The sequence below is a fragment of the Pelophylax lessonae genome (assembly GCF_965119305.1).
Source record: "Pelophylax lessonae genome assembly, chromosome: 8".
NCBI lineage: Eukaryota > Metazoa > Chordata > Amphibia > Anura > Ranidae > Pelophylax > Pelophylax lessonae.
In genome coordinates, this window is record NC_138775.1 from 518,890 (window position 1) to 590,978 (window position 72,089).

General features: G+C 50.3%; 1 protein-coding gene across 1 annotated transcript; it reads left to right on the forward strand.

Moving 5' to 3' along the window:
- Positions 1-11,591: 11,591 nt before the first annotated feature.
- On the forward strand, positions 11,592-51,839 carry LOC309562266 (protein SSUH2 homolog). The gene is made up of 11 exons (XM_082266385.1): positions 11,592-11,641; positions 16,082-16,157; positions 27,262-27,391; positions 27,610-27,670; positions 28,562-28,686; positions 31,474-31,536; positions 37,594-37,673; positions 41,133-41,210; positions 42,735-42,840; positions 45,921-46,025; positions 51,693-51,839. The coding sequence occupies exons 1-11, from the start codon at positions 11,623-11,625 to the stop codon at positions 51,831-51,833; spliced, it is 984 nt and encodes a 327-aa protein (XP_082122511.1). The 5' UTR covers positions 11,592-11,622; the 3' UTR covers positions 51,834-51,839.
- Positions 51,840-72,089: the final 20,250 nt, after the last annotated feature.

Here is a 72,089-nt window from a genome sequence, read left to right on the forward strand (position 1 = left end):
GAACCTTGCCTCTAGGGCAGGGATTCCCAAATTGTGGCCCTCCAGTTATTCAGGAACTACAATTCCCATCATGCCCTGTCATGTATGTGAATGTCAGAGTTTTACAATGCCTCCTGGGATGTGTAGTTCTGCAACAGCTGCAGGGTCGTAGTTTGGGAATCCCTGCTCTGGGGTCTTGAGATCTTAGAACAGTTTTAGCTGCATCGGTGTTAATGAGGCAAGGGAGGGTCTATTTTAATTCCTCTAGGAGGTGGGCATCGGTTTACCAACGCCCTATGATAAGTCATAGTCATTTCTGACCATACCTACCTTTTTGAGGTTTCCCGGATCCTCCGGAATAAATTGCCACTTACCCCACGGACCAGCCAGGTTGGTCGGACAATTATGCCTGATGTGCCCTGACTTTCCACATCCATAGCAGACCTGTTAAAGAACTCATAGTTTGCCAAAGAGTTAAAAGGAGAGGGTTCAGCTGTTATGACAGGCTGTTGAGAGATAGAGACACTGTGAGGTGGGAGGGCGTTACCAGTATCAAAGTCTGCACTGTGAGCTGAAGAAAACGGAGATTAAAGTACAGAGACAGTGACGGGTTCAGTGTCAGTGGATCTGGCTCGTCTCGGTAAAGTTAGCTCAGGAAGAGTTTCCTCCACTTCTCTCACCAGATCGCTGGACTCGGCTATCTCATCAGACCAAGTGTACATAATGCGGTTCTTCCGAACTGAAACCGCCTCATGCACGCCTTGCTGATTGACCATAATAGATTTCTGAAGCCACAATTGCGCTACACTTTGCATCTCTGTTGCCTGGAGCCTAGTTCTGAATTCAATAATGAACTCCTCCCATCTCCAGACATCAAAGGTACCATCCAAAAGGGATGTACCAACTGTTTCCCTTGGTTATTGCCCTTCCTGAGGGGTCTCATGGCCCGAGCCCCAAACGAAAGGTGTTTGGCTAATTTAGGAGGCCTGCATTTCCCCCCTCTTGCACGGATGAACCATTACCTGCGACGATTTGAAACGCTTCCTTGCACCTGGTTTAGGAGCAACACTGCCAGGTGCCAACTTTGACAGTGCTGACCTGCTTTTGGACTCCGATTATTTTACACGGCCCCCTGCCGGTCAGCGCGAAGACCTCAACCCGGTGGCTTCGTACGGCTATACAGCTCATCAACCCCCACTCGGGTTTCGGTATCTACTCCTCACACGTTGAAGGCTGAAACAAGCGTGTCACAATCACCCGTTTCACGTAGACGGCTCAAAGTACACACGTTCGTTTCGACCTAACCCGTGCAGCCAAACAATCCCGAAAGCACAATGAAAGTCCTCCCTATACAAACCTTGGCTTCAGTCTATTCCTTGATGTTGCATTAAAAATTAAATTGAGACGCCGGTTACTGATTGCACACTGGAAGGTATAACCTCTCTACCTAAAATCCAACCTGCAGTACCGAAAACACTACATCTGTGAGAAACAACCGCTACTCAACACAAAACAACCCTGAAAACGAAATCCAATATAAGAATGGATCAGTCACACGCCACAATGTAGTCTATCATTGTAAAAAAAAAAAATAAACTTAGTTACAACAAAAACGCGACAAAATACACCATAAAAACATACATACAAACAAAATAAAAAGAAATGCTTAGCTCACTGCACACGTTTATCAATCTCACCATTTTTAAACTGAAAAACTGTTGTAGGGTGCCCACTGTTGTCTTGTGATCAGGGCCGGTGCTTCCACTAGGCAAACTAGGCAGCTGCCCAGGGCGCATTGCCACCTAGGGGCACAGCCATTAGTCGGCACTCTCTCTCCATCATGAATGATTATTGCGAGCTGAGGGGAGAGGTGGCGGTAGGGGAGGAAGTAGGGACAGAGAAAGATGCCAGGTGTCTTGGGCAGTGGCGGAACTATCAGGCCCCGGCTTTCCACCACTGATGGAGGGGCCCCAAGAGGCAGGAATGGAGCCCCCCCAGAGTGCTGCCTGCATGATGATCCTCTTCAGCTGGAGCTGAGCGGCTTGAACCCTGGGCAGGAAGTGACTCTCTGCACTGAGCTGATGGGCAGCCGTTCATTTCCCTGGGTCGGTATTAAGCAGGGAGTGGAGGAGAGCTGAACCTGAGCCGGAGCTCAGCACTGGAGGGCGGCACCTTTACTGGAGGGCGGAACCTTTACTGGAGGGCGGAACCTTTACTGGAGCAGAAACGACGAGGCACCGGAATGGTCTGAGGAGGTTGGTGATGAAGGAGGTGCGGAGCTCTCTGACTGCTGCTTTTCCCTCCACCAGGAACCGGTTGGAGCTGTGGTGAGCACTGTGGTCCAGGAGAGGAGCATCCTGGGAGAAGGAATCAGCAGGATCACTGTGAAGGAGGGCAGAGTGCGGGCCACTCTCCTCATACCGCCCCGTTAGTGTCCCCAGAACAGGGGATCAGGGTCCCTGGGTGTTACATGGAGCATCCCTGGTATGAAAGGGAATCGGGGGCACCAGGTGTGCCATGGGGAATCAGAGTCACCAGGTGTGACATGGAGGATAGGAGTCACTGGGTCTAACAGGCGTTCGGGGTCACCAGGTGTGCCATGAGGAATTGGGGTCCCTGGGTGTACCATGGGGGATTGGGGTCCTCAAGTGTGACTCGGAGGAACATCGGGGTCCCCAGGTGTGACATGGAGGAACATCAGGGTCTGACATAGAGGAACATTGGGGTCACTGAGTATGACAGCATGACATTGAGGAACACGGGGGTCCCCGAGTGTGACATGGAGGAACATCAGGGTCAGTGGGTATGACAGCATGACATGGAGGAATATTTGGGTCCAAGGGTGTGACATAGAAATACATCAAAGTCCCTGGGTGTGACATGGAGGGAGATTAGGGTCCCCGAGTGTGACATGGAGGAATATGGGGGGTCACTGGGTATGAAAGCATAACCTGGAGGAACCATCGGATCAGGGTCACTGGGTATGACATAGGAGTTTTTAACCCCTTCCCTTTTTTTGGGGGGGGCGCAAGTAGCTGGTCTTGCCTAGGGCGTAAAATAGTCTAGCACGGGCCCTGCTAGTGACGCTTTCACGGAAAGGCATTGACTTCCAGCGAAATTAATAAACTTGCATGTCTCTCTGTGCTGTCCTGCGAATACTGGCCTGCTGTTGTCCAATCTTCACAGCATGGCAGTATGTAGCAAAATGCCCCATCCTATGACAGCAAAACACCTAATGTGGCTGAATCCACCATTCCCAACTACTTGTATCCACCTCCTAAACGAAGCGGGTGTAGGAATCCCATCTATTTCCTCTCTAGGGACCCCCGCCTTAAGTAGATCAGTCCACATGTTTCTTCCGGAAACTATAGGCCTTGCCTTCCATGCATCTGACTCAATTTGGCCATAGCTGATCACTGATCAGATCCTCAGCTTCCCGCTTTTGGGAAGGAACAGTGCGATGTCCTATTTTTGATTACAGTTTTGGGTCCTTTGTCTTTTGTTTGTCATTAGACTTGTTTATTGAGTGCTGCACACCGTTCATTCAAATCTTCAGCTCTGCCTACAGAGGTCTGAACACATTTCAAAGCCACTGCAGGTTTAACTTTAAATGCCCCATTTCCTAAATCAGTCACCTTGCTTGCAGTGTCTTCCAAACACTCGGTCACCTCTGCAAGCTGCTCCTTGGGCTCAGTTTGGATGTACCCCTTTACTACTTCATTCAATTCATCACAAGCAGTATCCTGCAAACCATTCTCTCCACCATGCTCACACTTTATTTTCCTCTTTCTCTTATGTGTGATTATTGGACGTGCCTGACACTCCTCCAGATCATCCCTACCATCCGAATAGGACACATCCGTCATCATCTGAAGACTGGAGCGTGTCTTCCATGTGGGATCTGCAATCATCGCTCTCACTTTACACTTTTCCTCTAAAGCCGTGTTTCTCAACTCCGGTCCTCAGGGCACACTAACAGGCCAGGTTTACAAGAAAACTGAAATACATCACCGGTGATCTCATTTGCTGCTCAGTGATTGCAGTATTCTAGTCTGCATCTCCCCAAGGCAATGCTTAAAATCTGGCCTGTTATTGTTCCTTGAGGACCGGAGTTTTATCTATGTTACGGGACGAGCATTCGGTATTTTAGGAATGTAGAAAATAACAATCGGGGAAACTCCGCACTGTCCAGGAAGTGAGAAGAAAACAAATTATCCGTGTGAGAGTTCCATGGTGTCAGCTTAGGAATAGAAATGATTTGCAACATTGGCCAGAGCGAGGAAAGATTTCAACTTATAGGAGCTTGCTGGATCTCCTATTCCAAAACCATGACCAATAATATGAAGCTGTGCCCTTTGTGGGTATGCCATCCTCCACTTTACTGGGAAGACTTATTTTGGAGGGTGTCTGTGGGAAATTGTACTCATTGGTGAGGTTAGGTACTGATGTTGGATGAGAAGACCTGGCTCACAATCAGCATTCCAACTCATCCCAAAGGTGTTCAGTAGGGAAGAGGTCAGGGCTTTGTACAAGACACGTAAGGGGCTGAACAACCCCCAGTTCAGTTTGCCCCAGGATTTTCAAACCCTGCAAAAGTTCAGAGCTGAACAACGAAACCCATTGAAGTCTATGGGACCCGAACTGGAAACATCAAAAGTGCCCATTTTGAAGGCTTATATGCAAGTAATTTGGCATGTAATGGTTATGTATGAGGGTCCAGGTATGAGGGTTCGGGTATGGGGTCCATGTTACAGGGTATGTGGGTCCATGTATGGGGGTCCATGTATGAGGGTTCGGGTTTGGGGGTCCAGGAATGGGGGTCTGGGTTTGGGGGTCCATGTATGAGGGTCCAGGAATGGGGGTCTGGGTATGGGGGTCCGTGTATGAGGGTTTGGGGGTCCGGGTTTGGGGGTCCAGGTATGGGGGTCCGGGTATGGGGGTCCATGTATGGGGGTCCAGGAATGGGGGTCCGGGTTTGGGGGTCCATGTATGAGGGATTAGGTATGGGGTTTGGGTTTTGGGGTCCGGGTACTGCTCCGGGGGACATGTATCACAGTTTTTGAAAATGACACAAAATTAAGCCGGGCAATAACTTCACGTCATGATGCAGAAATCTTACAGAATGACCTGGACAAAATACTAGAGTGGGCAACGACATGGCAAATGAGGTTTAATGTGGAGAAGTGTAAGGTATTGCACTTGGGGACTAAAAACATAAAAGCACAATACACGTTAGGGGGTTACCTCTGGGGGTATCAAAAATGGAGAAAGACCTGGGGGTCTTAGGAGAAGATAGATTTAGCAATAGCATGCAATGTCAAGCTGCAGCTGCCAAAGCCGGCAGAATATTGGCGTGCATAAGGAAGGGGATGTTCTCTAGAGATAAAACTATAATCCTTCCACTTTATAAAACTCTGGTCCGACCACATCTGGAGTATTCTGTCCAGTTCCTCTAAAATGTTCCGAAACTGGGTCTAGGTCTCCTCACAATCTGGCACTCGTTGAGGCTTAGGAATATGCATGTACTCCACCAGGTCATCCTCCCACCCTCTCCGGGAGTCCTCAATAACTTCCATGATGTCGGGAAGGACATAGGGGTAGTCCAGACCTCACTCCAGAGCTGTTCTGCACTGAACCTCCCGCTGGAATCTGGAAAACCTGGGCAGTTTTATTGGCTTCACTTTTCCTGGATGGATGCAAGCGTTTGGGGACCTCTTGACCCACTGCTTGTATTCAGCTGCTCTGGTCTGGGTGGTTGACGGTCTGTTGAAGAGGAGCTTTTAACACTGATGAGGGTTCCTGAGGCTTCTCTGGTTCCTTCAGCAGGATTTGGTACATCGAGCACCTCGAGCTGGACTTCTTCCTGAACTGTGGAGCCTCCTAACTCCCATTCTTGCTCCGAGCTACAGTGTGACGAGCAATCCACTATCTCATCTTCCATGGGCCTGAATTCTGCTTGCAGTCTGGGGGAACCCCAGTCCACTGCCCTGACTACGCCTTCCCCTTCTGGCTCATCTGAGGGCACATCTCCCTCCTGGACTGGCTCCTTCCAGGTAGGGTTGGCAGAACACATAGGCACAGCCGGCATTTCAGGGACTTTATCTGGTTCCTGCTGCGCAGTACTTTAGTTTCCAGGTCCCCGACCGGGCTACAGGCCACTGCAGATGTCTCTTCCCAGATGTCGCTGGTTTTCGCAGGTAAGTCACCAGGTTCTAACTTAACTCTGCCTTGTTTGGATGATCCAAGGCCTGCACTGGATTTCTGGACTGCGGCTGTAATGGGCACAGCCCTGACTGCAGGTCCACTTGGTAGTACTGTGGCCCCTGCTGGCTGGGTACTAGTTGGGTAAGCAGCTTGTTGCAATGCCCACACCTGATCCAGGCACTGACAACCACAGTCGGTAGCAGGCATAGTCGCTCTGTCCCCCCCCCCCCCGACCACCCTGAGGGCGAACCCCCCCACGATGCTCCAACTGGACACTGGTGTCCGCCAGGGCTAATAAGTCAGATGGCAGACCCCGACATAGGGTTCTTGCTGCATATATTGGGATCTCATGTTATCTACAGCAATATTTGGTATATACTTTTGTTTTTTCTTTTTTCATGGTTTTGTGTCATTCGCATGTGTCTGTGTGTGTGTGTGTGTGTGTGTGTGTGTATGTATGTATGTATGTATGTATGTATGTATGTATATATATATATATATATATATATATATATATATATATATATATATATATATGGGGTTTGATGGACTAGCCTCATGCTTCCAGGAGCTGCGATGCGCACCGGGGGCCCTCACCTACTTTACTGTAGGTAGCAGGAGTTTAAAGCATAAAGTCACTTGGTCCAGCATTAGCAGATCGATGGACATATTTGTAATTCCATGGACACGATCGTCCCCCTGTGATTGACACCGGTGACAGCACATGGAAAAGTACTGAAGAGCAGGTTGATAATGCAAGTGTCTGTCACAGCTTCGGTCTGGGCGACTGGGTATTCAGGGTGGTAGTAGCCTAAAAGTCAGCTCCTGCTGGTTGCTATGGACAACGGTACTTGGTTTTTAGAGCAACAGTCCCAAACAGGCAGAGCACAGAACTCCTTCCCTGGTTTAACGCCTCTGATGGTCTTTGGAGGAAGGCACAGTTCCCTGGATCGATGAAAACTCTGCTAGGTTAACCGTGAGCAGATATCCAGGATGACGCCCCCCATAGGAGCTGCTGGGGAATAAGAGTTATCCACCACCCGCCACAGCCAGGCACACGGATGTTTCTTGCAGTCCTTGCAGCTTTGTTTTTTGTATTTTATTAGGGGATTGAACTTGGATAGGGTTGAGGGTATTATGGGATGCTCGCTTGATCAATGTCGTAAAGCCTTCAGGGACAACTATGTACAATTATATACACTCCTTTGCCCAGGGCAGCTGTTAGAAATCATAGGGCCCCGTACAGCCTACCTGATGGGGCCCCCTTCAGCCATGCCCTTGACCCCCACCCCTGATCCCACCCTTGACTCCGGCTCGAAATGAAATGCAGGTTTGTTGCTGTTTACACAACGTGTGCATTCACAATTGTGTAAAAGCTCGAAGAAGGGGGGGGGGGGTAGTTTAAATTTCTATTTTATTAAAAATAAAATTTAAGTTAAACTGTATCTTTTAAATGTATTATTTTTTTATTTCTTTCTTTGAGTTCACAAGGGATGAATAACACTTCCTGTGATAGCGTAGGCCATGACAGGTCCTCTTTATGAAGAGATTTGGGGTGCCCATATCTGTCCTCTGTCCTCCAAAGCATCGGATCAAACCAAGATCGCTATTGGCTTGTTTCCATGAGACCGAAACTGTAAGTGACAAAATCCTTGTTGCGTCATCACACAGTGGAAGGAATGACATCCATGCCTCTCATTGTGTCCCAGGAACCCGATGTCGTGCCAGGCTTGCCTCTGTCGTCCTGACCGTGTGTCACTCATCAGCCCTCCTGGCGGTCCTTCTCCCTGGACATTTGCCCGGCAGTGTCCTCCTGCTGTCCTCTCTTTGCTCCCATGCCTCCTGGTCAGGATCCCTCCATGTGTCATGAAGAGGGGTCCCTTCCACACCCAAGCCTAGGCCTGAGTTCACCCCCCCCCCCCCAGACTTGGATGTTACACTCAAAGGCCTCCAAAAGCCTAACACTCCATCTCAATCTTCCACCCAAACTCCACACTGCCCCAGCTGGGCTAACCCTGAGTATTTGAGGGGGTCCGTCCCCTGCCGACCCTTCTGTTGGGGATTGGTCAGGGCCTTCAGAAAACTCAAGACAGCTGTCTGTATATAGTGTAGGGTAGGTGTGGACTCTCTGTATATAGTGTAGGGTAGGTGTGGACTGTCTGTATATAGTGTAGGGTAGGTGTGGACTGTCTGTATATAGTGTAGGGTAGGTGTGGACTGTCTGTATATAGTGTAGGGTAGGTGTGGACTGTCTGTATATAGTGTAGGGTAGGTGTGGACTGTCTGTATATAGTGTAGGGTAGGTGTGGACTGTCTGTATATAGTATAGGGTAGGTGTGGACTGTCTGTATATAGTGTAGGGTAGGTGTGGACTGTCTGTATATAGTGTAGGGTAGGTGTGTAGTGTCTGTATATAGTGTAGGGTAGGTGTGTAGTGTCTGTATATAGTGTAGGGTAGGTGTGGATTGTCTGTATATAGTGTAGGGTAGGTGTGGACTGTCTGTATATAGTGTAGGGTAGGTGTGGACTGTCTGTATATAGTGTAGGGTAGGTGTGGACTGTCTGTATATAGTGTAGGGTAGGTGTGGACTGTCTGTATATAGTGTAGGGTAGGTGTGGACTGCCTGTATATAGTGTAGGGTAGGTGTGGACTGTCTGTATATAGTGTAGGGTAGGTGTGGACTGTCTGTATATAGTGTAGGGTAGGTGTGGACTGTCTGTATATAGTGTAGGGTAGGTGTGGACTGCCTGTATATAGTGTAGGGTAGGTGTGGACTGTCTGTATATAGTGTAGGGTAGGTGTGGATTGTCTGTATATAGTGTAGGGTAGGTGTGGATTGTCTGTATATAGTGTAGGGTAGGTGTGGACTGTCTGTATATAGTGTAGGGTAGGTGTGGACTGTCTGTATATAGTGTAGGGTAGGTGTGGACTGTCTGTATATAGTGTAGGGTAGGTGTGGACTGTCTGTATATAGTGTAGGGTAGGTGTGGACTGTCTGTATATAGTGTAGGGTAGGTGTGGACTGTCTGTATATAGTGTAGGGTAGGTGTGGACTGTCTGTATATAGTGTAGGGTAGGTGTGTAGTGTCTGTATATAGTGTAGGGTAGGTGTGGATTGTCTGTATATAGTGTAGGGTAGGTGTGGACTGTCTGTATATAGTGTAGGGTAGGTGTGGACTGTCTGTATATAGTGTAGGGTAGGTGTGGACTGTCTGTATATAGTATAGGGTAGGTGTGGACTGTCTGTATATAGTGTAGGGTAGGTGTGGACTGTCTGTATATAGTGTAGGGTAGGTGTGGATTGTCTGTATATAGTGTAGGGTAGGTGTGGACTGTCTGTATATAGTGTAGGGTAGGTGTGGACTGTCTGTATATAGTGTAGGGTAGGTGTGGACTGTCTGTATATAGTGTAGGGTAGGTGTGGACTGTCTGTATATAGTGTAGGGTAGGTGTGGACTGTCTGTATATAGTGTAGGGTAGGTGTGGACTGTCTGTATATAGTGTAGGGTAGGTGTGTAGTGTCTGTATATAGTGTAGGGTAGGTGTGGACTGTCTGTATATAGTGTAGGGTAGGTGTGGACTGTCTGTATATAGTGTAGGGTAGGTGTGTAGTGTCTGTATATAGTGTAGGGTAGGTGTGGACTGCCTGTATATAGTGTAGGGTAGGTGTGGACTGTCTGTATATAGTGTAGGGTAGGTGTGGACTGTCTGTATATAGTGTAGGGTAGGTGTGTAGTGTCTGTATATAGTGTAGGGTAGGTGTGGACTGTCTGTATATAGTGTAGGGTAGGTGTGGACTGTCTGTATATAGTGTAGGGTAGGTGTGGACTGTCTGTATGTAGTGTAGGGTAGGTGTGGACTGTCTGTATATAGTGTAGGGTAGGTGTGGACTGTCTGTATATAGTGTAGGGTAGGTGTGGACTCTCTGTATATAGTGTAGGGTAGGTGTGGACTGTCTGTACATAGTGTAGGGTAGGTGTGGACTGTCTGTATATAGTGTAGGGTAGGTGTGTAGTGTCTGTATATAGTGTAGGGTAGGTGTGGACTGTCTGTATATAGTGTAGGGTAGGTGTGGACTGTCTGTATGTAGTGTAGGGTAGGTGTGGACTGTCTGTATATAGTGTAGGGTAGGTGTGGATTGCCTGTATATAGTGTAGGGTAGGTGTGGACTGTCTGTATATAGTGTAGGGTAGGTGTGGACTGTCTGTATATAGTATAGGGTAGGTGTGGACTGTCTGTATATAGTGTAGGGTAGGTGTGGACTCTCTGTATATAGTGTAGGGTAGGTGTGGACTGTCTGTATATAGTGTAGGGTAGGTGTGGATTGCCTGTATATAGTGTAGGGTAGGTGTGGACTGTCTGTATATAGTGTAGGGTAGGTGTGTAGTGTCTGTATATAGTGTAGGGTAGGTGTGGACTGTCTGTATATAGTGTAGGGTAGGTGTGTAGTGTCTGTATATAGTGTAGGGTAGGTGTGGACTGTCTGTATATAGTGTAGGGTAGGTGTGTAGTGTCTGTATGTAGTGTAGGGTAGGTGTGGACTGTCTGTATATAGTGTAGGGTAGGTGTGTAGTGTCTGTATATAGTGTAGGGTAGGTGTGGACTGTCTGTATGTAGTGTAGGGTAGGTGTGGACTGTCTGTATATAGTGTAGGGTAGGTGTGGACTGTCTGTATGTAGTGTAGGGTAGGTGTGGACTGTCTGTATATAGTGTAGGGTAGGTGTGTAGTGTCTGTATATAGTGTAGGGTAGGTGTGTAGTGTCTGTATGTAGTGTAGGGTAGGTGTGGACTGTCTGTATATAGTGTAGGGTAGGTGTGGACTGTCTGTATATAGTGTAGGGTAGGTGTGGACTGTCTGTATATAGTGTAGGGTAGGTGTGGACTGTCTGTATATAGTGTAGGGTAGGTGTGGACTGTCTGTATGTAGTGTAGGGTAGGTGTGGACTGTCTGTATATAGTGTAGGGTAGGTGTGGACTGTCTGTATATAGTGTAGGGTAGGTGTGGACTGTCTGTATATAGTGTAGGGTAGGTGTGGACTGTCTGTATATAGTGTAGGGTAGGTGTGGACTGTCTGTATATAGTGTAGGGTAGGTGTGGACTGTCTGTATATAGTGTAGGGTAGGTGTGGACTGTCTGTATGTAGTGTAGGGTAGGTGTGGACTGTCTGTATATAGTGTAGGGTAGGTGTGGACTGTCTGTATATAGTGTAGGGTAGGTGTGGACTGTCTGTATATAGTGAAGGGTAGGTGTGGACTGTCCTGATATGTGTCTTTCTATCTCCTCAGACTTGGATCGGGCTCCTCTGCTCTCTGACTCGGCTTACATGAGTCCAGCAATAGCGCCACCATCAGACTGTGCAGTATCTGCTCCTCTCACTACTCCGGTCATTGGCCCTGATGGCCCCACAGAGTGGGTGGTAATTCCTGGATATGAGGGCATGGCCAGCGCTGATGATGGTAAGAACGGTTATCTATTCAATCCATTATTACCAGAAAGAGAGGAATGAAATTTGTTACATTGAAGGTTGGAAGACTCGGAACACTTCCATTGACACACAAACTCTCCCCAAACTACAATGATTTTGAATCTTACAAACCAAGAACTCCCATCACCCCCCTGTCCCTTCCGTCACTCCCCTGTCCCTTCCGTCACTCCCCTGTCCCTTCCGTCACTCCCCTGTCCCTTCCGTCACCCCCTGTCCCTTCCGTCACCCCCTGTCCCTTCCGTCACCCCCTGTGCCTTCCGTCACCCCCTGTCCCTTCCGTCACCCCCTGTCCCTTCCGTCACCCCCTGTGCCTTCCGTCACCCCCTGTGCCTTCCGTCACCCCCTGTCCCTTCCGTCACCCCCTGTCCCTTCCGTCACCCCCTGTCTCTTCCGTCACCCCCTGTCTCTTCCGTCACCCCCTGTCTCTTCCGTCACCCCCTGTCTCTTCCGTCACCCCCTGTCTCTTCCGTCACCCCCTGTCTCTTCCGTCACCCCCTGTGCCTTCCGTCACCCCCTGTGCCTTCCGTCACCCCCTGTCTCTTCCGTCACCCCCTGTCTCTTCCGTCACCCCCTGTCTCTTCCGTCACCCCCTGTCTCTTCCGTCACCCCCTGTCTCTTCCGTCACCCCCTGTCTCTTCCGTCACCCCCTGTGCCTTCCGTCACCCCCTGTGCCTTCCGTCACCCCCTGTGCCTTCCGTCACCCCCTGTCTCTTCCGTCACCCCCTGTCTCTTCCGTCACCCCCTGTCTCTTCCGTCACCCCCTGTCTCTTCCGTCACCCCCTGTCTCTTCCGTCACCCCCTGTCCCTTCCGTCACCCCCTGTCCCTTCCGTCACCCCCTGTCCCTTCCGTCACCCCCTGTCCCTTCCGTCACCCCCTGTCCCTTCCGTCACCCCCTGTCCCTTCCGTCACCCCCTGTCTCTTCCGTCACCCCCCTGTCTCTTCCGTCACCCCCTGTCCCTTCCGTCACCCCCTGTCTCTTCCGTCACCCCCCTGTCTCTTCCGTCACCCCCCTGTCTCTTCCGTCACCCCCCTGTCTCTTCCGTCACCCCCCTGTCTCTTCCGTCACCCCCCTGTCTCTTCCGTCACCCCCCTGTCTCTTCCGTCACCCCCTGTCTCTTCCGTCACCCCCCTGTCTCTTCCGTCACCCCCCTGTCTCTTCCGTCACCCCCCTGTCTCTTCCGTCACCCCCCTGTCTCTTCCGTCACCCCCCTGTCTCTTCCGTCATCCCCTGTGCCTTCCGTCACCCCCTGTCCCTTCCGTCATCCCCTGTCCCTTCCGTCATCCCCTGTCCCTTCCGTCATCCCCTGTCCCTTCCGTCATCCCCTGTCCCTTCCGTCATCCCCTGTCCCTTCCGTCATCCCCTGTCCCTTCCGTCATCCCCTGTGCCTTCCGTCATCCCCTGTCCCTTCCGTCATCCCCTGTCCCTTCCGTCACCCCCCTGTCCCTTCCGTCACCCCCTGTTCTTCCTGTGATGGAACCGTCATACACTCTGCTTGAATGCTTTTGTCAGTATACGGCTTCCTTCAGTCTGAACATAGATTCAGATATTATAGCCACATATTACAACCAAGAACTAGACAGGACTTGTTTGGCTGCAAAACTGGAACTCTTTATTGAACAGGTGTACATAATATAAATGGGTGCTAATATTTATAGGTAAAGTTGATGCAGGGGATATTTGATTGCCTCTCAGGGGATCAGGAAGGAATTTTTCCCCCTGCTGTAGAAAATTGGATCATACTTTTCTGGGGTTTTTTCGCCTTCCTGTGGATCAACTGCGGGTATAGGATTGTGTATATTGGATTGTATGGTTGGGGAGGGTATAGGATTGTGTATATGGGATTGTATGGTTGGGGAGGGTATAGGATTGTGTATATGGGATTGTATGGTTGGGGAGGGTATAGGATTGTGTATATGGGATTGTATGGTTGGGGAGGGTATAGGATTGTGTATATGGGATTGTATGGTTGGGGAGGGTATAGGATTGTGTATATGGGATTGTATGGTTGGGGTGGGTATAGGATTATGTATATGGGATTGTATGGTTGGGGTGGGTATAGGATTATGTATATGGGATTGTATGGTTGGGGCGGGTATAGAATTGTGTATAGGGGATTGTATGGTTGGGGTGGGTATAGGATTGTGTCTATGGGATTGTATGGTTGGGGAGGGTATAGGATTATGTATATGGGATTGTATGGTTGGGGAGGGTATAGGATTGTGTATATGGGATTGTATGGTTGGGGCGGGTATAGGATTGTGTATAGGGGATTGTATGGTTGGGGCGGGTATAGGATTGTGTATATGGGATTGTATGGTTGGGGAGGGTATAGGATTGTGTATATGGGATTGTATGGTTGGGGAGGGTATAGGATTGTGTATATGGGATTGTATGGTTGGGGAGGGTATAGGATTGTGTATATGGGATTGTATGGTTGGGGAGGGTATAGGATTGTGTATATGGGATTGTATGGTTGGGGAGGGTATAGGATTGTGTATATGGGATTGTATGGTTGGGGTGGGTATAGGATTATGTATATGGGATTGTATGGTTGGGGTGGGTATAGGATTATGTATATGGGATTGTATGGTTGGGGCGGGTATAGAATTGTGTATAGGGGATTGTATGGTTGGGGTGGGTATAGGATTGTGTCTATGGGATTGTATGGTTGGGGAGGGTATAGGATTATGTATATGGGATTGTATGGTTGGGGAGGGTATAGGATTGTGTATATGGGATTGTATGGTTGGGGCGGGTATAGGATTGTGTATAGGGGATTGTATGGTTGGGGCGGGTATAGGATTGTGTATATGGGATTGTATGGTTGGGGAGGGTATAGGATTGTGTATATGGGATTGTATGGTTGGGGAGGGTATAGGATTGTGTATATGGGATTGTATGGTTGGGGAGGGTATAGGATTGTGTATATGGGATTGTATGGTTGGGGAGGGTATAGGATTGTGTATATGGGATTGTATGGTTGGGGAGGGTATAGGATTGTGTATATGGGATTGTATGGTTGGGGAGGGTATAGGATTGTGTATATGGGATTGTATGGTTGGGGAGGGTATAGGATTGTGTATATGGGATTGTATGGTTGGGGAGGGTATAGGATTGTGTATATGGGATTGTATGGTTGGGGAGGGTATAGGATTGTGTATATGGGATTGTATGGTTGGGGAGGGTATAGGATTGTGTATATGGGATTGTATGGTTGGGGTGGGTATAGGATTGTGTATACGGGATTGTATGGTTGGGGAGGGTATAGGATTGTGTATATGGGATTGTATGGTTGGGGAGGGTATAGGATTGTGTATATGGGATTGTATGGTTGGGTTTTCTTATACTGTTTTTTGTTTTGCATTGGATGAGCCGGATGGACTTGTGTGTTTTTTTTTTTTTTTTTAACCTGACTAACTATGTAACAAGAATAGAGGCTTTTTATACACTGCACACTATTATTATATGCAAACACAATTGTATACAGAAATATAATAACACTCTAAATATTAAGTTAAACAACTAGCCACCTGGACAATAAGGGATCTCATTCCAGGTCAGACTTGCCGACATCGAGCTCACAAAGTACAATCTACATTACAAGTGTAAACACATCCCCCAATGGTTTGCTATCAGACAATAGGTGAGTTAATTAGCACAATTACCAATGTGTGGAAGACAATAACATCTGCTATGAGTCTGACTGTGTGGAGCAGTCCTTATTGGTAATGGGCAGCTAGGTCCTAACAGGGACCCCGGGCCAAGAGTCCCAGAGTCTGTGTGTCTTGGGGAGACATGGACCTGAATACAAAGTAACATTACTCCAAGATTCCCCCCAGCATACACCTCACAAAGAGCAGTGTTCCCTTAAAAGCCATAGTCAGTAAGCAAGTGGCTAGCCTGCAATCCCCTCCAAAATCTTATGTCCCAAGTGGGTCTGTCACACTTCCCCCCCCCCCCCCCCCCCTGTCCTCTCAAGTTTATAAATGTATTTAAACTCTGAAAATGAAATTCTCTTATTTTCTCCAATTTGTCTGCTATTGAAAGATTGTATATTGAGGTTGAGGCAAGGGGGAGGTGTTCTGTAGTCCAAACACACTTTCTGACTGAGGATGACAACACTACTCCTCCATACAGTACAGTGAGTGATCGTTGTCACCCTGGAACAGGAAGTGTGTTATTGGCGGGATCTCCAGGTGATAAGAATGAGAATAACCAGAAAACAAATGCAGTCGCCACATCTGAGATTGGGGAATGTGCATTATGTGATATTTGTGTTGTTGATACATTGTTATTGATCCAGCTTTGTTCTGGGATATCTGAGGATGGAATATCCAGGAAAAGATAAATGGCAGATTGCTACAAATGATGATTGTTCTGCTGACCGATCGATTCCTCCCCTTTTTCAGATGGCAGATTCCTTCCTCCTCCAGACCCGGCTCTGGTTCCCGGGGCGCTGCCAATGCCAGCCAATACCAACTGGATGTAAGTTCTTAAAAAATAATTTCCCATATTCCAATAAAAGATGAGAAATGTGACCGCAGAACAAGGAGTGCAGAGCTTCTGCTGGTGACATCCTTCTAAAAATGCTGCTCACCTGGCTGTGTCCCATTATATTCTGTATAAAATATGCATTACTTCAATGTACTGCGGGGTACCAGAGCAGCCAATCCGCATACACTGTGTATTATACATTGCCACAGGCTATGCTGGAAATAAAATGTTTATGTATGTCTACATGTCCTCTGCGGTGTGCTGGCCGCTTTACCATGGAGGGCGGCACATGGGTGCCGGCATGCGTCAATGTGGAGAATGACATATGGGGGCCGGCATGCATCAACACGCAGGGCGGCACATGCGGACCGGCATGCGGCACATGCGGACCGGCATGCGTCAACACGCAGAGCGGCACATGGGGACCGGCATGCGTCAACGCGTAGAGCGGCACATGGGGACCGGCATGCGTCAACACGTAGAGCGGCACATGGGGACCGGCATGCGTCAACACGTAGAGCGGCACATGGGGGCCTGCATGCGTCAACACGTAGAGCGGCACATGGGGACCGGCATGCGTCAACGCGTAGAGCGGCACATGGGGGCCTGCATGCGTCAACACGTAGAGCGGCACATGGGGACCGGCATGCGTCAACACGCAGAGCGGCACTTGGGAACCGCATGCGTCAACACGCAGAGCGGCACATGGGGGCCAGCATGCATCAACACGTAGAGCGGCACATGGGGGCCTGTATGCGTCAACACGTAGAGCGGCACATGGGGACCGGCATGCGTCAACACGCAGAGCGGCACATGGGGGCCAGCATGCATCAACACGTAGAGCGGCACATGGGGGCCTGTATGCGTCAACACGCAGAGCGGCACATGGGGACCGGCATGCATCAACACGTAGAGCGGCACATGGGGGCCTGTATGCGTCAACACGTAGAGCGGCACATGGGGACCGGCATGCGTCAACACGTAGAGCGGCACATGGGGGCCTGCATGCGTCAACACGTAGAGCGGCACATGGGGGCCTGCATGCGTCAACACGTAGAGCGGCACTTGGGAACCGCATGCGTCAACACGCAGAGCGGCACATGGGGGCCGGCATGCGTCAACACGCAGAGCGGCACATGGGGGCCGGCATGCGTCAACACGCAGAGCGGCACATGGGGGCCGGCATGCGTCAACACGTAGAGCGGCACATGGGGGCCTGTATGCGTCAACACGTAGAGCGGCACATGGGGGCCTGCATGCGTCAACGCGTAGAGCGGCACATGGGGGCCTGCATGCGTCAACACGTAGAGCGGCACATGGGGACCGGCATGCGTCAACACGCAGAGCGGCACTTGGGAACCGCATGCGTCAACACGCAGAGCGGCACATGGGGGCCAGCATGCATCAACACGTAGAGCGGCACATGGGGGCCTGTATGCGTCAACACGTAGAGCGGCACATGGGGACCGGCATGCGTCAACACGTAGAGCGGCACATGGGGGCCTGCATGCGTCAACACGTAGAGCGGCACATGGGGGCCTGCATGCGTCAACACGTAGAGCGGCACTTGGGAACCGCATGCGTCAACACGCAGAGCGGCACATGGGGGCCGGCATGCGTCAACATGCAGAGCGGCACTTGGGAACCGCATGCGTCAACACGCAGAGCGGCACATGGGGGCCGGCATGCGTCAACACGTAGAGCGGCACATGGGGGCCTGTATGCGTCAACACGTAGAGCAGCACATGGGGACCGGCATGCGTCAACACGTAGAGCGGCACATGGGGGGCCTGCATGCGTCAACACGTAGAGTGTCACTTTAAGGTTTAATTATAAGAAAGGTGAAGATTGGTGCAAATAAAAATATTTACAGAAAAATGGGTTACAAAGAAATAGAGACACAATACAGCAATTTAGAAGAATAGATAAGAATTAGAAATGAAATACTTGCATTCAAAAGTCCTGGGTGTTTCAGAGTTCAGAGGCTGAACATGTGATCGGTCCTTTCTTAAGCAATGTTACTGCTTGATGTTAAAATTAAGAAGAACTGAACTGCAAAGCTTGAGCAAGCTTTTCTCTAAGATCAAAGGGGCGGTGACGGACACCCCTGACCAATTACAACAGAGTGGCAAAGGGCGGTCCAGTGGTTTACGACCATATCAAATGTACTTTTGTGGACAGAGTCATACCACTTTTAATATCTCGACATATGTAAGGGTTATATCCTTGAAACTGATATTTTATAACTAAGCATGTCATTTGCTTTCAAACAATATCAAACATGAATATCTTTTATCACAGAGGGAATATCTTATCGCTCTTTTCTATTCAATTCATTCAGTATGTTATTTGCCATTCAAATATATACTTTTTGTTAATATGTTATGTTCGGGTAGAAAGTTATGCATTGGGTATGGATTTGTGAGATGTAGGTGTTACCTTTTTAATTAACAACTGGGCTTGTGGAATTTACAAGACAGCCAACCTGGCCATCTGTTCAGACCTCGGTCTGCGTTTGAGATAGAGTTGTTTGAAGCCTTGCATACTAATGCAAAAGGGACCCAGGGGGTAATTAACACGAGGGGGTTGGGTGACAGGCTGTGTGAGAGAGATTGCTTTGTAACGGTCATGGCAGAACTCTCTCACACAAATTGGTGGCTTGACAAGATGGTTGCTTGCGACAGCTTTAAACGAAAAGGCTGCCGGACAAACTGGATGCCGTGATGACAAAATAGTATCCTCGTGCATGACACCATTACAGGAACCACTTCTGAACTGCTGACACCTATAGTGGCCATTCCCTTTGGGAGAGGACAGGGAGTGCAGAGAGTACCGCTGGGGCCCGCACAACCATCTGCCAAACCTGGGAGACCCACATCTCAGAGGTGCAATGCACAGAAGTTGTAAGGGCCAAGCAGTGGTCACAAGATGCATTGGTGTCAGTTACAGCAACCAGCAGTCCAGCTGTTATAGGCAGAGGGGCATCAATGGGACTAGAAGTTAAAGTCCTCCAGTTCGCCCAGTCTCCTCCAGTGAGGAGAAGGCAGGGGCCATTGATGTGGTATTACCAAGTTTCAAGTATCGTTATGGGTCCCTGGAAGAGGAAATCGATGACTGGAGATCAGACGTGGGGGCTGAGTGGGACTGGGGAACTGAAGGGAGAAGAAGTCCTACAAGTTCCAGTTCACTCAGTGAAGAGACAAAGGTAGCGGTCCTTCAGATGAAGTGTGCAAGGAACCTGGGGTTCTGTGAGGCCTATGCCACTAGGGTCCCAGGATTATCCCCACCTCGCACCTACGCCCGGGCTCGTGCACAGAACAACTCCTACTCCAATCTAATCAAGAAAGTGGAGACCCTTTAAATCCCACCTGGGATAGGAGACAGGCAGAAAATTCCCAGGTTCTCACGGGTTTAGCACCTTGTCCAGAGGAAGGTGGTCATGGGGTAAGGATACAATTATCCATATCTCCCCGGGAGATAATGGAAGAAATCCCAAGTAAGAGGGGGGCTTGGTGTGACGAGGCAGTTTGGGACTTCCTATATGCCCCCAAGCCGCATCAGAACCGATGCAGCCCTCAGTCGTGGGACACCTTCCAGTCTAACAAGGCAAACTAGAATCTGGGGCGGTCCATACACATTGACCAAATAGAGGTCAACAGCCCAGATGGAAAAGGCCAAGCCTGGGCCATCAGTATCCTGAGTCCTGAAGGCAAGATCGTTTGCATAGCTCCTCCTGATCATTACTACTGAGGTGTGCCAAGTTCCTGATTCAGCTGAGTTACCAACAGGCAGTAAACCTGAAGAATTCTGTTGTTGCTGTGGAGAAAGTTTTGAATTACAAAGGGGCAAGAGCGCCCGAAGAGTTCCTTTTGTTACTATGTTGCTGTTAGGGCCAGGAGCCCTCTTCCCAAATCCCTTTTCCTTTCTATCCTTGCAAAAATTAAATGGGGGAACATCAAAACTGCTATAGTTTCACCACCTAGGAGAACTTCTGCCACAGAGGACTTCTGTTAAAGCCAGGGGCTGCTACCTGGAGGGGGTGAACCCCTAGTTCAGAGACACTCTGCTAAAGGACACTTTAGGAAGATCCTTGGGCCAGAGTAACGTTGGAAGAAACTTTGTCCGAGTTCCTGCCTTCTAAAAGAAGGATAGCGGCTCATTGTCTCATTGATGTCAAAGTGAAGGATCCCTTGAAGAGTTCTTATAAACACTCACAAGCAGGCAAGCTTAGCTCAGGATCCAGCAATAATAGCCGGCTGCCAGGAGAAGATGTGTTGTCTCGGTGTTATAGAAAGGACACTGTGAACATCAGTCGGGTGGACTCCGCACTTCTTCATCCTAACTTGTGGGTCTGACTAGGATAGGAAAGAGTCAGTGCCCTGGTACCTGTGAGGGACTGTGCCTACTGCTCAGGGCCGGCCCTACCATGGGTCCCAGGTGGCACTTAGAGAGGGGTGGCCCCCGGCCGCCTCTTCTCTTCGCCTATCGCAAAAAAAAAAAAAAAAGGTCCGCGGCTGGCCCGACATGCACAATGCGCATGCACCGCCGCCGCTCGTCAAAGCCAGTAAACATTTGGCTATTTCCGGGAACAGCCGAACATGTATTAGCTTTGCTGAGCGGCGGCAGCACATGCGCAGTGTGCATGTCAGGCCGGCCGCGGACGTGTTGACGTGTGGCGCCGGGCGGCGCCATTTTTAAATCCTAAGGCGCCCTTTAGGAACAGGTAAGTGAGACTGCACACTACCTGTCATTATGCGGGGCTGCAGGCATACTACAGAAGATGCAGTGCTGCGGGCATGGTACACATGCCCACAGCCCCACATTCTCTTGTACCATGTCAGTCTCCTGCACCATGCCCACAGCCCTCCATTCTCATGCACCATGCCCGCAGACCCTGCATTCTCATGCACCATGCCCGCAGACCCTGCATTCTCATGCACCATGCCCGCAGACCCTGCATTCTCCTGTACTATGCCCGCAGACCCTGCATTCTCCTGTACTATGCCCGCAGCCCTGCATTCTCCTGTACCATGCCCGCAGCCCCGCATTCTCCTGCACCATGCCCGCAGCCCCGCATTCTCCTGCACTATGCCCGCAGACCCTGAATTCTCCTGTACTATGCCCGCATTCTCATGCACCATGCCCGCAGCCCTGCATTCTCCAGCACCATGCCCGCAGCCCTGCATTCTCCAGCACCATGCCCGCAGCCCCGCATTCTCCTGCACCATGCCCGCAGCCCCGCATTCTCCTGCACCATGCCCGCAGCCCCGCATTCTCCTGCACCATGCCCGCAGCCCCGCATTCTCCTGCACCATGCCCGCCGCCCCGCATTCTCCTGCACCATGCCCGCAGCCCCGCATTCTCCTGCACCATGCCCGCAGACCCTGCATTCTCCTGTACTATGCCCGCAGCCCCGCATTCTCCTGTACTATGCCCGCAGCCCCGCATTCTCCTGCACCATGCCCGCAGCCCCGCATTCTCCTGCACCATGCCCACAGCTCTGCATTCTCCCGTACCATGCCCACAGCCCCGCATTCTCCTGTACCATGCCTACAGCCCTGCATTCTTCTGTACCATGCCCGTAGCCCCGCATTCTCCTGTACCATGCCCGTAGCCCCGCATTCTCCTGTACCATGCCCGCAGCCCTGCATTCTCCAGCACCATGCCCGCAGCCCTGCATTCTCCAGCACCATGCCCGCAGCCCCGCATTCTCCTGCACCATGCCCGCAGCCCCGCATTCTCCTGCACCATGCCCGCAGCCCCGCATTCTCCTGCACCATGCCCGCCGCCCCACATTCTCCTGCACCATGCCCGCAGCCCCGCATTCTCCTGCACCATGCCCGCAGACCCTGCATTCTCCTGTACTATGCCCGCAGCCCCGCATTCTCCTGTACTATGCCCGCAGCCCCGCATTCTCCTGCACCATGCCCGCAGCCCCGCATTCTCCTGCACCATGCCCACAGCTCTGCATTCTCCCGTACCATGCCCACAGCCCCGCATTCTCCTGTACCATGCCTACAGCCCTGCATTCTTCTGTACCATGCCCGTAGCCCCGCATTCTCCTGTACCATGCCCGTAGCCCCGCATTCTCCTGTACCATGCCCGCAGCACTGCATTCTCCTATACCATGCTTGCAGCACTGCATTCTCCTGTACCATGTCCGCCACCCTGCGTTCTTCTGTACCATGCCCCCAGCCCTGCAGGGCATTGTGGCACTATAGACAGTAGAAAGCCTGGTGCGCTCATCTGCCCAATGTCTACTGCTCTGTCCTGCTCCTGTCACTCCGTACACACTCGCACCCCTCTGACTGCTTTCATAGTCCTATAGAATGTGGGGGCCTCTTGGAGGGCGTGAATTTTTTTTTTTTTGGGGGGGGGGGCAGCATTTCATTCTCGGACCCAGGCAGCACAATGTCTTGGGCCAGCCCTGCTACTGCTAGTCATATGGTTCCCAGATGGAACCAGTACAGAAGTGTTTAGTTAGTTAGATGGGCAGGATTGTTCTGTTTGTCTATTACAGAACCACAGCAGGATGACGAGTCAGGCGTACCCTTAGGGGGCCGGATGCATCGGAAGTCTCTATGAGAGCATTCGTGTTAGAGAATCTGCAGGTGAGAAGGTCGCTGCTGCGGAGAGGGAAGTCTCACTGAGTATATAGGATGTAGAGGAGTTATGTGCTTACACTTTTCCTTTACAGGCTTGCCGGGGATCTTCATGCTTTGAAAGTTTATCCATTGCCTATGTCGTGTGTATATATATATATATATATATGTACAAATGTTATTTGTAGCATAGTTAGTCAGGATATTTTAACCTCTTCCTGTAAGACAGATTTTTGTTTGGTGGGGGAGCAATAATATAATGCACTTGGTGAAACTCTGTGTAAATTTGTACATTTTGTACAGCAGATGTCTATATTTTTTCATGTAATTTATTGTATTTTTTCCAAGTTTTTGGGTTATCCCATGTCAATTTTTGTACAGGTATTGTAGGGGCGGATGCCCAGAGCCAGTGAGGACAAGGCTCAGTTTTTGGATGGGGTGGATGTAGCAACCTCCTATGTAGGTGCTAAAGGGAGTATAATTTTGGATCTTTTCTGCTTACCAGGAGGAATGCCAGGTAAATCTATATTGTTCTCTGCCTGCCAGAGAGCAGGATCTGCTAGTGAGGTCTGCTCATTGTGCTCAGATGCAGCTCAGTTTGTCTGAAGTGTTTCACACTGGTCCAATAGGGAGGCATATTTGACAGTGGGAGGAAACCTGACGAGTGCACAGGCATTTAGTACAGCCCTTGTGATTTTCAGAGGAAAGTGCCTTGGTGCATGCTGGCATACTGTATAAATGCCAAGGGCACATATGCTCGGGGGGCTTTCAGCTGTAGAGTGGGGTCCTAGAGGGAGGGGCGCCACCTCTCCTCTGAAGAAGTTGCCATGCGGCCTCAGGTGGTCGACCTGAGAGTCGGAGAGGAGCTGAACCCGGATGTCCCGCAGAGCTGACTGGAAGGGGAAACGCTGGAAAGGGTCTTATTCTGCATACAGGGAGTACAGATCTGTGTCAAAGGGCCTGCCCTGAGAGGGGTCATCCCTTCAGCTAGAAGAACCAGTGGATGAGTGTCAGTCAAGGGGATGCTAGAGCGTGTCCTGAAGTTAATGTAGTTGCATCAAGTCTGCTGCTGGAGAGAGCAAAGAGACCTAACCCCTTCCATACAAGTGGCAGTATATGGTTAAGCAGTGTGTCTGCTTCCACAGATAACATGGTGAGGCCAAGTGAGAGTTGTCCTTATCTATGGTCAATAGTTTAAGTTGGAGTGTCCCACTGTTCCCTTCTCCCATCCAAGTTCCACAATAAATACCAAAAAACAACCCATGGACTGTTTGTAACAAGCCATTGGGAGTAAGGATGGATGTGTGAACTGTCCCTAAGTGACTGTCTGCAGGTGATCAGAGGAGGTCCAACAAATCAGCACACCACAAGCCACCCAGGACAGTGCAACATCGGGTTTGGCTGGCAGCCTGTGTGTTTTTCTGGGTCAGGGCTGGATGACTCAGCAGCATCTGATATATTCCCTACTTCAGGATACAAGCAGAAAATTCCAGAAGTATGGGTGTGGAGGAGGAGCTGTCTGGAGTGTTCTGAGGGCCCTGACCAATCCCCAGAAGAAGGGTTGGCAGGGGGCAGGCCCTCTCAAATACTCAGCCCAGCTGGGGCAGTGTGGAGTTCAGGTGGAAAGTGGAGATGGAGTGTCAGGCTGTTGGGGGCCTTTGAGAGTAGCTCCCCAGTCTGGAACTCAGGCCTGGGCTTGGCTGTGGAAGGGACCTCTCTTCATGACATATGGAGGGATCCTGACCAGGAGGCATGGGAGCAAGAAGAGGACAGCAGGAGGACAGCTGGAGGACATTGTAGAGCAATCCCCAGGGAGGAAGCCAGACAGGAGGGCTGGTGAGTGTTAGTCAGAGGACTGAGAGGCATGCCTGAAGGGACCAGGCGCAAACAGTCTGGGATAGATGCAGAGTCAGTCTGGGAGGACTGTGGGAGAAGTTAGCCAGGAGGACTAGTGAAAGGGGCAGCTGCAGCCAGTCGGGTTGGTAGTGCCTGAAGAGGTTGTACTGGGAGCAGTAGCCACAGGAAATGACAGCTAAGCACTAAAGACCTATTTTTCTGCTACACTACTAAAGGGGCCTGCGGTCCCTGCCTGCTGTCCCTGCCTGCAAAGGGCATTCACTTGGATCTGACTGAGATTGTGTTGGATCAAACTATCAGCGCTAGCTGGTCCTAGGAGTTGTAGTTCTACAAGCAAGTCTGTGCTGGAGGTAGAAGAGAAGTGTATATACTGGATATACAGTGGGTACGGAAAGTATTCAGACCCCCTTAAATTTTTCACTCTTTGTTATATTGCAGCCATTCTTCTTCCTCATGAATGTACACATAGCACCCCATACTGACAGAAAAACACAGAATTGTTGACATTGTTGCAGAAAAACTGAAATATCACATGGTCCTAAGTATTCAGACCCTTTGCTCAGTATTTAGTAGAAGCCCCCTTTTGATCTAATACAGCCAGGAGTCTTTTTGGGAAAGATGCAACAAGTCTTTCACACCTGGATTTGGGGATCCTCTGCCATTCCTCCTTGCAGATCCTCTCCAGTTCTGTCAGGTTGGATGGTAAACGTTGGTGGACAGCCATTTTTAGGTCTCTCCAGAGATGCTCAATTGGGTTTAAGTCAGGGCTCTGGCTGGGCCATTCAAGAACAGTCACGGAGTTGTTGTGAAGCCACTCCTTCGTTATTTTAGCTGTGTGCTTAGGGTCATTGTCTTGTTGGAAGGTAAACCTTCGGCCCAGTCTGAGGTCCAGAGCACTCTGGAGAAGGTTTTTGTCCAGGATATCCCTGTACTTGGCTGCATTCATCTTTCCCTCGATTGCAACCAGTCGTCCTGTCCCTGCAGCTGAAAAACACCCCCACAGCATGATGCTGCCACCACCATGCTTCACTGTTGGGACTGTATTGGACAGGTGATGAGCAGTGCCTGGTTTTCTCCACACATACCGCTTAGAATTAAGGCCAAAAAGTTCTATTTTGGTCTCATCAGACCAGAGAATCTTATTTCTCACCATCTTGGAGTCCTTCAGGTGTTTTTTTTAGCAAACTCCATGCGGGCTTTCATGTGTCTTACACTGAGGAGAGGCTTCCGTCGGGCCACTCTGCCATAAAGCCCCGACTGGTGGAGGGCTGCAGTGATGGTTGACTTTCTACAACTTTCTCCCATCTCCTGACTGCATCTCTGGAGCTCAGCCACAGTGATCTTTGGGTTCTTCTTTACCTCTCTCACCAAGGCTCTTCTCCCCCGATAGCTCAGTTTGGCCGGACGGCCAGCTCTAGGAAGGGTTCTGGTCATCCCAAACGTCTTCCATTTGAGGATTATGGAGGCCTCTGTGCTCTTAGGAACCTTAAGTGCAGCAGAAATCTTTTTGTAACCTTGGCCAGATCTGTGCCTTGCCACAATTCTGTCTCTGAGCTCTTCAGGCAGTTCCTTTGACCTCATGATTCTCATTTGCTCTGACATGCATTGTGATCTGGAAGGTCTTATATAGACAGGTGTGTGGCTTTCCTAATCAAGTCCAATCAGTATAATCAAACACAGCTGGACTCAAATGAAGGTGTAGAACCATCTCAAGGATGATCAGAAGAAATGGAAAGCACCTGAGTTAAATATATGAGTGTCACAGCAAAGGGTCTGAATACTTAGGACCATGTGATATTTCAGTTTTTCTTTTTTAATAAATCTGCAACAATGTCAACAATTCTGTGTTTTTCTGTCAGTATGGGGTGCTATGTGTACATTCATGAGGAAGAAGAATGAACTTAAATGATTTTAGCAAATGGCTGCAATATAACAAAGAGTGAAAAATTTAAGGGGGTCTGAATACTTTCCGTACCCACTGTATATATAGTGGTGTCCATGAAGATTTCTATGTTGATCGAGTGAGCATCCCATAATAACTCTTTCCCCATCCGAGTTCCATCCCCTAATAAAATACAAAAACAAAGCTGCAAGGACTGATTTCTGACTCCAGCGTGTGTGGAAAATATGTGTGCCTGGCCATGCAGAGTGGGAGATAACCATATTCACCAGTGGCTCCTATGGGGGTAGCGCTACATTTGGGGGCGTCATCCGGGATATCTGCCCATGGTCAACCTGCTGGCCATTGCTCCTAGCATGCACAGTTTTTCATTGAGCCAGGGAACTGTGTCTTGTTCCAAGGACCTCCAGAGGGGTTGAACCAGGGAAGGAGTTATGTGCTCTGCCCGTTTGTGACTGTTACTTCAAAAATCAAGTACCGTTGCCCATAGCAACCAATGGGAGCTGCCTGTCAAGTTATTGCCACCCTGCATACCCAGTTACCCCAATTGCGGCTGGGGCAGACACTTGCAATATTTTCCTACTATTCAGTGATCTTTACCATGTGCTGTCACCCGTGGCAACTATGGTGGTTGATCACGCTATTCGTGTGCCTGGCCATGCAGGGTGGGAGATATCAACCAACAGGAGATGATGAGAGTTGTAGTTATTGCCTTGTTCTCTCTTTCCCCCTGTAGAATCCCCTTTATCTCTGAAGACACAGCAAGGAAAGCTCTCCTGGATTACGCCGAAAGTAAATGTTGTTATGGGACCACCCCTGCGGAGAAAATGGACTTCCGGGAACTCAAACCCTACAATACATACAGAGTGAGTGATCTGTCCGACCCGGGGTGGCCTTTCCCTTACACAGTCCTTCCTTTACTGATCCACAGAGCTAGCACTCAGATACCGCAATCTCAGCACTGCTCTAAATGTAGAATAGAATTGATACTGGAAGAATAAAATGGTGGTGTATGGTGATGGTTGGAAGCCATCTGATTGGCTGATAGTGTTGTTTAACAATTTGTCCAATTCTTCATTTCTAGTATCGGCTGGAGACCTTCACCGAGTCCAGGGACTGTAAATGGGTGACCAAGCCTCATACTGGTCAGTAAATGTCTGTATATAAATGGGTGACCAAGCCTTATACCGGTCAGTAAATTTCTGTATATAAATGGGTGACCAAGCCTTATACCGGTCAGTAAATTTCTGTATATAAATGGGTGACCAAGCCTCATACTGGTCAGTAAATTTCTGTATATAAATGGGTGACCAAGCCTTATACCGGTCAGTAAATTTCTGTATATAAATGGGTGACCAAGCCTCATACTGGTCAGTAAATTTCTGTATATAAATGGGTGACCAAGCCTTATACCGGTCAGTAAATTTCTGTATATAAATGGGTGACCAAGCCTCATACTGGTCAGTAAATTTCTGTATATAAATGGGTGACCAAGCCTTATACCGGTCAGTAAATTTCTGTATATAAATGGGTGACCAAGCCTCATACTGGTCAGTAAATTTCTGTATATAAATGGGTGACAGCCTCATACTGGTCAGTAAATTTCTGTATATAAATGGGTGACCAAGCCTCATACTGGTCAGTAAATTTCTGTATATAAATGGGTGACCAAGCCTCATACTGGTCAGTAAATTTCTGTATATAAATGGGTGACCAAGCCTCATACTGGTCAGTAAATTTCTGTATATAAATGGGTGACAGCCTCATATTGGTCAGTAAATTTCTGTATATAAATGGGTGACCAAGCCTCATACCGGTCAGTAAATTTCTGTATATAAATGGGTGACAGCCTTATACTGGTCAGTAAATTTCTGTATATAAATGGGTGACAGCCTCATACCGGTCAGTAAATTTCTGTATATAAATGGGTGACCAAGCCTCATACTGGTCAGTAAATTTCTGTATATAAATGGGTGACCAAGCCTCATACCGGTCATGTAGAATGATGCTGAGTGTTACGTTGTCATTACCGATAGGTGGGGCTGTGGACTCTCCAGGCTTCGGATCTTCTCCTATGCCATGGGACATACCCATCCCAGTGCCCGCCATGTTCAAAGACGACACAATGAAAATGCCCGTCCCGTACACATCTTCAGTGAAGGTAACAAACCAATTCCAACCATTAGAGATCTCTATCGGCTCCTGCAGACATACAGCGCCCCCTAGGATTTTCTCTGTAGATGCGCCATTTCCTCCCCTGTTTTGTGCCCACAGAGATTTCCATCCAAGAAACCCTGCGCTGTCTGTGTTCAGTATGTTATTAGTGACCGTAATTAAACATAAAAACTTCATTCAGTGTTGGGAAAGTTTATGCATAAAACACAAATACATAAAGAATTCCAACATTTTATAACCTGTGCAAGTAAAAGATCAGAGATCCATTGGGCGCTGTGGATCCAAAATTATCCCTTAGAAAGTGACATCCGTGTAACAAAATTTGGCAAAATGGTGAAAGTTCTCGGCTTCCTCTCGTACCCTCCCCCACCAGATTTCCATATAGATATCGTCTGTAGTAAGGAATCTTGTGTGACTCTATTGGTGATTCCTTGGTGGTTCCTCATGTGTCCAATGAGCAATGATTGAGGATTATCATAGGAGGAGAATTAAACATTCATAGAGTGATAACAACGAATCCCGCTATGAATGTTTAATTCTCCTCCAATGATCACCAGGGCAGAGGAGAGGGGTCAGCTGGGTGGAGAGCAGGGGGTTATCAGGGCAGAAGACAGGGATCAGTGAGGCAGAGGAGAGGGGTCAGCTGGGTGGAGAGCAGGGGGTTATCAGGGCAGAAGACAGGGATCAGTGGGGCAGAGGAGAGGGGTCAGCTGGATGGAGAGCAGGGGTTATCAGGGCAGAAGACAGGGATCAGTGAGGCAGAGGATGGGTCAGCAGGGTGGAGGACGGGGATCAGCAGAACAGAGTAGAAATGGTCTGTAGGGCAGTGTACAGGGGGCAGTATAGCAGAGAAAAGGGGTCACAAGGGCTGATAACGGGGATCAGCAGGGCAGAAGAAAGGTGGTTAAAAAGGCAGTTTAGAGGGGTCAGCAGGGCAGGGTATAAGGTGTCAAATCCCCGCTCTTTCCCCTTTTTTTGCAAAATCCCCAGGGTCGTCAGGGCAGAGAGGGTCAGTGGGCAAAGGTCAGCAGGATGGAGGACAGGGGTCAGTAAGTCAGAGTACAGGGATCAACAGGGCAGAGGGGGTCAGAAGGGCAGTGTACAGGGATCAACAGGGCAGAGGGGGTCAGAAGGGCAGTGTACAGGGATCAGCAGGGCAGAGGGGGTCAGAAGGGCAGTGTACAAGGATCAGCAGGGCAGAGGGGGGTCAGAAGGGCAGTGTCCAGGGATCAGCAGGGCAGAGGGGGTCAGAAGGGCAGTGTACAGGGGTCAGCAGGGCAGAGGGGATCAGAAGGGCAGTGTCCAGGGATCAGCAGGGCAGAGGGGGTCAGAAGGGCAGTGTACAGGGATCAGCAGGGCAGAGGGGGTCAGAAGGGCAGTGTACAGGGGTCAGCAGGGCAGAGGGGATCAGAAGGGCAGTGTCCAGGGATCAGCAGGGCAGAGGGGGTCAGAAGAGCAGTGTACAGGGATCAGCAGGGCAGAGGGGGTCAGAAGGGCAGTGTCCAGGGATCAGCAGGGCAGAGGGGGTCAGAAGGGCAGTGTACAGGGATCAGCAGGGCAGAGGGGGTCAGAAGGGCAGTGTACAGGGGTCAGCAGGATGGAGGACGAGTAATCAGGATGGAGGTCATGGGTCAGCAGGAAAGAGGACAGGGGGGGTCAGGGTACAGGGGATCAAATGCCCCCACATTCCCTGTCTAAGCCTAAATTCCCTCCCCCCCCAAATAACCCTTCCCAGCAAACTTCTCATCTCAAGCACAAATGATTCTTACCCCCCCCCCCACTGTGTTCCCAGAACATTTTTCACTTTGACCTCCCTTTGCCCAGGCCCTAAGTGCAGGAATTGGGGGGAAAGGAGCTCAGCGGCCAAGCAGAATGTCCATGGCAGGCCTAGAGGGCACAACTGAAATCTGGGGGGGACCCCCCTACATCTGGCCATGTTACAGCTAGCCTGCAAAAAATGTAATTGTCTGACAATTTACATTAAAACTGAGGGTTTGGTTACAAACATTTGCAAATCTGTATAGTCCAGCAGTGCCGGGACAAGAACATGCCAAACTGCCCCCCCCCCCCCCACCAAGGTGTATAAGCATTTTATGTCAGTAAGAATCTCCCCACAAAAACCCTGAGCGCTAATCTGCATACTCACCTCCTAAGCATAAAATCCCCCTCCCCCAGTACAAATCTGACCCCCTTGCTGCAATCCGCCCTCTCAGCACAAATCTTTGCCCCCTCATAACCTAAATCCCCCCAGCTCAAACCCACCCCCCCACCCCTAAAGAAAATTCACCCCTCCTGGCACAAATCCTCTCCCCCCAAAATGTCCCCTCCTAGTACACATCATCTCCCCCCAACTTCTGATTCCTACCCCCCTCCAGAACAAATTTTCCCCAAATCTCTCTGCTTAGCACAAATCTTTTATCCACCACCCCCCCCCCCCCCCAACACAACACAACTTCTGTAAATCACCGCTCTTTGCCTCCCCTAATTTTCCCTCCTAGAAGAATACTTACCCCCCAAACTCCCAAATTCCCCCTTCAAACACAAACCCCCCCTAATATCCTTGTGGTGCCCCCACCTCACATGATACCACAGTGCCCCCCCGTCCACCCCTTGTTCTGGCCCTGGTCTCCAGGTTTGAGCACAGATGGTTTGTTTTTTGTGATGTGCGTTGCCCCGTCGTATTACTGCAAAGGGTAGTTATAAGTTGGGGGGGGGGGGGGTGTGGCTGCCATTGTTTTGTAATACTTAAAATCTCTGTTTCTTTATTTTCAAGGCTTGCCCACAGTGTTTGGGAACTTGCACTAAAGTGTGCAAGAAATGTCACGGAACCGGACTGGTAAGTATTGCTTATTACATAGTGAGGCTGAAAAAAGACATCCGTCCATGCAGTTCAACCTATAATGTGTGTGATTTGATGTTAAACGTATATTGTATACCCCTGTATGTTGTACATTGTATACCCCTGTATGTTGTACATTGTATATCCCCTGTATGTTGTACATTGTATACCCCTGTATGTTGTACATTGTATACCCCCTGTATGTTGTACATTGTATACCCCCTGTATGTTGTACATTGTATACCCCCTGTATGTTGTACATTGTATACCCCTTGTATGTTGTACATTGTATATCCCTGTATGTTGTACATTGTATATCCCTGTATGTTGTACATTGTATACCCCTTGTATGTTGTACATTGTATACCCCTTGTATTTTGTACATTGTATACCCCTTGTATGTTGTACATTGTATACCCCTTGTATGTTGTACATTGTATACCCCTTGTATGTTGTACATTGTATACCCCTTGTATGTTGTACATTGTATACCCCTTGTATGTTGTACATTGTATACCCCTGTATGTTGTACATTGTATACCCCTGTATGTTGTACATTGTATACCCCTGTATGTTGTACATTGTATACCCCCTGTATGTTGTACATTGTATACCCCTTGTATGTTGTACATTGTATATCCCTGTATGTTGTACATTGTATACCCCCTGTATGTTGTACATTGTATACCCCTTGTATGTTGTACATTGTATACCCCTTGTATGTTGTACATTGTATACCCCTTGTATGTTGTACATTGTATACCCCCTGTATGTTGTACATTGTATACCCCCTGTAGGTTGTACATTGTATACCCCCTGTAGGTTGTACATTGTATACCCCCTGTAGGTTGTACATTGTATACCCCCTGTATGTTGTACATTGTATACCCCCTGTATGTTGTACATTGTATACCCCTTGTATGTTGTACATTGTATACCCCTTGTATGTTGTACATTGTATACCCCCTGTAGGTTGTACATTGTATACCCCCTGTAGGTTGTACATTGTATACCCCCTGTAGGTTGTACATTGTATACCCCCTGTAGGTTGTACATTGTATACCCCCTGTATGTTGCACTAGTTTTAGTGAGTGGCCACGTGTCTTATTGTATTCCCTTTCTCTGAATAGTTTGTTCCTTATGCTCGGGTCGCCAGTACAGTATTTGTACATTGATATCATATCCCCCCTCAATCGTCTCTTCTCCAGAGAGAATAAGTTCAGTGCTTGTAGTCTTTCCTCATAGCTGATGTCCTCCATTCCCCTAATTATTTTTGTTGCCCTTCTCTGGACTTTCTCCAGTTCCAGCACATCCTTCCTGAGGACCGGTGTCCAGAACTGGACAGCATACTCCAAATGTGGCCGGACCAGAGTCTTGTAGAGAGGGAGAATAATCTCTTTATTTCTGGAGTGAATCCCCTTTTTTATACATCCCAGTATTCTGTTGGCTTTGCTTGCGGCGGCTTGGCATTGCATGCCACTGCCAAGCCTGTTGTCTACCAGTACCCCCAAGTCCTTTTCCATCCTAGACTCACCCAGAGGTTCCCCCCCTAGTGAGTAGCTTGCTTTCTGGTTTCTGGCCCCCAAGTGCATTACTTTACATTTATCAACATTAAACCTCATCTGCCATGTAGTTGCCCACCCCATTATTTTGTTCAGGTCCGCTTGTAAGGTTTCCACATCCTGCATAGAAGATATTGGCATGCCTAGTTTAGTATCATCCGCAAATACTGAGATTGTACTAGATATCCCCTCCTCTAGATCATTTATGAATAAATTAAACAGGATTGGTCCCAGGACCGAACCCTGGGGGACCCAACTTTCCACACCCGCCCAATCCGAGTACTTCCCATTAATCACCACCCTCTGGACTCTCCCCTGGAGCCAGTTCTCTATCCAGGTACTCACCTTATGGTCCATACCTACCTTCCTTAGTTTGTACAGTAAGCGTTTGTGGGGAACGGTGTCAAAGGCCTTTGCAAAGTCCAGATAAACCACATCCACAGGCCTTCCTTTATCCAGATACACCACATCCACAGACCTTCCTTTATCCAGATACACCACATCCACAGACCTTCCTTTATCCAGATACACCACATCCACAGACCTTCCTTTATCCAGATACACCACATCCACAGGCCTTCCTTTATCCAGATACACCACATCCACAGACCTTCCTTTATCCAGATACACCACATCCACAGACCTTCCTTTATCCAGATACACCACAACCACAGGCCTTCCTTTATCCAGATACACCCCATCCACAGACCTTCCTTTATCCAGATACACCACATCCACAGACCTTCCTTTATCCAGATACACCACATCCACAGACCTTCCTTTATCCAGATACACCACATCCACAGACCTTCCTTTATCCAGATACACCACATCCACAGACCTTCCTTTATCCAGATACACCCCATCCACAGGCCTTCCTTTATCCAGATACACCACATCCACAGACCTTCCTTTATCCAGATACACCACATCCACAGACCTTCCTTTATCCAGATACACCACATCCACAGACCTTCCTTTATCCAGATACACCACATCCACAGGCCTTCCTTTATCCAGATACACCAAATCCACAGACCTTCCTTTATCCAGATACACCACATCCACAGACCTTCCTTTATCCAGATACACCACATCCACAGACCTTCCTTTATCCAGATACACCACATCCACAGACCTTCCTTTATCCAGATACACCACATCCACAGGCCTTCCTTTATCCAGATACACCCCATCCACAGGCCTTCCTTTATCCAGATACACCACATCCACAGGCCTTCCTTTATCCAGATACACCACATCTACAGGCCTTTCTATATCTAGGTGGCAGCTCACTTCATCATAGAAGGTTAATAGATTGGTTTGGGAAGAACGATTTTTCATGAATCCATGCTGATTACTACTAATAATACCGTTTTCATTACTAAAGTCTTGTATGTGGTCCCTTAACATCCCCTCCAAAATCTTGCAGACTACAGATGTTAGGCTGACCGGCCTATAGTTACCCGGGATATATCTCGGCCCCTTTTTAAATATTGGTACCACGTTGGCTTTTTTCCAATCAGCTGGCACCAAACCCGTCTGTAAACTATTCTTAAAGATCAAGAATAATGGTCTGGCAATCACCTGGCTGAGCTCATTAAGAACCCTCGGGTGCAAGCCATCCGGTCCCAGTGATTTATTTATGTTAAGTTTCTCTAGTTTAGCTCTAAGTCTATCTTCTGTTAGCCATGGCGGCACTTCCTGAGGTGTGTTATCGGCCTTACAAGCGGGGTTCGTGTAGCCCCCAATTCTTTTGTGAAGACCGAAGAGAAGAAATTATTTAACACTTCCGCCTTTTCTCTGTCCTCAGTGGCCATATTTGTCATCTTTTATGGGGCCAATCCGCTCTGGCCTCGCTTTCTTACTGTTTATATACTTAAAGAACTTCTTGGGGTTCTTTTTACTCTCCTCCGCTATATGTCTCTCGTGTTCTATTTTAGCCGCCCTGATTTCGTCTTTACATTTCTTATTACACTCTTTGTAATGCTTAAATACTGCCAATTACCCCTCAGTCTTGTATTTTTTGAAGGCCTTTTCTTTAGCTCTAATATACATTTTTATGTTGGAGTTTAGCCACCCAGGGTTTAGTTTTGCTCTTTTAAATTTATTTCCCTGTGGAATGCACTGGCCAATCCCCTTGTTAAGTATGCTCTTGAAGCACTCCCATTTTTCCTCCGTGTTCTTTGTTCCCAGGGTTCTATCCCATTTGATATTTTCTAGCAGCGAGCGCAGTTTTGGGAAATTGGCTCTTTTGAAATTCAGTGTCCTTATATTACCCTTGTGTTTCCTATTACTGTAATTAATACTGAAACAAATTGACCTATGGTCACTGTTTCCTAAGTTGTCCCGTATTTCTATATCCGTGAGCAGGTCTGCATTGTTGGTAATCAGTAGGTCAAGTACCGCATTGTTTATTGTCGGTGCATTCACCATCTGACCCATGAAATTATCCTGCAAAACATTTAGGAACTGCCTAGCCTTGGCTGAATGCGCGGTTCCTTCTGCCCAGTCTATATCTGGATAATTAAAGTCCCCCATTATAATGACATTTCCCATCCTTGCTGCCAATCCTATCTGTAAAATGAGGTCCGCCTCCCCCTCCTCCCTCTGGTTGGGGGACCTATAGCATACGCCCAATATTACCTTCCCCACCGTGCCTTCCCTAAAATCATTTTTTAGGACTCTCCGTCTTCCTCTGCCTATGTCATTGGTACCCACATGTACCATGACCGCTGGGTCTTCCCCAGCCCCACCCAGTAATCTGTCCACCCGATCCGCGATGTGCCGAACCCAAGCGCCCGTTAAACAACAGACAGTTTGGCGCTCACGGTCTTTGTGACAGATTGCCCTGTCTGTCCTTCTAATAATTGAGTCTCCTACCACCAGAACCTGTCTTTCCTTTCCCTTGCTCCCGCCCTCACTGGAGAAGCTTATAACTTACTGTACAATTTTATGCTGATCATTCATTGGTTAGATTTATTTGCTAATTCCCTCCAGCGTTCTCTAGAATTGTTTCATTGTATCTCTTGTTACAAAGACATATTGCCTGAGCTCCTCAGCTCCATCTAGTGGCCATAAAGCAGTATTCTACTACTACACATAATTAAAGAACATTCATTCAGATGGGAAGGGTTGGGGGGGGGGCCAGGGAGACCCCAGTTGTCAGAGAGCTGCTTTCTGAATATGAATCTCACACCTGTCCATTTCCTGCTTTTGGGTGCAACAGTCTACCAACACATTTACTATCAAACCGATCTTACGTGGCACAATCGATCTGAACCCGTCCTTTAGATTTTTATTTTACTTTTTCAACCAAGCCTTTGACTTTCAAAGAGTTCAGATTGATTGAATAAAACAGTCATCCCAGATATCCCATTAACCACTTGCCGACCGCCGCATGACTATTTACTGCAGCGGTCAGCCCCTCACAGGCAAAGTGACGTAGGGGTAAATCACTAGCCTGTGAGGCTCTAGGGGGTGAGTGCGCGCTGCCGGAGGCTCCCGCCCCCACTCGTTCACGGATTCCCCAGCGCGTGTGAGCGCCGGACCCAATGTCCGCCGCTCACTCGCGATTCTCCGGTACAGCGGGAGAAAGGGAGGCGGCTAATGTAAACAAAGCCGCCTGTCATTCTCCCCTGTGTAAGTGCAGAGATCCTACGGTCCTGCTATGTAGGATCGTATATTTCTGTAGTTACACAAACCGCCACATCCAATCACAGTTAGAATCACGCCCCTAGGGACACACTTAACCCCTCTTTCTGTAATAAAGTTAACCCCTTCCCTGCCAGTGTCATTTTTACAGTAACAGTGCATATGTATAGCACTGATTACTGTAGTAATGTCACTGGTACCCCCAAAAGTGTCAAAAATGTCAGTCAAGGGTTCGATCTGTCCGCCGCAATGTCGCAGTCCCGCAAAAAAAAAAAATTGCAGATCGCCGCCATTACTCGTTAAAAAAATCTTTCCTTTAGTTCGTAAACGCAATAACTTTTGTGCAAACCAATCAAAATACGCTTTTTGCGATTTTTTTTATTTTTATTTTTTTACCAAACATGTAGTAGAAAACAAATTGGCCTAAAATGTTAAAACATTTAGAATTTTACATTTTTTTGGGGGAATTTCATATAAAAAAATGTGAAAAATATTGTTATTTTTGCAAAATTGTCGCTCTTTTTTTTGTTTATAGCGCATGATCAAAAAATCGCACAGGTGATCAAATACCACCAAAAGAAATCTCTGTTTATAGGAAAAAAAAGGACCTCAAATTCGTTTGGGTACAGCGTCGCACGACCGCGCAATTGTCCGTTAAAATCACGCAGTCCTGAATCGCAAAATAGGCCCTGGTCAGGAAGGGGGTAAAATCTTCCGGGGCTTAAGTGGTTAATTATAATGATCGGATCGAATGATGGATCTGTAGAAATCACTCGTCCTGTTTTGTCCGATTCGGCACATCAGACTTATATGTATCATTATTTCTGTCTGCACACAGAAGCGGTGTTTGTTGTGTAATGGGACTGGAAGTCGCATGCAGGATTCCTGCCACCCTTGCAGGGGATCTGGAACACAAAGGTAGGTGCTGAGATCGGGGAAATTGGCATTTCCGGTTATTGCAGCTTCAGGTGCAGTCATATCCCCCACCACTGGGGGCAGTGTATGGTAAATCCGGTCTCCGGGGCCTAATAATATATAATTCCTGGCAGAGAATTTTCAGATTACCCTGTGAGCCAATCAGCTTCTAACTCCAGCTTCTTCAATTAAGCTTTGACAATAAAACCTGGAAGCTGATTGGTTGCCCCGCTGAGCTGCACTACATTTTGCACTCTCCAGTTTTATAAAATCTCCTCCTAAGTCCCCCCCCCCCAAGAATACAATTCCAGCCTCCACATCACCAAGCAGACCAATTGTATCACTCTCATTAACGCCTTCTCATCCCCTTCAACTCTTCTCTACCTTTAACTCTCTACTTCATCCTCCACCCACCGACTCACACACTGCCCAGAAGATCGTACAGATATCTCCCCCAGTTATCACCCCATGTCTACAGGAATAATGCCCACCTAACCACCCACACCCTGGACCCCATTCCTTGCAATTGCTATTGTCATCCTCTGGCTCTATCTTACACTCTCTAATCTCCATCTTCAACCCAATCTTCAATCCCCATCTTCAACCTCCATCTTCAACCTCCATCTTCAACCTCCATCTTCAATCCCCATCTTCAATCCCCATCTTCAATCCCCATCTTCAATCCCCATCTTCAATCCCCATCTTCAATCCCCATCTTCAATCTCCATCTCCAATCTCCATCTTCAATCTCCATCTTCAATCCCCATCTTCAATCCCCATCTCCAATCCCCATCTCCAATCTCCATCTTCAACCTCCATCTTCAACCTCCATCTCCAACCTCCATCTCCAATCTCCATCTCCAATCTCCATCTCCAACCTCCATCTCCAACCTCCATCTCCAACCTCCATCTCCAACCTCCATCTCCAACCTCCATCTCCAACCTCCATCTCCAACCTCCATCTTCAACCTCCATCTTCAACCTCCATCTCCAACCCCCATCTCCAACCCCCATCTTCAACCCCCATCTTCAACCCCCATCTTCAACCCCCATCTTCAACCCCCATCTTCAACCCCCATCTTCAACCCCCATCTTCAGTCTCCATCTTCAGTCACCCCCATACTTAAAAATCCCTCACTGGATCCCACTAATCTTACCAACCTGCACCTTATCTCATTGCTCCCTTTTTCTTCCAAACTATTTGAACATCTCATCTACCAACCTGTGAGTGACCTCCTCACCGATAACCTTCTTCATCGCCTTCAATCTGGATTTCTCCCTCAAAACTCCACAGAAACTTCTCTCCTAAAACTCACAAACCATCTGCTAACGGCCAAATCCAATGGACGCCATTCTGTCCTCCTATTCCTGGACTTTCTGCTGCCTCTGACACATTGGACCCATCCCCCTCCTCCTCACAAATCTCCACTCCCGAAGTCTCTGTGACTTTGCTCTTCTCAGGTTCTCATCCTTCCAATCCCAGCGCACCTTCCGTGTCCCCTACATTTCTACTTCTCCATCGGGGTCCCCCAAGGTTCTGTTCTTGGACCTCTCCTGTTCCCCATCTACACCTCTTCCCTGGGTCAGCTGATATCCAATATCATTTCTATGCTGACGAGACCCAAATCTCTCTCTCCTCCCCTCTCTGCCAATCCCTGCACTGGCCTCCATTCAGTGTCCTCCACCCTCTCTGCCAATCCCTCCACTGGCCTCCATTCAGTGTCCTCCACCCCTCTCGGCCAATCCCTCCACTGGCCTCCATTCAGTGTCCTCCACCCTCTCTGCCAATCCCTCCACTGGCCTCCATTCAGTGTCCTCCACCCCTCTCTGCCAATCCCTCCACTGGCCTCCATTCAGTGTCCTCCACCCCTCTCTGCCAATCCCTCCACTGGCCTCCATTCAGTGTCCTCCACCCCTCTCTGCCAATCCCTCCACTGGCCTCCATTCAGTGTCCTCCACCCCTCTCTACCAATCCCTCCACTGGTCTCCATTCAGTGTCCTCCACCCCTCTCTACCAATCCCTCCACTGGTCTCCATTCAGTGTCCTCCACCCCTCTCTACCAATCCCTCCACTGGCCTCCATTCAGTGTCCTCCACCCCTCTCTGCCAATCCCTCCACTGGCCTCCATTCAGTGTCCTCCACCCCTCTCTACCAATCCCTCCACTGGTCTCCATTCAGTGTCCTCCACCCCTCTCTACCAATCCCTCCACTGGTCTCCATTCAGTGTCCTCCACCCCTCTCTACCAATCCCTCCACTGGTCTCCATTCAGTGTCCTCCACCCCTCTCTACCAATCCCTCCACTGGCCTCCATTCAGTGTCCTCCACCCCTCTCTACCAATCCCTCCACTGGTCTCCCCTTACCCAACAAATAACATGCAAAGTACTAACAATAACTTACAAAGCCATCCACAACTTGGCCCCCAGCTACATCGCTATCCTGCAATTTAAAGTAAAGAAAATGGCGCCTCTCCCTTTTTAGGATAACTTCATGTAGAGCTGCCTATTTATTTATTTATTTCCAATTCAATTATTGAGCAGAGATCACTTTATTGATACTAAAGTTCGGTTTCTATAAATCCTCACATGAATGTCACTCACTAGAAGTAGAGCCTCCCTCATTATTCCGACATCCTCATCCTGGTCTCAAAATACCAACCAAATCCTTCGGGAATGCGCTGACCTCCATGGGGAGTGCGCTGTCCTCCATGGGGGGTGCGCTGTCCTCCATGGGGAGTGCGCTGTCCTCCATGGGGGGTGCGCTGTCCTCCATGGGGGGTGTGCTGTCCTCCATGGGGAGTGCGCTGTCCTCCATGGGGAGTGCGCTGTCCTCCATGGGGAGTGCGCTGTCCTCCATGGGGAGTGCGCTGTCCTCCATGGGGAATGCGCTGTCCTCCATGGGGAATGCGCTGTCCTCCATGGGGGGTGCGCTGTCCTCCATGGGGGATGCGCTGTCCTCCATGGGGGGTGCGCTGTCCTCCATGGGGGGTGCGCTGTCCTCCATGGGGGGTGCGCTGTCCTCCATGGGGGGTGCGCTGTCCTCCATGGGGGGTGCGCTGTCCTCCATGGGGAGTGCGCTGTCCTCCATGGGGGATGCGCTGTCCTCCATGGGGGGTGCGCTGTCCTCCATGGGGGGTGCGCTGTCCTCCATGGGGGGTGCGCTGTCCTCCATGGGGGGTGCGCTGTCCTCCATGGGGGGTGCGCTGTCCTCCATGGGGGGTGCGCTGTCCTCCATGGGGGGTGCGCTGTCCTCCATGGGGGGTGCGCTGTCCTCCATGGGGGGTGCGCTGTCCTCCATGGGGGGTGCGCTGTCCTCCATGGGGGGTGCGCTGTCCTCCATGGGGGGTGCGCTGTCCTCCATGGGGGGTGCGCTGTCCTCCATGGGGGATGCGCTGTCCTCCATGAGAAGTGAGCTCTGTTATTCGGTGTAACGTTCAGTCTCTGTTCTCTTTGTCCCCCACAGCTGCATCAGATACGTGACGTGTGAGGGGTGCAATGGGAGCGGGCAGATCCTGAATTTCATACAGCTGACGGTCACCTGGTAAGTGTTCAGACTGGAGGGCAGAAAACAAGCCGCACCTTCCCCTCCCCCTCCCCCTTAGACACATTCACTGCGCACTCCCATTCCAGATATTGCGCACAATGCTGACCTCCCGGGGAGGACTGGAAGTCCCCACACCAGACCTTCCACCTATTTCCACCAATCACAGAATGTCTTATAACTCAGTGAGCCGTCACCTTAAATGTTGTGCATTAATGTGAATCCCGATAAGACAGCCGGTTCATTGTACCTTCCTCCCAGCACTGCGCACCCGCAGAGCGTCCCGAAGGGTCATTCCCCAGAATCTCGGGGCTGTCGCTGTGTGTTGGGGTGACACCGGAAATTAAACCCGAAAATATGCATTCGGGAGGGGGGTCACCAACCCATCGATTGGAATCTGACCCCCGTGTGTTACTCCTGACCCCCGCGCTGTGCGTTACTCCTGACCCCCGCGCTATGTGTTACTCCTGACCCCCGCGCTATGTGTTACTCCTGACCCCCGCGCTGTGCGTTACTCCTGACCCCCGCGCTGTGTGTTACTCCTGACCCCCGCGCTGTGTGTTACTCCTGACCCCCGCGCTGTGTGTTACTCCTGACCCCCGCGCTGTGTTACTCCTGACCCCCGCGCTGTGTTACTCCTGACCCGCACGCTGTGCGTTACTCCTGACCCGCACGCTGTGCGTTACTCCTGACCCCCGCACGCTGTGTGTTACTCCTGACCCCCGCACGCTGTGTGTTACTCCTGACCCCCGCACGCTGTGTGTTACTCCTGACCCCCGCACGCTGTGTGTTACTCCTGACCCCCGCACGCTGTGTGTTACTCCTGACCCCCGCACGCTGTGTGTTACTCCTGACCCCCGCACGCTGTGTGTTACTCCTGACCCCCGCACGCTGTGTGTTACTCCTGACCCCCGCACGCTGTGTGTTACTCCTGACCCCCGCGCGCTGTGTGTTACTCCTGACCCCTGCGCGCTGCGCGTTACTCCTGACCCCCGCGCGCTGCGCGTTACTCCTGACCCCCGCGCGCTGCGCGTTACTCCTGACCCCCGCGCGCTGCGCGTTACTCCTGACCCCCGCGCGCTGCGCGTTACTCCTGACCCCCGCGCGCTGCGCGTTACTCCTGACCCCCGCGCGCTGCGCGTTACTCCTGACCCCCGTGCGCTGTGCGTTACTCCTGACCCCCGCGCTGTGTTACTCCTGACCCCCGCACGCTGTGCGTTACTCCTGACCCCCGCACGCTGTGCGTTACTCCTGACCCACGCACTCTGTGCGTTACTCCTGACCCACGCACTCTGTGCGTTACTCCTGACCCCCGCACTCTGTGCGTTACTCCTGACCCCCGCCCCGTGCCTTAGCCGTGGCCCCTGCACCGTGCGTTAATATGACATTATGGGGGGAGGGGGATATTATGACGTTATGGGGGGATATTATGACATTATGGGGGGAGGGGGGTATTATGAGGGGGATATTATGACATTATTGGGGTGGGGGGTATATTTCTGATGACTTTCTCTCTGATTCCAGGAAGAATAACATTTATGAATTTATATCGGAACACAACTCGGAATTCCCGACGGATCTCTTCCGGAAGGTGAACGGGGTGTCGGTGTTCACTGATGAGAATTTCCTGGTAACAGAAATCAGTCTCCTCCCCTTTCCGGGCTCACAGGGGGGGGGGGGGAGGGAGGGGCAGTTTAGTGATATTCGTTCTGTTAGAATAATTTTTCACATGGAATTTCGGAAGACGTCTAAATTCATTCAATTCTTTCCAATTTATTTCCTTCCATTGTATTCTATTCTATAAAGCAGGGAGAATCCTCGGATTTATTGCAATGTTTTAATTTTGAATCTGGATAATTTATTTCATCACATTATAATTTCTGTCAGATTCATTTCACCGATTGTCTCAGATCTCCAGCTTTAGGCAATGCCGTACTGCGGTTGGAAAGCTGACGCGTTTTCTGGGTACAAACCCTGAAGAAGGGGGCAGGCCCATGAAGAAGGGGGCAGGGCTCTGAAGAAGTGGGCAGGGAGTTGAAGAGGGCATGACCCCTGAAGGAGGGGGCAGGGCTCTTAAGAAGGGGGCATGACCCTGAAAAAGGGGGGACAGGCTTCTATAGAAGGGGCAGGCCCATGAAGAAGGGGGCAGGGCTCTGAAGAAGGGGGCATGTCATTTTCCAGGCACAGGAGGTACGGCCTCACCTGGAGTTGTGTTTTGTGGCGGTTGGCGGGGGTGATGCGCCCTCCTGTGGCGGTTGGCGGGGTGATTTGCCCTCCTGTGGCGGTTGGCGGGGGGTGATGTGCCCTCCTGTGGTGGTTGGCGGGGGGTGATGTGCCCTCCTGTGGTGGTTGGCGGGGGTGATTTGCCCTCCTGTGGCGGTTGGCGGGGGTGATTTGCCCTCCTGTGGCGGTTGGCGGGGGGTGATGTGCCCTCCTGTGGTGGTTGGCGGGGGGTGATGTGCCCTCCTGTGGTGGTTGGCGGGGGTGATTTGCCCTCCTGTGGCGGTTGGCGGTGGTGATGCGCCCTCCTGTGGCGGTTGGCGGTGGTGATGCGCCCTCCTGTGGCGGTTGGCGGTGGTGATTTGCCCTCCTGTGGCGGTTGGCGGTGGTGATGTGCCCTCCTGTGGCGGTTGGCGGGGTGATGCGCCCTCCTGTGGGGCTGGCGGGGTGTGATGCGACCTCCTGTGGCGGTTGGCGGGGGTGATTTGCCCTCCTGTGGTGGTTGGCGGTGGTGATGCGCCCTCCTGTGGCGGTTGGCGGTGGTGATGTGCCCTCCTGTGGCGGTTGGCGGGGTGATGCGCCCTCCTGTGGGGCTGGCGGGGTGTGATGCGACCTCCTTTGGCGGTTGGCAGGGGGGGGGATTTGCCCTCCTGTGGCGGTTGGCGGGGGGTGATTTGCCCTCCTGTGGCGGTTGACGGTGGTGATGCGCCCTCCTGTGGCGGTTGGCGGTGGTGATGCGCCCTCCTGTGACGGTGGTGATGCGCCCTCCTGTGGCGGTTGGCGGGAGGTGATGCGCCCTCCTGTGGCGGTTGGCGGTGGTGATGCGCCCTCCTGTGACGGTGGTGATGCGCCCTCCTGTGGCGGTTGGCGGAGGTGATGCGCCCTCCTGTGGCGGTTGACGGTGGTGATGCGCCCTCCTGTGGCGGTTGGCGGAGGTGATGTGCCCTCCTGTGGCGGTTGGCGGGGGTGATGCGCCCTCCTGTGGGGGTTGGCGGGGGGTGATGCGCCCTCCTGTGGGGGTTGGCGGGGGGTGATGTGCCCTCCTGTGGCGGTTGGCGGGGGGTGATGTGCCCTCCTGTGGCGGTTGGCGGGGGTGATGCGCCCTCCTGTGGCGGTTGGCGGGGGTGATGCGCCCTCCTGTGGCGGTTGGTGATGCGCCCTCCTGTGGCGGTTGGTGATGTGCCCTCCTGTGGCGGTTGGCGGGGGTGATGTGCCCTCCTGTGGCGGTTGGCGGGGGTGATGCGCCCTCCTGTGGCGGTTGGCGGGGGTGATGTGCCCTCCTGTGGCGGTTGGCGGAGGTGATGCGCCCTCCTGTGGCGGTTGGCGGTGGTGATGCGCCCTCCTGTGGCGGTTGGCGGTGGTGATGCGCCCTCCTGTGGCGGTTGGCGGTGGTGATGCGCCCTCCTGTGGCGGTTGACGGGGGTGATGCGCCCTCCTGTGGCGGTTGACGGGGGTGATGCGCCCTCCTGTGGCGGTTGGCGGAGGTGATGCGCCCTCCTGTGGCGGTTGGCGGAGGTGATGCGCCCTCCTGTGGCGGTTGGCGGTGGTGATGCGCCCTCCTGTGTCTTTTTACAGTTTTTGTCTGAAGTTTCCCCACTTGAGGAGGGCGGCGTCAGATTGAGCATTACTGGGAGGGGGAGGGGGACCCCATTGGATGTGTGGCTATGTGAGCGATGAAGCGGTAGAACATTTCTATTCTGGATCCAATGAAAATCTCCCCCACAAAATCTTTATTTTTGAGGGGGATGGGCAGCGGTTTGCCATCATTAATCCCATCTGTACTGAACTTCATTATCACTTTAGATTGTCCTATCGAAGGGTTAAAGGATTAGGGGCGGAGCTTTTCCGTTGTATGGTAATGAGAACAAACTTGGGACAGGCTCACTCTGTTCATAAAACCTTCTACTCCACCATGACTCCTCCCCCCCCCTTTTTTTTTTTTTAGTGACCCACGTTAGTTAAAAATAAAAAATAGATTGACCGTAACTCAAAAGTAAATGTTTTAGAATTTCTTCCCTTTTTAAAATGACATAAAATATTATTTTTCCAGTATAAAATCTGTAAAGAGATTTGCAAATGAAAAAAGTATTTCAATTTTGTGTATTTTTTATTTCTTTTTTTTGTGACCAACAAAGCAAATAAAATAAAAAAATCAGCAGACAAAATGTCTGAGGGAAGAAGGGGAAGAAGAGGTTCCTGTCAGTGATGTCACACACGGGTTGTATATACTATATACATTGTTACATTGTAGTCACTCACTGACACCCATAGAATATCTGCAGGTGTCATTGTACACCGAGGGAGGTGCATTCTGGGTAATACAAAGGTTGGGGGAAGGGAGAGGAGAACTTCTGGCAATGTTCTTTTTGCTGTCCCAGTGAAAACGGCTCCCCCTATTTCTTGTATGGGTGTCACAAGGACAGGAAGTGAGGGAAATTCTCCCCAATGGGGGTCACATCCAGCCTGACTCTTCTCCATTCCTCATTGCAGCTTCCCCCTCTGATCCACTTCCCGACTCCGACCATCAATCAGGCGTCCCAGAATGCCTTGCAGCATCACTCCCAGTTCTCCTCCTCCAGCCGGATCCTCCGACAGGTACGTCCAATAACCGAGGATTATGGGAAATAATGCAGAGACAGTCCAGAAGCTTCATCCTCCTGCAGGATGTTCTCTCTGAGATCCCTCAACCAATCATGTGACATCACCAGAACACTTCTATATATACCAGACTCCGCCCCTCTATACTGTGTGTATATATACCAGACTCCGCCCCTCTATACTGTGTGTATATATACCAGACTCCGCCCCTCTATACTGTGTGTATATATATACCAGACTCCACCCCTCTATACTGTGTGTATATATACCAGACTCCGCCCCTCTATACTTTGTGTATATATACCAGACTCCGCCCCTCTATACTGTGTGTATATATATACCAGACTCCGCCCCTCTATACTGTGTGTGTATATACCAGACTCCGCCCCTCTATACTGTGTGTATATATATACCAGACTCCACCCCTCTATACTGTGTATATATACCAGACTCCGCCCCTCTATACTGTGTGTATATATATACCAGACTCCACCCCTCTATACTGTGTGTATATATACCAGACTCCGCCCCTCTATACTGTGTGTATATATACCAGACTCCGCCCCTCTATACTGTGTGTATATATATACCAGACTCCGCCCCTCTATACTGTGTATATATACCAGACTCCGCCCCTCTATACTGTGTGTATATATACCAGACTCCGCCCCTCTATACTGTGTGTGTATATACCAGACTCCGCCCCTCTATACTGTGTGTATATATACCAGACTCCGCCCCTCTATACTGTGTGTATATATATACCAGACTCCACCCCTCTATACTGTGTGTATATATACCAGACTCCGCCCCTCTATACTGTGTGTATATATACCAGACTCCGCCCCTCTATACTGTGTGTATATATATACCAGACTCCGCCCCTCTATACTGTGTATATATACCAGACTCCGCCCCTCTATACTGTGTGTATATATACCAGACTCCGCCCCTCTATACTGTGTGTGTATATACCAGACTCCGCCCCTCTATACTGTGTGTATATATATACCAGACTCCGCCCCTCTATACTGTGTATATATACCAGACTCCGCCCCTCTATACTGTGTGTATATATATACCAGACTCCACCCCTCTATACTGTGTGTATATATACCAGACTCCGCCCCTCTATACTGTGTGTATATATATACCAGACTCCGCCCCTCTATACTGTGTATATATACCAGACTCCGCCCCTCTATACTGTGTGTATATATACCAGACTCCGCCCCTCTATACTGTGTGTGTATATACCAGACTCCGCCCCTCTATACTGTGTGTATATATATACCAGACTCCGCCCCTCTATACTGTGTGTATATATATACCAGACTCCACCCCTCTATACTGTGTGTATATATACCAGACTCCGCCCCTCTATACTGTGTGTATATATATACCAGACTCCGCCCCTCTATACTGTGTATATATACCAGACTCCACCCCTCTATACTGTGTGTATATATACCAGACTCCGCCCCTCTATACTGTGTGTATATATACCAGACTCCGCCCCTCTATACTGTGTGTATATATACCAGACTCCGCCCCTCTATACTGTGTGTATATATACCAGACTCCGCCCCTCTATACTGTGTGTATATATACCAGACTCCGCCCCTCTATACTGTGTGTGTGTATATACCAGACTCCGCCCCTCTATACTGTGTGTATATACCAGACTCCACCCCTCTATACTGTGTGTATATATACCAGACTCCGCCCCTCTATACTGTGTATATATATACCAGACTCCGCCCCTCTATACTGTGTGTATATATACCAGACTCCGCCCCTCTATACTGTGTGTATATATACCAGACTCCGCCCCTCTATACTGTGTGTATATATACCAGACTCCGCCCCTCTATACTGTGTGTATATATACCAGACTCCGCCCCTCTATACTGTGTGTATATATACCAGACTCCGCCCCTCTATACTGTGTGTATATATACCAGACTCCGCCCCTCTATACTGTGTGTATATATACCAGACTCCGCCCCTCTATACTGTGTGAATATATACCAGACTCCGCCCCTCTATACTGTGTGTGTATATATACCAGACTCCGCCCCTCTATACTGTGTGTATATATACCAGACTCCGCCCCTCTATGCTGTGTGTATATATATATCAGACTCCGCCCCTCTATACTGTGTGTGTATATATACCAGACTCCGCCCCTCTATACTGTGTGTGTATATATACCAGACTCCGCCCCTCTATACTGTGTGTATATATATATACCAGACTCCGCCCCTCTATACTGTGTGTATATATACCAGACTCCGCCCCTCTATACTGTGTGTATATATACCAGACTCCGCCCCTCTATACTGTGTGTGTATATATACCAGACTCCGCCCCTCTATACTGTGTGTGTATATATACCAGACTCCGCCCCTCTATACTGTGTGTATATATATATCAGACTCCGCTCCTCTATACTGTGTGTATATATACCAGACTCCGCCCCTCTATACTGTGTGTGTATATACCAGACTCCGCCCCTCTATACTGTGTGTGTATATACCAGACTCCGCCCCTCTATACTGTGTGTGTATATACCAGACTCCGCCCCTCTATACTGTGTGTGTATATACCAGACTCCGCCCCTCTATACTGTGTGTGTATATACCAGACTCCGCCCCTCTATACTGTGTGTGTATATATACCAGACTCCGCCCCTCTATACTGTGTGTATATATACCAGACTCCGCCCCTCTATACTGTGTATATATATACCAGACTCCGCCCCTCTATACTGTGTGTGTATATATACCAGACTCCGCCCCTCTATACTGTGTGTGTATATATACCAGACTCCGCCCCTCTATACTGTGTGTGTATATATACCAGACTCCGCCCCTCTATACTGTGTGTGTATATATACCAGACTCCGCCCCTCTATACTGTGTGTATATATACCAGACTCCGCCCCTCTATACTGTGTATATATACCAGACTCCGCCCCTCTATACTGTGTATATATACCAGACTCCGCCCCTCTATACTGTGTGTATATATATACCAGACTCCGCCCCTCTATACTGTGTGTATATATATACCAGACTCCGCCCCTCTATACTGTGTGTGTGTATATATACCAGACTCCGCCCCTCTATACTGTGTGTGTATATATACCAGACTCCGCCCCTCTATACTGTGTGTGTATATATACCAGACTCCGCCCCTCTATACTGTGTGTGTATATATACCAGACTCCGCCCCTCTATACTGTGTGTATATATACCAGACTCCGCCCCTCTATACTGTGTGTATATATACCAGACTCCGCCCCTCTATACTGTGTGTATATACCAGACTCCGCCCCTCTATACTGTGTGTATATATACCAGACTCCGCCCCTCTATACTGTGTGTATATACCAGACTCCGCCCCTCTATACTGTGTGTATATATACCAGACTCCGCCCCTCTATACTGTGTGTGTATATATACCAGACTCCGCCCCTCTATACTGTGTGTGTATATATACCAGACTCCGCCCCTCTATACTGTGTGTATATACCAGACTCCGCCCCTCTATACTGTGTGTATATATACCAGACTCCGCCCCTCTATACTGTGTATATATACCAGACTCCGCCCCTCTATACTGTGTGTGTATATACCAGACTCCGCCCCTCTATACTGTGTGTATATATACCAGACTCCGCCCCTCTATACTGTGTGTGTATATATACCAGACTCCGCCCCTCTATACTGTGTGTATATATACCAGACTCCGCCCCTCTATACTGTGTGTATATATACCAGACTCCGCCCCTCTATACTGTGTGAATATATACCAGACTCCGCCCCTCTATACTGTGTGTATATATACCAGACTCCGCCCCTCTATACTGTGTGTGTATATACCAGACTCCGCCCCTCTATACTGTGTATATATACCAGACTCCGCCCCTCTATACTGTGTGTGTATATACCAGACTCCGCCCCTCTATACTGTGTGTATATATACCAGACTCCGCCCCTCTATACTGTGTGTGTATATATACCAGACTCCGCCCCTCTATACTGTGTGTATATATACCAGACTCCGCCCCTCTATACTGTGTGTATATACCAGACTCCGCCCCTCTATACTGTGTGTATATATACCAGACTCCGCCCCTCTATACTGTGTGTATATATACCAGACTCCACCCCTCTATACTGTGTGTATATATATATACCAGACTCCGCCCCTCTATACTGTGTGTATATATATACCAGACTCCGCCCCTCTATACTGTGTGTATATATATATATACCAGACTCCGCCCCTCTATACTGTGTGTATATATACCAGACTCCGCCCTCTATACTGTGTGTATATATACCAGACTCCGCCCCTCTATACTGTGTGTATATATACCAGACTCCGCCCCTCTATACTGTGTGTGTATATATACCAGACTCCGCCCCTCTATACTGTGTGTGTATATATACCAGACTCCGCCCCTCTATACTGTGTGTATATATACCAGACTCCGCCCCTCTATACTGTGTGTATATATACCAGACTCCGCCCCTCCATACTGTGTATATATACCAGACTCCGCCCCTCTATACTGTGTGTATATATACCAGACTCCACCCCTCTATACTGTGTATATATATATATATATATATATATATACCAGACTCCGCCCCTCTATACTGTGTGTATATATATACCAGACTCCGCCCCTCTATACTGTGTGTATATATATACCAGACTCCGCCCCTCTATACTGTGTGTATATATACCAGACTCCGGCCCTCTATACTGTGTGTGTGTATACCAGACTCCGCCCCTCTATACTGTGTGTATATATACCAGACTCCGCCCCTCTATACTGTGTGTATATATACCAGACTCCGCCCCTCTATACTGTGTGTATATATATCAGACTCCGTCCCTCTATACTGTGTGTATATATACCAGACTCCGCCCCTCTATACTGTGTGTATATATATCAGACTCCGCCCCTCTATACTGTGTGTGTATATATATCAGACTCCGCCCCTCTATACTGTGTGTATATATATCAGACTCCGCCCCTCTATACTGTGTGTGTATATATACCAGACTCCGCCCCTCTATACTGTGTGTGTATATATACCAGACTCCGCCCCTCTATACTGTGTGTGTATATATATCAGACTCCGCCCCTCTATACTGTGTGTGTATATATGAGACTCCGCCCCTCTATACTGTGTGTGTGTATATATATATATACAGTGACCTGCTGCGAGGACTGATTTGGTTCCTCCCTCCTCCCAGTAATGGATTTCCGGTCTGAGGAGTGGATTGGTATTGCAGTGTCCGGGGTGTAATAATAATAGGATAAGACCTAAACCAAACAGCCTCTAGAGGGCGCTAAAGATGTAAAAAAAAAAGAGAGTGCTGGGCCAATGACTTAGAGTCCAAATGCAATCATTTCTTGCAGTAACGGGTTTCGGGGCTCTGACCCTCTTCATCAGGGCTCTAATCCCGAATAGCAGAGAGAATACCGACTTTGTAGCTCTCGCTGTTTCCATCCAAAAACTGACATCTGGAAACTGATTGGCTGGTGTAGTAATGGCTCCTTTATGTTCTGATACAATGAGCGCCGTCCTAGTGGCGGTAATGGGGAATGGCTGTGATAACGATTGTTTTCTTCTCTCTCAGCGCCATACGGTGGAGTGGCTTCCCCTCACCAAGGTGGACTACGCCTGGGATGGAGAATTACACCATTACTTCGTATACGGAAAAGAGAACAAAGTATACACCGACAACTACCCCCAGAAATGCTGCTGTGTGGTCATGTGACCTCCCTCCCCCACCATCATAAACCCCCCCCCCCACCATCTGAAGTATCAAATCAGACTGTCAGTGTGGGGGAAGGGCGCTTTACTGGGAAAGGAAAGACTGGTGGTGAGTGATAGAGCAGAATGACATTTTATTCCATGGGGGGGGGGGGGCAATCAGAGAGCGGGGGAGGGAAGTTTCTGGAAGCAGATCAGAGACTTCAAACAATTGTAAGAAAATGGCGCCCGGCCGCACCCAGGATCCGCGGATTGTGAGACCAAGATAATGGAGGACCCCCCCACTCATAGAGGGGCACCTCCCACAGAGGACCCCCTCCACCCACAGAGGACCCCCACCCCCACTCATAGAAGGCCCCCTCCACCCACAGAGGACCCCCCTCCACCCACAGAGGGCCCCCTCCACCCACAGAGGACCCCCTCCATCCACAGAGGACCCCCACCCCCACTCATAGAGAATCTCCACCCACAGAGGACCCCCTCCATCCACAGAGGACCCCTACCCACTCATAGAGAATGCCCTCCACTCACAAAGGACCCCCTCCAACAGAGGGCACCCTCCATCCACAGAGGACCCCCTACTCACAAAGGACCCCCCCTACTGAGGACCCCCCGCCACAGAGGATCCCTCCCCCACCCACAAATGCATTTAATCCATGTGGGAGCCAATCCTAGAGCCTCAATAATAACCCCCTACATGGATGAAATGCGTTGGGGGGGGGGGTCCTCTATGGGTGGAGAATGGAGTCCAATTCTCATCATCCTTTGTGTGGATCCGGTGTGCGGCTGGGCGCCATTTTCCTGTAGTCCTCACTGAGCCCAATGAACCCGACACCCTGAGCAGCACCTCAGAAATCTGCAGTCCCCCTTCAGGGTAAATAATGGGGGACCCAAGAAAAGACCTCTTCCTACCCCCCCCCCCCCCCGGAGTGCCTCTTTAATGTTTATTCACAGTGGAAAGTTCCGGTGTCACCGACCTTCCCATCCAAAGATTTCCTTCTAGAATTTCTTTTATTCTTTGTTTTCCATTCTCCAATGATGGGTGGAAAATGTGAAATCCTCCTCCATTCATCTCCCCGACTTCCTCCTCCTCCATTCATCTCCCCGACTTCCTCCTCCTCCATTCATCTCCCCGACTTCCCCCCTCCTCCTCCATTCATCTCCCCGACTTCCTCCTCCTCCTCCATTCATCTCCCCGACTTCCTCCTCCTCCTCCATTCATCTCCCCGACTTCCTCCTCCATTCATCTCCCCGACTTCCCCCCTCCTCCTCCATTCATCTCCCCGACTTCCCCCCTCCTCCTCCATTCATCTCCCCGACTTCCTCCTCCTCCTCCATTCATCTCCCCGACTTCCTCCTCCTCCTCCATTCATCTCCCCGACTTCCTCCTCCTCCTCCATTCATCTCCCCGACTTCCTCCTCCTCCTCCATTCATCTCCCCGACTTCCTCCTCCATTCATCTCCCCGACTTCCTCCTCCTCCTCCATTCATCTCCCCGACTTCCTCCTCCATTCATCTCCCCGACTTCCTCCTCCATTCATCTCCCCGACTTCCTCCTCCATTCATCTCCCCGACTTCCTCCTCCATTCATCTCCCCGACTTCCTCCTCCTCCTCCATTCATCTCCCCGACTTCCTCCTCCATTCATCTCCCCGACTTCCTCCTCCTCCATTCATCTCCCCGACTTCCTCCTCCTCCTCCATTCATCTCCCCGACTTCCTCCTCCATTCATCTCCCCGACTTCCTCCTCCTCCTCCATTCATCTCCCCGACTTCCTCCTCCTCCTCCATTCATCTCCCCGACTTCCTCCTCCTCCTCCATTCATCTCCCTGACTTCCTCCTCCTCCTCCATTCATCTCCCTGACTTCCCCCTCCTCCTCCATTCATCTCCCCGACTTCCTCCTCCTCCTCCATTCATCTCCCCGACTTCCTCCTCCTCCTCCATTCATCTCCCCGACTTCCTCCTCCATTCATCTCCCCGACTTCCTCCTCCTCCTCCATTCATCTCCCCGACTTCCCCCTCCTCCTCCATTCATCTCCCCGACTTCCTCCTCCTCCTCATTCATCTCCCCGACTTCCTCCTCCTCCTCCATTCATCTCCCCGACTTCCTCCTCCATTCATCTCCCTGACTTCCTCCTCCTCCTCCATCTCCCCGACTTCCTCCTCCTCCTCCTCCATTCATCTCCCCGACTTCCTCCTCCTCCTCCATTCATCTCCCCGACTTCCTCCTCCTCCTCCATTCATCTCCCTGACTTCCCCCTCCTCCTCCATTCATCTCCCTGACTTCCCCCTCCTCCTCCATTCATCTCCCCGACTTCCTCCTCCTCCTCCATTCATCTCCCCGACTTCCTCCTCCTCCTCCATTCATCTCCCCGACTTCCTCCTCCTCCTCCATTCATCTCCCCGACTTCCTCCTCCATTCATCTCCCCGACTTCCTCCTCCTCCTCCTCCATTCATCTCCCCGACTTCCCCCTCCTCCTCCATTCATCTCCCCGACTTCCTCCTCCTCCTCATTCATCTCCCCGACTTCCTCCTCCTCCTCCATTCATCTCCCCGACTTCCTCCTCCATTCATCTCCCTGACTTCCTCCTCCTCCTCCTCCTCCATCTCCCCGACTTCTTCCTCCTCCATTCATCTCCCCGACTTCCTCCTCCTCCTCCATTCATCTCCCCGACTTCCTCCTCCTCCTCCATTCATCTCCCCGACTTCCTCCTCCATTCATCTCCCTGACTTCCTCCTCCTCCTCCTCCATCTCCCCGACTTCCTCCTCCTCCATTCATCTCCCCGACTTCCTCCTCCGCCATTCACCTCCCCGACTTCCCCCTCCTCCTCCATTCATCTCCCCGACTTCCCCCTCCTCCTCCATTCATCTCCCCGACTTCCCCCTCCTCCTCCATTCATCTCCCCGACTTCCCCCTCCTCCTCCATTCATCTCCCCGACTTCCTCCTCCTCCTCCATTCATCTCCCCGACTTCCTCCTCCTCCTCCATTCATCTCCCCGACTTCCTCCTCCTCCTCCATTCATCTCCCCGACTTCCTCCTCCATTCATCTCCCCGACTTCCTCCTCCTCCATTCATCTCCCCGACTTCCTCCTCCTCCATTCATCTCCCCGACTTCCTCCTCCTCCTCCATTCATCTCCCCGACTTCCTCCTCCATTCATCTCCCCGACTTCCTCCTCCTCCTCCATTCATCTCCCCGACTTCCTCCTCCTCCTCCATTCATCTCCCCGACTTCCTCCTCCTCCTCCATTCATCTCCCTGACTTCCTCCTCCTCCTCCATTCATCTCCCTGACTTCCCCCTCCTCCTCCATTCATCTCCCCGACTTCCTCCTCCTCCTCCATTCATCTCCCCGACTTCCTCCTCCTCCTCCATTCATCTCCCCGACTTCCTCCTCCATTCATCTCCCCGACTTCCTCCTCCTCCTCCATTCATCTCCCCGACTTCCCCCTCCTCCTCCATTCATCTCCCCGACTTCCTCCTCCTCCTCATTCATCTCCCCGACTTCCTCCTCCTCCTCCATTCATCTCCCCGACTTCCTCCTCCATTCATCTCCCTGACTTCCTCCTCCTCCTCCATCTCCCCGACTTCCTCCTCCTCCTCCTCCATTCATCTCCCCGACTTCCTCCTCCTCCTCCATTCATCTCCCCGACTTCCTCCTCCTCCTCCATTCATCTCCCTGACTTCCCCCTCCTCCTCCATTCATCTCCCTGACTTCCCCCTCCTCCTCCATTCATCTCCCCGACTTCCTCCTCCTCCTCCATTCATCTCCCCGACTTCCTCCTCCTCCTCCATTCATCTCCCCGACTTCCTCCTCCTCCTCCATTCATCTCCCCGACTTCCTCCTCCATTCATCTCCCCGACTTCCTCCTCCTCCTCCTCCATTCATCTCCCCGACTTCCCCCTCCTCCTCCATTCATCTCCCCGACTTCCTCCTCCTCCTCATTCATCTCCCCGACTTCCTCCTCCTCCTCCATTCATCTCCCCGACTTCCTCCTCCATTCATCTCCCTGACTTCCTCCTCCTCCTCCTCCTCCATCTCCCCGACTTCTTCCTCCTCCATTCATCTCCCCGACTTCCTCCTCCTCCTCCATTCATCTCCCCGACTTCCTCCTCCTCCTCCATTCATCTCCCCGACTTCCTCCTCCATTCATCTCCCTGACTTCCTCCTCCTCCTCCTCCATCTCCCCGACTTCCTCCTCCTCCATTCATCTCCCCGACTTCCTCCTCCGCCATTCACCTCCCCGACTTCCCCCTCCTCCTCCATTCATCTCCCCGACTTCCCCCTCCTCCTCCATTCATCTCCCCGACTTCCCCCTCCTCCTCCATTCATCTCCCCGACTTCCCCCTCCTCCTCCATTCATCTCCCCGACTTCCTCCTCCTCCTCCATTCATCTCCCCGACTTCCTCCTCCTCCTCCATTCATCTCCCCGACTTCCTCCTCCTCCTCCATTCATCTCCCCGACTTCCTCCTCCATTCATCTCCCCGACTTCCTCCTCCTCCATTCATCTCCCCGACTTCCTCCTCCTCCATTCATCTCCCCGACTTCCTCCTCCTCCTCCATTCATCTCCCCGACTTCCTCCTCCATTCATCTCCCCGACTTCCTCCTCCTCCTCCATTCATCTCCCCGACTTCCTCCTCCTCCTCCATTCATCTCCCCGACTTCCTCCTCCTCCTCCATTCATCTCCCTGACTTCCTCCTCCTCCTCCATTCATCTCCCTGACTTCCCCCTCCTCCTCCATTCATCTCCCCGACTTCCTCCTCCTCCTCCATTCATCTCCCCGACTTCCTCCTCCTCCTCCATTCATCTCCCCGACTTCCTCCTCCTCCTCCATTCATCTCCCCGACTTCCTCCTCCATTCATCTCCCCGACTTCCTCCTCCTCCTCCATTCATCTCCCCGACTTCCCCCTCCTCCTCCATTCATCTCCCCGACTTCCTCCTCCTCCTCATTCATCTCCCCGACTTCCTCCTCCTCCTCCATTCATCTCCCCGACTTCCTCCTCCATTCATCTCCCTGACTTCCTCCTCCTCCTCCATCTCCCCGACTTCCTCCTCCTCCTCCTCCATTCATCTCCCCGACTTCCTCCTCCTCCTCCATTCATCTCCCCGACTTCCTCCTCCTCCTCCATTCATCTCCCTGACTTCCCCCTCCTCCTCCATTCATCTCCCTGACTTCCCCCTCCTCCTCCATTCATCTCCCCGACTTCCTCCTCCTCCTCCATTCATCTCCCCGACTTCCTCCTCCTCCTCCATTCATCTCCCCGACTTCCTCCTCCTCCTCCATTCATCTCCCCGACTTCCTCCTCCATTCATCTCCCCGACTTCCTCCTCCTCCTCCTCCATTCATCTCCCCGACTTCCCCCTCCTCCTCCATTCATCTCCCCGACTTCCTCCTCCTCCTCATTCATCTCCCCGACTTCCTCCTCCTCCTCCATTCATCTCCCCGACTTCCTCCTCCATTCATCTCCCTGACTTCCTCCTCCTCCTCCTCCATCTCCCCGACTTCTTCCTCCTCCATTCATCTCCCCGACTTCCTCCTCCTCCTCCATTCATCTCCCCGACTTCCTCCTCCTCCTCCATTCATCTCCCCGACTTCCTCCTCCATTCATCTCCCTGACTTCCTCCTCCTCCTCCTCCATCTCCCCGACTTCCTCCTCCTCCATTCATCTCCCCGACTTCCTCCTCCGCCATTCACCTCCCCGACTTCCCCCTCCTCCTCCATTCATCTCCCCGACTTCCCCCTCCTCCTCCATTCATCTCCCCGACTTCCCCCTCCTCCTCCATTCATCTCCCCGACTTCCCCCTCCTCCTCCATTCATCTCCCCGACTTCCTCCTCCTCCTCCATTCATCTCCCCGACTTCCTCCTCCTCCTCCATTCATCTCCCCGACTTCCTCCTCCTCCTCCATTCATCTCCCCGACTTCCTCCTCCATTCATCTCCCCGACTTCCTCCTCCTCCTCCTCCATTCATCTCCCCGACTTCCCCCTCCTCCTCCATTCATCTCCCCGACTTCCTCCTCCTCCTCATTCATCTCCCCGACTTCCTCCTCCTCCTCCATTCATCTCCCCGACTTCCTCCTCCATTCATCTCCCTGACTTCCTCCTCCTCCTCCTCCATCTCCCCGACTTCCTCCTCCTCCATTCATCTCCCCGACTTCCTCCTCCTCCTCCATTCATCTCCCCGACTTCCTCCTCCTCCTCCATTCATCTCCCCGACTTCCTCCTCCATTCATCTCCCTGACTTCCTCCTCCTCCTCCTCCATCTCCCCGACTTCCTCCTCCTCCATTCATCTCCCCGACTTCCTCCTCCGCCATTCACCTCCCCGACTTCCCCCTCCTCCTCCATTCATCTCCCCGACTTCCCCCTCCTCCTCCATTCATCTCCCCGACTTCCCCCTCCTCCTCCATTCATCTCCCCGACTTCCCCCTCCTCCTCCATTCATCTCCCCGACTTCCTCCTCCTCCTCCATTCATCTCCCCGACTTCCTCCTCCTCCTCCATTCATCTCCCCGACTTCCTCCTCCATTCATCTCCCCGACTTCCCCCTCCTCCTCCATTCATCTCCCCGACTTCCCCCTCCATTCATCTCCCCGACTTCCCCCTCCTCCTCCATTCATCTCCCCGACTTCCCCCTCCTCCTCCATTCATCTCCCCGACTTCCCCCTCCTCCTCCTCCATTCATCTCCCCGACTTCCCCCTCCTCCTCCTCCATTCATCTCCCCCACATTTCCAGACAATCCGATTCTCCTTTCTATGGGATGGAGGGAGGAATGGACGCCCATTGATGAGCTGATCGATCGGCTGACACCGGAGGAGAATTCATGGAATATCGAACAATTCTCACCATCCGACCCGAATCGATTTTCTGGATTTGCCTCTGATGGGGGATGGAAACTTCCAGAACTTCCAGGAAGCCCTAAGCAGGGAACTCCCTTTCATTGGCCAATAGCGGTCACCGATCCTCACCATGAAATCTCCGCCCACCGGTGAATCCATCGGCCAGAAGATTCAACAGAAAGTGATCCAAAACCGTCCCCAAGAAACCCCTCCCCCTCCCCCCCCCCCCCCCCCCAATGTACAGCTAGGAGCAAAATCCGCTCTTCATGGAGATCGGGGAATCGCAGGAAACATTGTGGCAACAATTCTAATCCAATAAATTCATTTTGTTACATTTTCATCAGAGTACAAAAAATTCCTCTTCCAATCATCATTGATTATTGATTATTGATTATCCTCATCCTGCCGGCATTGGTAAATAGATAGGAAAGGAAATCTCAGTTGCTGGCTTTAAACTTCTTTTTTTTTTTTTTTTTACATTTCTTTGGTTACTTCCTGGTTTCCTGCCTAGGCAAATGATGTCATCAATCCCAGGAGTCTTCAGGGGAGGAGGAGGGGTTTTCACAGCTCAGCACACTCTCCTACATGCATGCCTGAGCTAAGGGCAGGAAGTAAATGCTACATTCATCATTTACCCTTTATCAAGATGGCCACGGCCAGAAATGCTAGGGGGGGAGGGGGGTGTTTAGCAAAATGGTTTCTCACCAAAATAAAGCATGGGGGGATGGATGGATTGATGGAGACATGGGGGGATGGATGGATGAATGGAGACATGGGGGGATGGATGGATGGATGGAGACATGGGGGGATGGATGAATGGATGGATGGATGGAGACATGGGGGGATGGATGAATGGATGGATGAAGACACGGACGGATGGATGGAGACATGGGAGGATGGATGGATGGATGGAGACATGGGGGGATGAATGGATGGATGGATGGAGACATGGGGGGATGGATGAATGGATGGATGGATGGAGACATGGGGGGATGGATGGATGAATGGAGACATGGGGGGATGGATGAATGGATGGATGGATGGAGACATGGGGGGATGGATGAATGGATGGATGGATGGAGACATGGGGGGATGGATGAATGGATGGATGAAGACACGGACGGATGGATGGAGACATGGGAGGATGGATGGATGGATGGAGACATGGGGGGATGAATGGATGGATGGATGGAGACATGGGGGGATGGATGAATGGATGGATGGATGGAGACATGGGGGGATGGATGAATGGATGGATGAAGACACGGACGGATGGATGGATTGATGGAGACATGGGGGGATGGATGAATGGATGGATGGAGACACGGACGGATGGATGGAGACATGGGAGGATGGATGGAGACATGGGAGGATGGATGGATGGATGGATGGAGACATGGGGGGATGGATGAATGGATGGATGAAGACACGGACGGATGGATGGATTGATGGAGACATGGGGGGATGGACGGATGGATGGATGGATGAAGACACGGATACTTGCAGGGACTTCACATAATGGAAGTCTATGGAAGTCGCTCCGAGGCCCCCTGAAGTAGCACAGGACCCTTTTTCCTGTGTCTCTCCTGTAGCGGTCAGGCTGAGCGTTAGTGTGACCCGGCTCTGAGAGTCCAAGCATCTGCATTCCAGACATAACTTGGGGACCACAGAATTGTGGGGGATCTCCGGTTGAAGGCAATCATCCATTGGACGGCAATAAATAAAGTATCAATGGGGAGGGAAACATCAGGAATTGGGGCAGATTTTAGGGGTGATCTGAACTTTCCTTTCCCCCACCGGCACAATCTTAGCTGTAGAGTTTCCACAACCCATGAAAATGACTGCAGCTCCAGAATCAATGCAACAAAGTATCGTCCTCCGAACATCTCATGAAAGAGTTGGGTGAAGTGGAAGGGTACAATGAATGGATTCATGCCGGGGTCATATATACCATCCAGTATATAGAGAGTTTCTCTGCTAGAGGTGGAGTGAATACATCGATGAAGTCCACAGCTTGGACTGGATGGACTATTGTCTTTATTCAACCTCACCTACAATGTAACTATATGAAGATTATGCATCATTCTATGACAGATATCGAACATTCCAAGTCTTGTTCCCATTTAATCATATACTAATACTTGTCTGGGAGAGAAGTCTCATTAAGAAAACTAAACATCATAGAAATGAGACCTTTCCCCCGGGGGGAGGAATTACAAATAACCTCAAAGGGAGTAAAGGAGGGGGGGGGGGAATTAAGGGAGACGTGATTCTGGAGAAATTCTCTGATAAGAGACTCCGCTTTCACCCCGGAGGAGAAGAGGAAACTCCGAATCCTACTGGGAGACGAGGAGCCAATGGTGAGAATATCTGCACAATATGTCACAGACTGAGAGGGACATGAAAAACCGAGGACTTAAAAATCCTTTACATGGACTCCCCATTCCCCTTCATATTCCCGCCCCCCCCCCCATCACAAACTCAACTGCTTTGGCAATGCTAAAATGTATTTGGTCCTGCCAATAAAGCTTATTTGAATTTGAAATAATTATTTAGCTCAGTGCTGGGGATTTTGTGAATGGAACGTATGCTCAGTATGTAAAGAATGGTATTTTGGCATCCATCCCAATATTGTGAAAAAGGAACCTGGAAACCCCACCAGAGGGTTGATGTTCCAGACAAAACAGGGGAGAGGGGATGTTGTGATGCTGGGTAAGAAAAATGTGAAGCAAAAGCTATGAATATATATAAAAATGTCAAACTTTATTTGTACAATTCATGATAAAAAGACTTACATAGCAGAAAATACACAAAAAATAATCGCATAATACAATGCGATTGGAGGAGAAGCATTTTATCCTCAGGCAACGTGGGGGGTTCTTTACTGTTAGGGCTACAAGATTGTGGAATTCTCTACCACAAGAGGTGGTTTCTGCGGGAAGTATGGGAGACTCTTAGACTTACATCTCAAGGATCAGAACATTCAGGGGTATGAGAGATGATTACAGCCACACACACCTACACAGGGGGAACTCCGCCCACACACACCTACACAGGGGGAACTCCGCCCACACACACCTACACAGGGGGAACTCCGCCCACACACACCTACACAGGGGGAACTCCGCCCACACACACCTACACAGGGGGAACTCCGCCCACACACACCTTCACAGGGGGAACTCCGCCCACACACACCTACACAGGGGGAACTCCGCCCACACACACCTACACAGGGGGAACTCCGCCCACACACACCTACACAGGGGGAACTCCGCCCACACACATCTACACAGGGGGAACTCCGCCCACACACACCTACACAGGGGGAACTCCGCCCACACACACCTACACAGGGGGAACTCCGCCCACACACACCTACACAGGGGGAACTCCACCCACACACATCTACACAGGGGGAACTCCGCCCACACAAACCTACACAGGGGGAACTCCGCCCACACACACCTACACAGGGGGAACTCCGCCCACACACACCTTCACAGGGGGAACTCCGCCCACACACACCTACACAGGGGGAACTCCGCCCACACACACCTTCACAGGGGGAACTCCGCCCACACACACCTACACAGGGGGAACTCCGCCCACACACACCTACACAGGGGGAACTCCGCCCACACACACCTACACAGGGGGAACTCCGCCCACACACACCTACACAGGGGGAACTCCGCCCACACACACCTACACAGGGGAACTGGATGGACTATTGTCTTTATTCAACCTCAACTACTATGTAACTATGTAACTATAAATCGCACAAAAGACCAATTAATGAAAAAACATTGATACAGGTATATAGGTTTGGAAAACCATCAATACATCAATAGACATCAAGCATATGTGATGGATACCACACACTGTGCAATGCAGATTGAAAAGGCGAAATGTTGGAAACCCAATATACCCCTGAATGGAACGTAATTGGTCAAAAGAGCAGAACGTATTTTTAATAGAAAGGAATCTTAAGTTGACAAGTCCTCTAGCTATCCAAAGGGGAAACGAACCAGGATCCGAGGAAAAAGGGGGGGCACCCAACTCACCCAAATATGTGGACAATGGGGAAACTTCGGAGATTCGTTTATATTTGCCCCTGAATTTGCTCCAAACATTCCAGAGATGAGCGATTATTCTGTTAGATCGAAGAAGAGTTTTGGACAACTTGGATCCAATCCAGAGTAAGGATTGGAGGGAGAGACAGACAGACAGACAACCGCTCAAAGGGAAGCCAAGGAACGTTCTTCTCATGAGAATGCCACTGTGCAAGTTGAATAAATTTGGCTGCTAAATGTTAGGAGCAGAAATCCGGGAGGCCCAGACCTTCCAGCCGCTGGGGAGAATAAAGAACGTTTATTACATCGGCTTTTCTGCCATTCCAAACAGATGAATGTCCCTTTGAAGAGATGTAATATGGGAAAAGGAGCATTGATAGGGGGGGGGGGGGGGGGCTCTGAAGAAAAATGAAAGTTTTGGGGAGATTACCATCTTAACAGCAGCGATTTTACCAAGAAAGGAGACGTGGAACGATGACCAGGAGGATGGAAGGGATCGGATATGAGAAAACAATTTGGGAAAATTGGCCATGTAAAGAGATTCATAATACGGGGGAATTTATACACAAAGATATCTAAAAGATTTCAAACACCATAAAAAAGAAAAACTTTCTTTTAAGGAAACAGTCATCCAGTTTGGCAAATTCAAAGGCAAAATTGATAATTTTGAGATGTTCACCCCCAAACCAGAGATCTCCTGAAAGGCCTTCAATTCCATAATTGGATTGGGAAGTGAATGGGGATCTGACAGAAACGTTAACACATCCTCAGCATATAAACTGATTTTCAATTCTTTATTGCCTTTACTATAACCTCTAATGTTAGGATTATTTCTGATTGCACATGCAAAGCGTTCGATTGCTAAGGCAAATAAAAGAGGAGAAGGAGGCATCCCTGTCTGGTGCCTCTTTTAAGGTGGAAGAACTCAGATTTGCCACCAGGGATTTTAACTCTCGTTTGAGGAGTTTTATATATAAGACCCCCCTAAAGCCCTGCGAGAATTCATCACCCAAACCATATCTAGGAAGTAGGAATTCCGGATAAGACCAACTGACACTGTCAAAAGCTTCATGAATGTCTAGACCAGGGGTCCCAGGGGTCCCCAAACTTTTTAAACAGGGGGCCAGTTTACGGTCCCTCAAACACTGTTGGGGACCGCACCAGAAATACACAAACCAAATCAGTGATGAATTATTAAAAAATATACTAAACAAAGTTCATAAGGCACACAGCCATTCCTGCTATGCTGACAGATAGTGTAGATAGTGCTCCGGAGAGAAGATCTGCGTCGGCCACGCACGCTCCGCCCACCTATACGCGCTACGTCGAGCGTGATGCTCCTCTGACTTCCTCGGTTCCCTACCAAGGAAGTCAGAGGAGCATCACGCTCGACGTAACGCGTAGACCCCTACCGAGGAAGTCAGAAGAGCATCACGCTCGACGTAGCGCGTATAGGTGGGCGGAGCGTGCGTGGCCGACGCAGATCTTCTCTCTGGAGCACTATCTACACTATCTGTCAGCATAGCAGGCACGGCTGTGTGCCCTGTAAACGTGAGTGCATTCATTTCTCTTCAATAAAGCTGATTGGAATCTATATACAGAGAGCACTAGATTCTGTCCTATTTTTATCCCCACACATGTCTTGGAATCCCCGGAGCTGAACATTAGGGAGGTCCTTTCCTGGAAATCTGATACCCATGATATATGTGATTGCTGGCCCGTTTGGGTCTGACGGGAAGGTGAGAGGCCTATCTGTCTGGTGGAGGGATTCACTATGTGGTGTTCACATTATCCGTTGTTAATCACGATTGGATCACATTTCAGCTGAACACTGGGACATTTGGATGAATATTAGATTTGAGCACAAGCACGAATGTGTGCCTTATGAACTTTGTTTAGTATATTTTTTAATAATTCATCACTGATTTGGTTTGTGTATTTCTGGCGCAGCACGTTTTTGTATTATTATGAATTTGTTGTGATTTGTGAACACGATTGGTGTATGCTGCCGGATTAGCATTTACACATTTGAGGATATAATTTTGCAACACTTTATTCACGCACAGTGGGTTTGTGTTTTTATCACACTTGAGTTTGCGCTGATAGTTTTTGGTATTATACTGTTGGGGACCGGACTATAGTTTGAAAAAAAAATATGAATGAATTCCAATGCTTCTTTTTATTTGTAGTGCACAAAAAACAGGAAAAACAATACAATATTTATTGCTTTATTTACATATATATATGACCACAGAGTGCCCCCTTTCAATGCAGAGTGACCACAGCGGGCCCCCATCAATGCAGAGTGACCACAGCGTGCCCCCATCAATGCAGAGTGACCACAGCGTGCCGTGCCCCCATCAATGCAGAGTGACCACAGCGTACCCCCATCAATGCAGAGTGACCACAGCGTGCCCCCATCAATACAGAGTCACCACAGCGTGCCCCCATCAATGCGGAGTGACCACAGCGTGCCCCCATCAATGCGGAGTGACCACAGCGTGCCCCCATCAATGCGGAGTGACCACAGCGTGCCCCCATCAATACAGAGTCACCACAGCGTGCCCCCATCAATGCGGAGTGACCACAGCGTGCCCCCTTTCAATGCAGAGTGACCAAAGTGTGCCCCCTTTCAATGCAGAGTGACCACAGCGTGCCGTGCCCCCATCAATGCAGAGTGACCACAGCGTACCCCCATCAATGCAGAGTGACCACAGCGTGCCCCCATCAATACAGAGTCACCACAGCGTGCCCCCATCAATGCGGAGTGACCACAGCGTGCCCCCTTTCAATGCAGAGTGACCACAGCTTGCCCCCATCAATGCAGAGTGACTACAGCATGCCCCCATCAATGCAGAGTGACCACAGCGTGCCCCCTTTCAATGCAGAGTGACCACAGCGTGCCCCCATCAATGCAGAGTGACCACAGCGTGCCCCCATCAATGCAGAGTGACCACAGCGTGCCCCCATCAATGCAGAGTCACCACAGCGTGCCCCCATCAATGCGGAGTGACCACAGCGTGCCCCCTTTCAATGCAGAGTGACCACAGCGTGCCCCCATCAATGCAGAGTCACCACAGCGTGCCCCCATCAATGCGGAGTGACCACAGCGTGCCCCCATCAATGCAGAGTGACCACAGCGTGCCCCCATCAATGCAGAGTGACCACAGCGTGCCCCCATCAATGCAGAGTGACCACACCGTGCCCCCTTTCAATGCAGAGTGACCACAGCGTGCCCCCAATCAATGCAGAGTGACCACAGCGTGCCCCCATCAATGCAGAGTGACCACAGTGTGCCCCCTTTCAATGCAGAGTGACCACAGTGTGCCCCCATCAATGCAAAGTGACCACAGCGTGCCCCCTTTCAATGCAGAGTGACCACAGCGTTCCCCCAATCAATGCAGAGTGACCACAGCGTGCCCCCATCAATACAGAGTCACCACAGCGTGCCCCCATCAATGCGGAGTGACCACAGCGTGCCCCCATCAATGCGGAGTGACCACAGCGTGCCCCCATCAATACAGAGTCACCACAGCGTGCCCCCATCAATGCGGAGTGACCACAGCGTGCCCCCATCAATGCGGAGTGACCACAGCGTGCCCCCATCAATACAGAGTCACCACAGCGTGCCCCCATCAATGCGGAGTGACCACAGCGTGCCCCCATCAATGCGGAGTGACCACAGCGTGCCCCCATCAATGCAGAGTGACCACAGCGTGCCCCCTTTCAATGCAGAGTGACCACAGCGTGCCCCCCTTTCAATGCAGAGTGACCACAGCGTGCCGTGCCCCCATCAATGCAGAGTGACCACAGCGTACCCCCATCAATGCAGAGTGACCACAGCGTGCCCCCATCAATACAGAGTCACCACAGCGTGCCCCCATCAATGCGAAGTGACCGCAGCGTGCCCCCTTTCAATGCAGAGTGACCACAGCTTGCCCCCATCAATGCAGAGTGACTACAGCATGCCCCCATCAATGCAGAGTGACCACAGCGTGCCCCCTTTCAATGCAGAGTGACCACAGCGTGCCCCCATCAATGCAGAGTGACCACAGCGTGCCCCCATCAATGCAGAGTGACCACAGCGTGCCCCCATCAATGCAGAGTCACCACAGCGTGCCCCCATCAATGCGGAGTGACCACAGCGTGCCCCCATCAATGCAGAGTGACCACAGCGTGCCCCCATCAATGCAGAGTGACCACACCGTGCCCCCTTTCAATGCAGAGTGACCACAGCTTGCCCCCAATCAATGCAGAGTGACCACAGCGTGCCCCCAATCAATGCAGAGTGACCACAGCGTGCCCCCATCAATGCAGAGTGACCACAGTGTGCCCCCTTTCAATGCAGAGTGACCACAGTGTGCCCCCATCAATGCAAAGTGACCACAGCGTGCCCCCTTTCAATGCAGAGTGACCACAGCGTGCCCCCTTTCAATGCAAAGTGACCACAGCGTGCCCCCTTTCAATGCAGAGTGACCACAGCGTGCCGTGCCCCCTTCAATGCAGAGAGACTTACCTGCAGCGGCGGCTTCTCCTCAGTCTCCCGCATCTCCTCGAGTCCGCCAGCCTCCTCCTCGGCCAATGGCATGGGTTCGCCTTTCGGCCAATCAGGAAGCGGGTCTCGGACCCGCTTCCTGACTGGCCAAGAGGAGGATCCGTGTGATAACAGCAAATTTTCATTCGCTATTGTCACACAAATGGGTGGGCTAGGGCGCAGTGCTCTGCGCCCCAGGTCCACCCTTTTCTGAAGCCTATTAGAGCTTCAGTGAGTGACAGGCAGTCAGCCCTATGCCGATGGAGTCTTGGAGTCTCGCTGTGCCGCGGCTGCCGCCGTGCCCGGCAAACAACATGAATGATACATCCCGGCCGGCGCGCCGGGTCCAGGACCCTGGCGGGCCGCATGCGGCCCGCGGCCTTTAGTTTGAGGACCCCTGGTCTTGACTAATGATGAATAATATTTGTAACCAAACGGATGTTATCTGTTAATTGCCTGTCTGGAATAAAACCAGTTTGATCCGGATCGATTAATGATGTGATATTTTTGGCTAATCTATTGGCCAGGAATCTTCCAAAAAGTTTCAAATCATTATTCATAACCAAAATCAGGCGACAATTTTGAGGAAGGGAATGATCTTTGTTAGGCTTGGGGAGCATTTCATCCAGAAAATGATTACCCTGGAGAATAAAATTAAACTATTTATTTAAATGTGGTACCAATATCGAGGAGAATGTTTTGTAATAGAGAGTGGAGAAACCATCAGGTCCAGGAGCAGTAGATGATTTAAGGGACTTAATAATCTCCAAAACCTCTAATTCAGTACAAGGTGCTCTAGGAGCCTCAATTTGATGGGGAGAAAGAGAGGACAATGATATTCTATCCATCCAAGAATTAAACGAGTCACGTGAGGTGGGTGAGGGCTCAGATAGAAGCAGTGGCGGCTGGTGCTCAAAAGTATTGGGGGGGGGGGGGGGGGCGCAAACAGAAAAATGTAATAGGCATTGCTTTGCAGCAAAAAACTCTGTAAAAAATTGCGTGACTTTGAGGTCACAAAAGTGAGAAAAAGGGGCCTTCAGTAATCAAGGTATAGTGTGCCCCCTTCAATGCAGAGAGATCAGTGTGCCCCCTTCAATGCAGAGAGATCAGTGTGCCCCCTTCAATGCAGAGAGATCAGCGTGCCCCCTTTCAATGCAGAGTGACCAGCGTGCCCCTTTCAATGCAGAGAGACCAGCGTGCCCCCTTTCAATGCAGAGACCAGTGTGCCCCCTTTCAATGCAGAGACCAGCATGCCCCCTTTCAATGCAGAGAGACCAGCGTGCCCCCTTTCAATGAAGAGACCAGCGTGCCCCCATTCAATGCAGAGAGACCAGCGTGCCCCCTTTCAATGCAGAGACCAGCGTGCCCCCTTTCAATGCAGAGACCAGCGTGCCCCCTTTCAATGCAGAGACCAGCTTGCCCCCTTTCAATGCAGAGAGATCAGTGTGCCCCTTTCAATGCAGAGAGACCAGCGTGCCCCCTTTCAATGCAGAGACCAGCGTGCCCCCATTCAATGCAGAGAGACCAGCGTGCCCCCTTTCAATGCAGAGACCAGCGTGCCCCCTTTCAATGCAGAGACCAGCGTGCCCCCTTTCAATGCAGAGACCAGCTTGCCCCCTTTCAATGCAGAGAGATCAGTGTGCCCCCTTTCAATGCAGAGAGACCAGCGTGCCCCCTTTCAATGCAGAGACCAGCGTGCCCCCATTCAATGCAGAGAGATCAGTGTGCCCCCATTCAATGCAGAGAGATCAGTGTGCCCCCTTTCAATACAGAGAGATCAGTGTGCCCCCTTTCAATGCAGAGACCAGCGTGCCCCCATTCAATGCAGAGAGATCAGTGTGCCCCCTTTCAATGCAGAGACCAGCGTGCCCCCTTTCAATGCAGAGAGATCAGTGTGCCCCTTTCAATACAGAGAGATCAGTGTGCCCCCTTCAATGCAGAGAGACCAGTGTGCCCCCTTTCAATGCAGAGAGACCAGTGTGCCCCCTTCAATGCAGAGAGACCAGTGTGCCCCCTTCAATGCAGAGAGATCAGTGTGCCCCCTTTCAATGCAGAGAGATCAGTGTGCCCCCTTCAATGCAGAGAGATCAGTGTGCCCCCATTCAATGCAGAGAGATCAGTGTGCCCCCTTTCAATGCAGAGAGATCAGTGTGCCCCCTTCAATGCAGAGAGATCAGTGTGCCCCCATTCAATGCAGAGAGATCAGTGTGCCCCCATTCAATGCAGAGAGATCAGTGTGCCCCCTTTCAATGCAGAGATATCAGTGTGCCCCCTTCAATGCAGAGAGATCAGTGTGCCCCCATTCAATGCAGAGAGATCAGTGTGCCCCCATTCAATGCAGAGAGATCAGTGTGCCCCTTTTCAATGCAGAGTGACCAGCGTAGCGTAGCGTGCCCCCCCCCCCCCCCCCCGTGCACTTACCTGATGCAGCGGCGGCTTCTCCTCAGTCCCCCGGCGCCTCCTCGGCCAATGGCATGGTTTTTGCCTTTCGGCCAATAAGGAAGCGGGTATCGGAGGGTAGCCAAATCTCGATGTGTGGCCCAAATAGGGGAGGATCTTGGGGTAGATGGCTGAGGAACATTTGGTTCAGCTTCCAACAGGCCAAGTTTTATCAGCAGATCCTTCCCTTCGGTGACATTATACAGAATATATATCCATCCATTATGAGGTACTGTGAGCTCAAAGGGAAATCCCCATCTGTATCTTATGTGGGCCGATTGCAGCACAGAAGTTCCTTCTTTCATCTTGCGGCACTTTTCCAGAGTGGCTTTGTGAGATATCCGGATAAATCTGAATTTTAGTGCCCTCAATCTCAATATTAGGGACATTTCTAGATCCTCTTTTACAAGAAAGTCCTTAACAGGTTGCCGACCGCCGCAAGTACATATACTGCAGCGGTCAGCCCCCCGGCCAGGCAAAGTGATGTACCGGTACGTCACTGGTCTGGGAGCCAATAGCGGGCGGGCGCTCCCGCCTCGGCTCGTTCACGGACACCTCCGTGCGTGTGACTGGTGGCTCCGATGTCCGCCGATCACTCGCGATCATCCGCAGTGAAGGGAGAAAGGCAGGCGGCTAATGTAAACAAAGCTGCCTGTCATTCTCCCCTGTGTAAAAGCACTGATCTAACGGTCCTGCTATGTAGGACCATAGATCTCTGTTGTTACACAACTAGCCACATCCAATCACAGTAAGAAGCACTCCCCTAGGGACACACATAGTCACTGCAGCTCTAATAAAGTTAACCCTTTCCCTGCCAGTCAAAATGTCAGTCAAGGGTCCAATCTGTCCGCCGCAATGTTGCAGTCCCGCAAAAAAAATCGCAGATCGCCGCCATTACGCGTTAAAAAAAAAAACAATAAAAATGACAAAAATCTTTCCCTTTGTTAGTAAACGCAATAATTTTGCGCAAACCAATCAAAATACACTTATTGGGATTTTTTTTACCAAACATATGTAGCAGAAAACAAATTGGCCAAAAATTTAAAAAAAAATTACATTTTTACATTTTTTTGGGGGGGAATTTCATATAAAAAATGTGAAAAATATTGTTATTTTTTCAAAATGTACGCTCTTTTTTTGTTTATAGCGCATGATCAAAAAATCGCACAGGTGATCAAATACCACCAAAAGAAAGCTCTGTTTATGGGAAAAAAAGGACGCCAAATTAGTTTAGGTACAGCGTCGCGCAACCGCGCAATTGTCCGTTAAATTCACGCAGTGCCGATTCACAAAATAGGCCCTGGTCAGGAGGGGGGTAAAATCTTCCGGGGCTTAAGTGGTTAATGTGCCTGGGAGGTTTATCGGCAGGAGGAGCGCAGCGCACGGTGAATTCTATCTGTGAAGGAAGACGCCGGTCTATCAGGCTATAAATCATGAAATAATTATTGATAGGTGATCAGTGATGGACTCAGGAACCCCAGGAATACGCAGGTTGTTTCCTATTGGCCAGATCCTCCCCCTGGGATTGCAGCACAGTAAAGATTTCCTATTCTGAGGTCATTGTGGGGCAGAGAAAGGTCGTCGTGTTTAGTTTCCTGCAGATCTCTGCGACCCCCCAGCCATGCAATCTCCTGCGATAATGAATTTTATCAGCCAGTTTCTCGCACATCAGAGCCGGACCGGCATGGAGGTCAGCTTTAGTTATTTGGTTAGAGAAGTCACGGGCCATGGAAGGGGTAGAGTGCCCAGGTGGAGGCGGATCCGTTATACCCGCGCCAGGCCTGGACGCCATCTTGGGACATCTTTGAGATTTCCTTAGTGCGGAGGAGATAAGTCGTTGTGTTGAGACGGGCGGCCTCGGCTCTTTCTGCCTGACGGCCATCATGGATCCGTTCTCCAGGGGCGCCGGGTGAGGAAAACTTCATTAGCGCTGTTTAACCACTTCAGCCCCGGAGGATTTGGCTGCTCAAAGACCAGAGCCTATTTTGCGATTCGGCACTGCTTGACTTTAACGGACAATTGCGCGGTCGTGCGACGATGTACCCAAATAAAATTGACGTCCTTTTTTTTCCCACAAACAGAGATTTCTTTTGGTGGTATTTGATCTCCTCTGCGATTTTTATTTTTTGCGTTATAAACAAAAAAAGAGCGACAATTCTGAAAATATAGCAATATGTTTCACATTTTTTTATATGAAATATACATATTTGTGGTAAATAAAAATCACAATAAGCATATTCTGATTGGTTTGCACAAAAGTTATTGCATTTACTAACAAAGGGAAAGATTTTTGTCATTTTTTTTTTTTTTTACTAGTAATGGCGGTGATCTGCGATTTTTTTTGTGGGACTGCGACATTGCGGCGGAC

Excerpts from the sequence above, each read along its gene's own strand:
- LOC309562266 (XM_082266385.1), top strand. Across the intron at positions 37,674-41,132 it reads AGGGGATCTGGAACACAAAG|CTGCATCAGATACGTGACGT; the intron begins GTAGGTGCTGAG and ends TGTCCCCCACAG. Across the intron at positions 42,841-45,920 it reads TCACTGATGAGAATTTCCTG|CTTCCCCCTCTGATCCACTT; the intron begins GTAACAGAAATC and ends TCCTCATTGCAG.